Raw genomic sequence first — 72,089 nt, forward strand, 5'->3', positions numbered from 1 at the left:
TTCTTAAAAAAGCATCATTAAAAACTATTACTGAAAAATTAGCTACATTCAAGTCAAAACCGATATAACTAAAAGAAGTTAATAAAACATAAAGATTCATTCAATAAAGATAACAAATTTAACAAAAATCATTTAATAAGAGCATTAAATAGATAATAACTACAATCCTTTAAAAGCTAAAATAATTTGACATAAAACTTTCTTAAAAATACTAGCCAAGAAAATTTTATCATTTAAAAATCAATTATAGAACATTTTTTAAACCCAATTAATAACACATTAAAAACACATAAACACATCAGTTACCAAAATTAAAAGGAATAATTTAAAAATATGAAACTTTCACTAATAACAACTACATTAAATTAAGGAGATAACACAAATTATCCCTAGTAATCAATAAAACACAACTCAATCCTAAATTATAGTTATTCAAATAACATGAATCGATTTGGTTAAAAAATAAAGAAAAAAACATATTTATCAGGGACATAATTTCGATAATATAAACAATAATAAAAGCAAAGAAAACTATCACATAAAATTATACTGTTACCATACCATCAATAACTCTATTACACGATAACTCCAAAAAAAAATCATATTAATAAACCATTTTCGAAATTCTTTCCTTAAATTACTAACACAAACAATTCATGATGTTAGATATATTTGATAATGTCATGACTAATATATTTTATGTTTAGCTTTCAGATCTTATTTGAACAGGATAAATCAGTACTTAACTGTTGATCAGTACTTATACTGGAAGTCAGGACTTAAGGATATCAGTACTTATGTTATCAGGAGATAATCATCAGAAGATAGATATCAGAACTTAGGTGCTGAAGAACAATCAGATAAGGACAGTAGCTGATTAAAGGAAAGAAGATCAAGATAAACATAAGAAGAGATATGCATGAAGAAGGAATTCCGTAAAGAATGGAATACTTGGAAGAAAAGATATCTGATTGATATATTTTAGGAAGCAGAATTATATTCCATATCAATTAGCGATTATCTTGTAACTGTGTAGTATATAAACACAGACACAGGGTTTACACTATAAGTGTTATCATTATTAGACAAGATTATTCATTGTAACCCTAGCAGCTCTCGTGATATTTGTTCATCACTGAGAGGTAACAGTTCCATACTGTAACAGAGTTTATTGTTTCAATAAAGTTTGTTTTCTGTTACTTAAGTTCTTAAAGTTCGATTTGAGTGTACTATACACTGTATTCACCCCCTCTACAGTGTGTGTGACCTAACAATTGGTATCAGAGCCTATCTGTTAACATACATACAGTTAAAGATCCAAACACAATCATGTCGGACACAGAAACTCCAACTAAGCCTACCAAAACTGAGGAATCACCAAAGACACAAATTCAGAGTCGGTATGAGACCATCAGAGTTCCCATACTGAGACCATCTGAATATCCCATATGGAAGGTAAGGATGACCATGTTCCTAGAAGCAACATATCTAGAATACCTTGATAGAATCAAGGAAGGCCCTCACAAACCAACCAAGCTTGCTGTTGCAGTTGCAGGTGAAGCAGCAAAGACCGTACCAAAAGATAAGAGTGATTATACTGCTGAAGACATAACATCAATTGCTAAGGATGCTAAGGTACGACACTTACTGCATAGTGCCATTGATAATGTAATGTCAAACAGGGTAATTAACTGCAAGACTGCTAAGGAAATATGGGATGCTCTGGAAACAAGGTGTCAGGGAACTGACACAATTAAGAAGAACAGGAAGACAATACTCACTCAAGAGTATGAACATTTTGACTCAAAGACTAATGAGTCATTGAATGATTTATATGATAGATTTGTCAAACTTTTGAATGATTTGTCATTGGTTGATAAAGAGTATTATCTTGAAGATTCAAACCTTAAGTTCCTGTTAGCTCTTCCTGAATGCTGGGATTTGAAGGCAACGACAATAAGAGACAACTACAATCTTGATGAAACAACTCTTGACAAAATCTATGGAATGCTCAAGACTCATGAGCTGGAGATGGAACAAAGAAGCAAGAGGAAAGGAGGAAAGTCAAGGACAGTTGCTCTTAAGGCTGAAGAAGAATTCCCCAAAGCAGCTTCCTCAAAGAAAGACGAGAGTAAAGCTCTTTTCATAAAGTCTGATACTGAGTCATCAAGTTCTGAGAGTGATGATGACTCAGATTCTGAAAGCTTGCCTGAGACTGATGCTGATGAGGAGATGATGAAGCTGTGTGCTCTTATGGTGAAAGGAATCACAAAGATTGCATACAGGAAGTTCAGGAAGGGAAAGAAGTTTTCCAGGAAAGGCATAAGTTCTGATAAGAAGAATTTCAGAAGATCTGAAGGCAGAGGAGGAAAGTGTGACAGAGGAGATTACACCAATGTTAAATGCTATAACTGTGGTGAGAAAGGCCACATATCTCCTGACTGCAAGAAGGTAAAGGGTGACAAAGGCAAGGCTCTTGTCACAAAGCAGATAAGCTGGACAGACACCTCAGACTCTGAAAGTGAGGAAAACTATGCATTGATGACAAATGCTGATAAAGAAAGTGCTGAGAGCAGTTCTGAAGCTGCTGAAACAAAGGTACCTCAGACTACTTATGTTTTTCATACTGATGATATTAATGAGTTGAGAAGATATCTTAAAACCATGTTTGTTAGTTATAGAGATCAAACTTTAACATGTGAAAGATTAACTTCTGAAAATCTTGCATTTAAGAAAAGAAATGATTTCTTAGAAAAAGAGTTAGTCATGTTCCATCAAACTCAGAAGGATAGAGATGATGCTTTTTATGTTAGGAATGAAGTGCTAAAATTAAATGAATCTCTAAAAACTGAGTTAGAAAAGGAAAGAGAGATTATCAGGACTTTGACTAACTCTGGCAAAACAACACAAAATTTGCTAAGTAGTGGAAACTGGAAAGAGGGCTTAGGTTATGGAGAAGATAAGAAAGATAAAGGAACTGAAGAAATTAAGTCTGTTGATAAGTAAAAGCCAAAGTTAAAACCTGTTAAGTTTGTAACTGTAAAGTCTGAAAATGAAAAATCAGAAGTTACAAAGAAATTAACTTCTGACAAACTAAAACAGGAAAAGACAGCTGAAGTGAACATAGGCTTAATGACAAAGAAGCAGCTTAAGCATAAGCTGAAAGATGTTAAGAATGTAAACAAGGTAAAATCACCTAGGAAAAATAGGAATGGAAAGGAAGGTGTGAATAAAAGCAATGATTATAAACCTGTTCCAGATGCTCCTAGGAAAACATGTCATAACTGTGGAAGTTCTAACCATCTGGCTTCTTTTTGCAGGAAGAATAAGAATATTAACTCCTTACCTTCAAAATCAGGAGTTAAGAGTCAGTTTGTTAGATACAAACCACAAAATCCTTGTTTTCATTGTGGTAGTTTATGGCATTCCATTTATACTTGTAAGGAATATCATAGTTTGTACTATGATTATTATCAAATAAAACCTTCTTTGAAGAAAGTTTCCATTGTTCCTTCTAGTGTAAATTCTGATTCAAAGTCTGATAATGTAAGTTCTGATAAGAAAATTGTTAACATAAACTCTGATGCTAAATCCGCTACAAATGTTAATAAACTTAATAAGGCCAAAGGATCCAAGCAAGTCTGGGTCCTTAAAATTACTAATTAGTGGTCTTTGTGATTGCAGGGCAACAGGAAAAATATTCTAGTTCTGGACAGTGGATGTTCAGGACATATGACTGGAAATAAGGCCCTGCTATCAGACTTTGTGGAGAAAGCTGGCCCAAGTGTTTCTTATGGAGATGGCAACATTGGAAAAACATTGGGATATGGCAATATCAATCTTGGAAGTGTCATAATTAAACAAGTAGCTCTAGTCTCAGGACTTAAACACAACCTACTGAGTATAAGTCAAATCTGTGACAGAGGTTATCATGGTGATTTCTTTGAAGAACACTGTGAAATTGTGAGTAAATCTAAAGGCAAAGTTGTTCTGAAAGGATACAGGCGTGGTAACATTTATGAAGCTAAGCTTTCAACAAGTACTGATGGTTCTGCAATCTGTCTGATGAGTAGAGCATCAATTGAAGAAAGTTGGAATTGGCATAAGAAACTCTCTCATTTAAATTTCAACAATATAAATGAACTGGTCAAGAAAGATCTAGTGAGAGGATTGCCAAACACAGTATTTGCTCCTGATGGTCTTTGTGATTCATGTCAGAAAGCCAAACAAAGAAAATCTTCATTCAAGAGCAAGACTGAATCATCAATTCTTGAGCCTTATCATCTACTACATGTTGATCTATTTGGTCCAGTAAATGTCATGTCTATTGCAAAGAAGAAGTATGCTTTGGTCATAGTGGATGAGTTCACCAGATAAACATGGGTGTATTTCTTGCATACAAAAAGTGAAACTGCATCAACCTTGATTGATCATATCAAACATCTGGATAAAATGATCAAAGATTCTGTGAAAGTTTTAAGGAGTGATAATGACACTGAGTTCAAGAATTTGATAATGGAAGAGTTCTGCAAAAGCCATGGAATAAAGCAGGAATTTTCTGCTCCTGGAACTCCACAGCAAAATGGAGTTGTTGAAAGGAAGAATAGAACTCTCATTGAAGTTGCACGTACAATGCTTGAAGAAGCAAAGCTTCCAACCTATTTCTGGGCTGAAGCTGTGCAGACTGCTTGTTTTACTCAAAATACAACACTCATTAACAAGCATGGAAAAACACCATATGAGATGGTGAAGAAAAAGAAGCCAAATCTGAAATATTTTCATGTATTTGGATGCAAGTGTTTTGTTCTCAAGACTCATCCTGAACAGCTATCAAAGTTTGATCTAAAAGCTGATGAAGGAATCTTTGTTGGATATCCACTTTCCACAAAAGCCTTTAGAGTCTATAATTTGAGAACAAAAGTGGTCATGGAATCTATCAATGTCTCTTTTGATGACAAAAAGATTACTGGTCTTGAAGATTTCATTGACCATGATCAGCTGAGATTTGAAAATGAAGACTCAAATTCTGATACAGAAAATCCTGATAGTCTAAGTCCTGATACTGTAAACTCTGATGGATTAAACTCTGATGTTATTGAAACTGTGGAGACTACGTCAAAGAAAGATGCACCTATGCAGGGGGAGCATACTCAAGATCCTACCACATCTCAAGAAACATTAGAACATGCATCTGGCTCTTCAAGTTCTGATTCGTCAAGTTCTGATAAGCCAAGTTCCGATAGTGCTGAAAATCTAAATACTGAAGAATCCAACTCAAAGAGCATAGTTTCAGGGGGAGCATCAGAAAATGAAAATGAAAATAGCATGGATCATGGGGGAGCATCCAGTTCTAGAGAAAACCTTCCATCTGCAAGGAAGTGGACAAAATCACATACACCTGATTTGATAATTGGAAATCCTGATGCAGGTGTCAGAACTAGAACAGGTACTTCAAATGAATGTCTTTACAATTCTTTTCTCTCTCAGACTGAGACAAAGAAAGTGGAAGAAACTCTTCAAAATGCTGATTGGGTGCAAGCAATGCAGGAAGAGTTGAATGAATTTGAAAGAAACAAAGTCTGGACCCTAGTGCCAAGACCAAAGAATAGATCTGTTGTTGGTACAAAGTGGGTATTCAGAAACAAAACTGACAGTGATGGAATAATTACAAGGAATAAGGCAAGGCTGGTTGCAAAAGGATATTCTCAACAGGAGGGAATTGATTATGATGAAACATTTGCACCAGTTGCTAGGTTAGAAGCCATAAGGATATTCTTGGCTTATGCTGCTCACAAAAAGTTTACTGTCTTTCAAATGGATGTGAAAAGTGCTTTTCTCAATGGAGAATTGGAGGAGGAGGTATATGTTGAACAACCTCCAGGTTTTGTAGATACCAAACATCCAGATTATGTCTATAGGCTTGATAAAGCACTTTATGGACTTAAGCAAGCTCCTAGAGTATGGTATGAGACTTTAGCTCAGTTTCTTCTGGAAAGTGGATTCAACAGAGGGACAATAGACAAAACACTGTTCTACCTCAACCATGGAAAGGACTTACTTCTGGTCCAGATTTATGTTGATGATATCATTTTTGGATCTACAAATGACAAACTTTGCAAAAAGTTTGCCAAGCTAATGCAGTCAAGATATCAGATGAGTATGATGGGGGAACTTAGCTATTTTCTGGGCCTTCAAGTCAAGCAGAATGAGGAAAGCAGTTTTATTTGTCAAACCAAGTACACCAGAAACTTGCTGAAGAAATTTGGAATACAAGATTGTTCAAGTGCATCCACTCCAATGGTCACTGCGACAAAACTGGATAAGGATACCGGTAAATCAGTAGATATTACTAACTACAGAAGTATGATTGGCTCTCTACTCTATCTAACTGCTAGTAGACCTGATATCATGTATGCTACTTGTCTTTGTGCAAGATTTCAAGCAGATCCAAGAGAACCTCACTTAACAGCTGTAAAAAGAATCTTTAAGTATGTTAAAGGAACAGCTGCTCTGGGATTATGGTATCCTAGAGAATCAGATTTTAAACTAATAGGTTACTTAGATGCAGATTTTGCAGGTTGCAAAATTGACAGGAAAAGCACAAGTGGAAGCTGCCAATTTCTTGGAGGCAGATTGGTTTCTTGGTACAGCAAGAAACAAAAGTCAATTTCCACATCAACTGCAGAAGCAGAGTATATTGCTGCAGGAAGCTGTTGTGCACAGATTCTTTGGATGAAGAATCAGTTACTGGATTATGGGTTAACATATTTCAAAATCCCTATTTACTGTGATAATCAAAGTGCTATTGCTATGACAGGTAATCCAGTTCAACACTCAATGACAAAGCACATCAGCATCAGGTACCACTTCATCAGGGAACATGTGGATGAAGGTACAGTGGAATTGCATTTTGTTCCCACAGATCAACAACTAGCAGATATCTTCACAAAACCACTATGTGAAGCTACTTTTACAAGATTGGTAAATGAACTTGGAATGGTTTCAGGTTCTTTCTCTAAATCTGCTTAGTCTTGTTCAGTGTTATCAGACTTTATGCTCAGTATTTACAGAATTAATCTCATTGTGTATTCTGTGCTTAATTGATAAATGTATTTAAGTACTGACTGTTGTCTGATATATGTTTCTAAACTCTAATAAGTGATATGTCTGTTCAAGTACCTATTCAATCTTACGAGGATAACTGTGCTAGATACTGACCTAGTAGTCTTCAATAAACAAATGATTCCATGTAAGAAGTAATTATTTCAATGGATTCCCTATGACACAAGCAAATTCTGATAATTGAGCTTAGTTAAGTTTACTTTGTATATCTTATTACTAAGTCACAAATTAGAATAATGTTACTCATCTGTTAAGTTCTGATACTAGTAAAACTGCTGAATGTACTAAGTGCTGATAAACCTCACTTATCAAAAGAAAAAGCAAAAAGATCAAAGAATAAAATCAGGTACTCCTTTGAGATCTAGAGTAAAAATGTGGAAGGGACGACCCAAGTGCATTGCTGGTATTAAGTAGATATGCATTAGAAAAGCAAACTATTTTCTTGGTGACTTTTCACACTCTATGATTACTGGAGAAATACTCTGATAATAGCATAAATTCTGATAAACAGTCGTGACTCACTTACACTGAGAAGCCACTGTAAAATAGAATTTCAAAAGATGCATAAAATTAGCACAAAACAGTTGAGGTGGACTCAAGCATGAACTCATTCATCAGTAGGTTTCAGGACAATGACAGCTCTTTAGCAAAATTTTAGTTATGCCTTATTTCTAAGATGTACTGACGTGAATCAGACTTTACTCTTTGTCTGTTATTTAGCTTAATGCACACACTAATCACTCCATCTGAATGATGAAAATTTCTGTGGTGGTCTATGTTATTGTAGATAAACAGTCATTGAGTCATTGTTGCACAAGTTCTGAGGACAAGTTCTAGTTACACGTTCTGATGATTAAGTTCTGAAGTCTATAACTCAGAACTTGTATGAGGATTTACTAAGATGGGCATTCCTTTTTTGAGTTAAGAAATTATGTTCTGATGACTGTTAAGTTCTGGTATAGGTCTAAGTTCTGATTTCTCAGTCTAATCCTTTACTTGGCTTATCTGTGAATAAAATTTGGTACCAGTCTCAGTTCGAACTAGAATATGTTGAAGTGGAAGATTAATAGTCACTATGATTAGGATTAATGGTATTCGTACTTGAACAGTCCACTGTTTCTTGTTTCTTGTGCGGTTTAAACCATGATTCCTCTTTCCAATGAATGTTATTCTTTTTCAAAGTCTAGGGAGACGAGGTAGAATTAATTCTACCTGTCAGCATTCAATTTCTTTGCGTCTCCTGGCATTCTCTTGCCTATATAAGCAGCCACTTCACATCAGTCTTTCCATCAAATTCTTCTCACACACTTATCTTCATACTTCTTCTTTCAAAAACACAATGGTCAGATACAACATGTTTTTGAACTATCAAAACTTCAATATGGAGCTAAGCTGTGGCGAGTGGCAGCAGGAATGGCATGTCACAGCCATTCCTGAGGAGATATGGGACTCTGTCCCACAGGAGGTACTGACACACCTTCTGTTCCTCTATATGGACTACCATCGCCATCTGGAGCGATTGGAGGAGGAAAGGCTGGAAGCTCTCCGCCAGCAAGAGCGAATCATCCGACTCGCCATTCTGTTTGTCGAGAGTAGGAAGAAGAAGATGACTTAATCTCGTCTTCTTCCTATTTTTCTTCATCATCAGCTTTGTCAGGCTTCTTATCTAGGACTAAGGCTGTTGATGTTAGGTTTAGAAGCTTAGGGAAACTCTTGTATAATTATTGATGTACTTTTCATTTCATAAATGTATTGTCTTGATATATTAATGAAAGTATTTTTTCTTCAAGATTTTGTCTCTGAGTTATTTTATCTTGTATTGATAAATCTTGATTGATATTCTGATGACCATATAAATTTTGTTTTATATTAAGTTCTGATTCATTTTCAGCACTTACTTATCTAATTTTTCTTGGTCATTTTCATGTGATGTATTTTCAGAATATCAATGATGCAGTGAAAAATAATTCAATAAGTGATAACGGTTTAAATTTTGAATTAAAACTGTTTCTCTTGATAAATGGAACGGTTTTTCCTTGAAACTAGGCAAATGGGTAAGTAATGATTCCTGTTTTCTCGAGCCCAGTAACTGTCCGTTATTATTGCATGTCTGACAGGTGTCCAACGGTAACATTTTTGTTCAGAGTATAAGTACAACAGAGAGAAGATTTCTTTAATCTTTTATTTTCTTAATATTTTATCTCTCTCCTTACTTTTACTCTCTTTCTCTTTATTTCTCACGTTGGTTTTTCATACAGACTTTATCTCAAACACCTAACAGGCATACTTGACTCTCATATTTTTTTTCACATGGCACCAAAGGATTTAATCATTGATGGAGCTAAGTTTGTCCCCAACAACTATGCTGCAGTTCTTGATCACACTGAAGCTCCATCTGAATTGCACTTTGTGCAAGATCTTCTTGCACATAGTGAGGTTGGGTATACATTAACACAGCCTGAATTCTTTTCAAGCCAACAAGTTCTGAGGCTTTGGAGGACTGGACTTTTTGATGATGGTGGTAAACGTGGAACTCCCAGTATTATCTTCCAAGTGGGTGATTCATCCTTTGTAGTCACTCCTGGTACAGTACGCAGGGCTTTACATCTTCTAGAAGATTGTACTTTCTCAATTCCAGAGGACTCAGCCCTTCGGGAGTTAATGGCTGAATTGGGATATGAAAAGAGTCTGTCGAAACTTGGACAGTTGAAACGGGCTAATATCAGAAGAGAATGGAGTTTCTTCTTTGATTGCATCACCAAAGCTTTTGGGAACAAATGTTCAAATTTTGATGCTATCCCAATTCTGAGTCAGCACATCGGGTATGCAATTATCCATCAAACTCAATTTGATTTTGCAACTGCTTTAATTAGTTTTATTGGGGATAGGATGACAGAGGATCGAGATGTTGTTTATTTTGCTAGATTCTGTCAACTTATTTACACTTATTGTACTGATGAACCTCATTTAGTCAACACTCAAACCCACCTTTTAAGGTTGTAAAACGATACTTTAATGACCTGGTAAATGCTGATAGTAAGAAAAAAGTGGTTAGACCATTACAGATTCCTAAGTCTGTAAAACAGATCCTGGTAAATGCTGATCCTGATACTTATAGGTCTGTTTACTCTGATGTCCAACCAACTCCAAACACACAAAATCCATCAACCTCAGTACCTACCTCTCATTCTACTCAACCTACCCTCAGAACATATCTCAAATCCTATCTCTCCACTTCACAGACTGTTCAACCTTTATCTTCAACACCTACTGTGAAGCCTTCATCTTCCAAGCCAAAGAGGACAAAGAATGTTCCTCACACATCTCAAAAGAGAAGGAGGATTGCATTGAGAGATGAATCTGATTCTGAGGAACAGGTTTCTTCTAGAGAACCTGTTGTAACTGAAGCTGAGAAAGAGATTTCTCAGAAGGATTCTGAAATTGGGGGTTCTAGGCTTCTCAAGAGGCTTAGACGAATGACAGTTCCTGAAACTCCCAAGGAATCCAAATCAACAAGGAAGTACAAGAAATAGAGGGCACAAAGGCCAGTTTCAGATGATGAAGAGGAAGCAACTAAGGAAGGGGATCAGGAATCTCTGATCTCACAAGACAAGGAATTTGCTCCAGTCACTTCTTCTCCATCAACTCCATCTCAGGAAGCTGTATCTGACAAGGCTAACTCACCATCTGTGTCTCTTGTTGATCCAGGCACAAGTGCTGATATTGATGTTCAACACTTGGTTGTGTCTGAAGTATTTCTCTTAGAAGCTCCAACAACAAATAATCCTTCCACAACACCTGTTACTGATGCTGTTCAAACTCCAGAGTTATTAACAACACCTTCTCTGCATCAAGATGCTGATGATCAGACTCTAGGTGAGCATCAGGATATGGCTGTTGATCAGAACTTAGTATCAGATCAGCAATTAGAGGATGCTGAAGCCTCCATTGCTACTCACACTGTTGTCTTATCAGAAGATACTGATTCTTTAAGTTCTGATGCTGCAAATGCTGGAGATACTGGTGATGCTGCTCCAACTGTAGATGCTGATGAAGCAGGTCCTTCACGACATACTTCTCAACAGACTCTTCTTAAGTCTGAACTGGTAAAGAAGTTTGTTACCGGGGCTGCACCAGTACCTTGGAGTGAAACTCCTGCAGGTCACGAGTGGACTAAGGAATGGAACTCAGTTTCATGTGTTCCAACTGCAATACATCTTGCTGAGCACTTGACTAAAGCTGATGAAATGTTAAATTCTGATGATTTAAAAACCCAGCTTAGAGTCACTGCATTGAGTTTTAAACATCTACAAGGTCTTCATTCAACTACTCATGCAGAGCTACACAAGATTCAGGAGAACTTTCTCAAACAAGAACAAGTTTGGAAAATTGATAAGAAAAAGTTCTTTCAACCTACCATTGACAGGATTGCTTATATTGGGAAAACTCAAGAGAAACAACAAGCTCAGATTGATGACATTCTTACAAATCAAGCTTCTCAACAATCGCAACTTACTGAAATCCAATCTTCAATGGAATTACTTATCTCTCTTTTACTACCTGCTGATGCCAAAAAGGGGGAGAAGATAATTAAGTCCAAATGCAACACTAACAAGACACTGCAAGGAAAGGATGATGGAAATGATGATCAAGGATACTCTGGAATGGGTAGCGGTCATAGTCAAGGTAGAAGGTTTACATCAAGACAAGCTAGTCACAGGACAAGTACTGATACTGGGAAAAGAATAAGTTCTGCTGCTGGTAAAAGGATAAGTTCTGATGAACTTCTAGATCTTGATGAGGAAATGTCAAGACAGTTATTTCTTCAAGAAAATCCAGGAATGGACTTGGAAAGTTTAAAGGAAGAAGAAGCTAGACTTAAATTAGAGAAAGTCACATCTAAATCTGAAGCTTCTGGTAAAAATTCACTTCCAAAACTCAAAGGCATTGTGATCAAAGAAAGGACATATACTGAAGCAACATTGGCTAGATCACAACCACAGATAGATCCAAGATCCAAGGGTAAAGAAAAGGTTGGTGAACCTATCAAGGTTTATGTACCTCCCGAGGAAGAAGAAATTACTGATGAAAAGGATGATTTTGCTCTGACTTCAAGAAAAGTTCTTAAAACAACCTCTGACATGGCTCAAGTTGTTCAGAGTCAAGAAATTGTAAGTTCTGATATTCAGAAGAAGCAAGTAACCTCTGACAGAGCTCAAGTTAACTTGATATCAGAAAATAGATCAAAGACACTCCTACCAGGATTCACTAAAGCAAAACAGACTCAATCTTTGAAGACTACTGCAAGTGGTTTTGAACTAAGAGTAGTTATTGGAAAGGAAGCTAGAGATAAAACTGGATTGGGAAGTGCTGATGAAAGAAGAGTACACAATACTACCAATGATCCAACTTCCTTGAGTGAACCAGGTATTGGAGCAACTCCTGAGAGATTGAATCAACTGGAATCTGTACAGAAAGTTTACCATACATACTTGAAAGAATACATCCTGTTGTATTTCATGACAGATGGTAGGGTTTATCATATAAGACAAAATGCCATTCCATTGAAGTATTTTGAAGAATTGGAGCATGTACTTTTCTTACTTCAAGTGGATGACAGAATAACAGAGACTGCTGCAAACTACTTAAAAGAACAGATTCAGAGACAGAAAAGGCTTTATTCTGTTAAGTCTGACAGCATATATGTTCCAAAGTACAGAGATCACAATGGTGATATTGTTGATATGAAGCCTAATACTGCACAGATCAGAACATATCTTGGTATTAAGGGACTTGAATTCAATCTGGAGTCTAACAAAGCTTATGTCATAAGACTAGATCAGGAGTTGAGAAAAGAAAAGATCAATGATCTCAGAGCTGCAATCTTTCAAACTGGTGAAGATACTGCAGAGCTTAAAGATGTTAAAAGGAGAATGATTGATGAACTAAGATATGCTGAGAAATGTTTGTTGAAGAACTATCTCAGAACAACTCCTGACATCAGAGAGATCAGAAAATGATGAAGCCAAGTCGAAGATCTACAACTGCTTAAATACTGATATTTATACAGACTGAAGTTGTTATCAGAAGTTGAAATTGGTAAAAGCTTTAAGGACTGTAAGTTGTAGTTATCTAGTCTAATTCTCATGCATTTGTACTTAATGTTTTTGACATCATCAAATATCTGTTAAACTTGTATATTATGTTAATTTACAAGTTGGGGGAGATTTTTAGATATATTTGATAATGTCATGGCTAATATATTTTATGTTTAGCTTTTAGATCTTATTTGAACATGATAAATCAGTACTTAACTGTTGATCAGTACTTATACTGGAAGTCAGGACTTAAGGATATCAGTACTTATGTTATCAGGAGATAATCATCAGAAGATAGATATCAGAACTTAGGTGCTGAAGGACAATCAGATAAGGACAGTAGCTTATTAAATGAAAGAAGATCAAGATAAACATAAGAAGAGATATGCATGAAGAAGGAATTCCGTAAAGAATGGAATACTTGGAAGAAAAGATATCTGATTGATATATTTTAGGAAGCAGAATTATATTCCATATCAATTAGCGATTATCTTGTAACTGTGTAGTATATAAACACAGACATAGGGTTTACACTATAAGTGTTATCATTATTAGACAAGATTATTCATTGTAACCCTAGCAGCTCTCGTGATATTTGTTCATCACTGAGAGGTAATAGTTCCATACTGTAACAGAGTTTATTGTTTCAATAAAGTTTGTTTTCTGTTACTTAAGTTATTAAAGTTCGATTTGAGTGTACTATACACTGTATTCACCCCCTCTACAGTGTGTGTGTGACCTAACACATGATTTATAAACAACAAAATCAAAAAAGGAAATATTAATCAATACATCTAATCAGTATCAGTTACAATTATAAAATGATACAATTCAAACATCATGCATGATCTAAGCACTAACTCACAATAACTATCATTAATAACAATTCAATTCTGAAAAACTGAAACGTTAGTCAAGGTCAAAAATATTAAATATTTTGCCTCCGATCACCGCTAATGAACCACCGCCAGCCACTACCTTATTGAAAATTGAAATAAAATAATTAGTCAAACCTGAGCCGCGACCTTGATCACTCACGAACTTACCTTTACTCACACTTCAAAGTGTGAATAATCCAGGTTGATATTATGTATCGATCTGTAATGAATTGACTCGCCTGAAATATTATAAAATCGGGAACAACTCCGTTTGTCATATGTCATATGCTTTCATGGCTTCCCCCGATCAAAAAAATTCTATAGACGACATCTTCGATGATTTACTCAATCTGGACGACACCCACCTCAGTTCCGGCTACGACAACTGCTTCTCCGACAGTTTACTCCCCGAAAAACATGTATCTTCTAAATCTTATGATAATATAAGTATATAGAAGAAATCCACATATCCAACAAAAGGTTCAACTATTTTGGATATAAGAGAAAATTTTGCCAGAAAATATAAAGAGATGGAGGTTTTCTGTGTATAGAGGAGAGTTAGTGAAGAAGAAAATGAGATAATAAAGAAAAAGTCGAACAAAAATGGTACGCAAGTATCAACCATATTTTAGGACGGAACAAAAATCGAACATTCATGGGCCTTAGTTTTGAAAACAAGAAAAAGGATTATTTTCGTAAAAGATACACAAATAAGAGTCTGCAACTGCCTCTTATGATTAAAGAATGTCATTAGAGGCTGTGTTTGTAACTTCTCAATGTTGAATTCTTCTTCAGCAGAAACAGAGATCTCATTGGCTTTTTTTTGAGCTTCTTGACGAATGAATCGAACCATTTGTTCGATCTGCTTTGAGACATCCCCGTCGTTCATCTTGAAAAATTCAAAATTAAATGAATAAAAATAGCAGAACCTATACCAATGTACCATGAGCTTTATTGTATCATTTTGAAGACCAAATGTCTGGTTCACAGCTAACATCAACTACACTTAGTTTATGCATGAGACCTTAATAGAAAAGTATACCGGTGGTGCGGAAGAATCAAACATAAGTGATGTTGACTATAATAGTGAAGAGGAAAGAATGGCTGCAAATAACACTGATGAGGAAAACACTCCTTCTTACCCTATTTTTAATGAGAGGACATACATGACAAATACACAGTTTAATTTAGGGTTGTTGTTTGGTAGTGCTACAAGTTTTAGAGCAGCAGTAAGATAACATTCTATATTAAACAGGAAAGCTATAGTGCAGTCCTGGAATTTTGGCAGAAAGATTCAGTTTTGGTGTAAGGGTGAGAGATGCTCTTGGAAAATATATGCATCACTTAAGCCAAACACTCAGACATATCAAGTGAAGACCTTGATAAGAACTCACAAATGTCCACCAACTTTCACATATAAAACGATTACTGCGGCATGGATTGCTCAACATTATGAGAATGAGATCAGAATGAATCTAACTTGGCCAATTCCTTATTTTTATAAGAAGGTTGTATATGACCTAGGTTATGATGTTAGTGTGCCCACTATTGGTGGAGCCAAAAGAAAGGCTTTAGAGGTCATTAAAGGGAACCATGTTGCATAATATAGTTTATTGTGGGACTATGTTAATGCATTGAAAAAGTTATGCCTGATTCTAGTGTGGAGTTGGTTCTAGATGAGCAAGAGGCTGGTGTTGAAGGCAGGAGATTCAAGAGGATGTACATTTGTTTAGGGCCAGTGAAGAAAGGCTTTAGGACAGGATGTAGACCTATCATTGGCTTGGATGGTTGTCACTTAAAGGTCCTTTTGGTGGACAATTACTAATTATTGTTGGTTGTGATGCAAATGATGGTATGTAGCCTATTGCATGGGCAATAGTTGAAGCTGAAAACAGTTTCACCTAAAACTGGTTCTTGACTTTACTTGCTGCAGATGTGAACATAGTGAACAATGGGAGCTGGACATTCATTTCAGACAGACAAAAGGTATGTCCAACCTATCTTGGTTATTACACCACTAGACATTTAGAACTTATGAGTCCTACAAATTTGTTTGCATTTTGCAGGGATTGATAAATGCGCTTGTGAATGTTGTTCCAAATGCGAAACATATATTGTTCCAAATGCGAAACATAGATTCTGTGTAATGCATCTCTATAGAAATATGTACAAAGATCACAAGGGCATTGGCTTGAGAGCACTGTTGTGGCTAGCAGCTAGAGTTACAACTGATTACATATTTAACAAGCACATGTCTGAGCTAAAAAGGTATAATTAATTAGGTAGTCTAGACATTATATCACAGCCTGTTTTGTGGGTGAACTAACTTATTTATGTGCACTCTCTAGTTGTCCAAGAGATGTTATGACTGGTTGATGGAAAAAATAACAAACCAGTGGTCAAGATCTGCATTTATAACAACATGCATTTCAGATATATTTGTGATTAATCATTGTGAAGTCTTCAACAATAGTATCAGAGAGTACAAAGATCTACCTATAATTGGATTATTGCAGGGGTTACATAAGAGTGTGATGAAAAGAATCCAAACAAGAAGAGACAAGATGACAATGAGTTATGCTCTTAATCCCATTTGTACAACTACTATGAGAAAAATCCACAAGTAGGTCATCTTTGTTTAACTAAATAATCAGGAACTGATATCTATCAGTGTTTAATCTTGTCATGATTTAATCTATTAGTATTTATACCTTGTCAGGATCTGATATCTATTATGCAGGGCTATGACTTTTTTAATTTAAATAATTAGGAACTGATATCTATCAGTATTTAATCTTGTCAGGATTTGACTTACACCTTGTCAGGATTTAATCTTGTCAGAATTTAATCTATCAGTATTTCCACCTTGTTAGGATCTGATATCTATTATACAGGGCTATGACTTTCTTTAATTCAAATAATCAGAAACTGGTATCTATCAGTATATATACCTTATCAGGATCTGATATCATTTATGCAGGGCTATGACTTTTGCCAAATGCTGTGTGGTACAATAATCAAGGGGTGCCAAATATCTTGTTACAATGACTGATGGTGGACATGAAATTGTAATTATTGTAAGGAGGGAACTCACAAGCTGAGAAGGACTAATAAACAATGTATTGTAATTATTGCAAGGAGGGAACTCACAATATTAGAACATGCACAGGAAAGGTAACTACTTGTTATGCATTTATTTTAGTTAATCCTATTATATTTATTTGTAATTACAATATTTGTTATTGTGCCTTGTAGAAAGCTGACATTGCCAATAACAATGATCAACACAAGGCACAACCAAAGAAGTCTAGCAAGCCTAAAACTCAGGAAAATTAGAAAGCACCTGCAAAGAAGAAGGCTCTACCAAAAAAAGCTCGAGACCACCAATGTGCCTTCTGAACCTATGCATTCAATCAGCCTACCACATGTACATGAAGGTAGCCAGCCTGACATCTTCAATACTTCAAGCCAACCAGCTAGGGTGTCTAATACACCACTTGGGATTAAGCCAATTGAAGGGTTGAAAGCTGGTAATTTTGTAACTACTTTGAAGCATTTGGAAGCTGAGGCCAGTACAAGGAAAACATCACTAACGACAAAGCCACCATGGAGAATATGACCTAATTTGATGGTTATTAGTTTTTGATACTGAACTGGGTGCAATTAATTTATCTTAAGAGGTTACTATAGAATTATTTTTGGTTATTACTAGTAGTTATTTGATTGTAACATCTGCATTATATTAAATCAGTTACAAATTTATGATGAACTAAACTATTTTGCATTAGTATTTATGAATGTGATAACATTTTGCATGGTATATGCTTTTTCTTAATTTCAATATTTGAAATGTAATACATTGTGTTTGCAATTTCCCAACATAACAATTTCATTCATTGGTTCCAGTGCATTGATCAAAAACTGCACCTACATGCATTGGCCATTCCATTCAATGGTCAGTACTTTGAATCTTGTAACTCTAAAATGCATTACATTCACCCAACCACTTCTTATGCCTATTTAAACAGTGTAATATTCTAATCTTTTTTCATCTTGCAAATACAAAATAGTTTTATTAGTTGTTGATAGAAAATGGCTTACAAATTGTGTGTGAAAGGTGTGTTTGACAGACTGAGTTCAAGGCTAGTGTTAGAGGTGTTCTAAAAAAGAATGGAAGGTGGGTTCGAGTTTTTGGGGGGATGATTGGCTTGGTTGACCCCGAGACTGCTGAGCTTTGGGTCATATTATATGGCCTAAAGATGGCATGATAGCGTTAATATAAAAGTGTGGTGCTTTTAAGCGAGAGTAGGCGCGCAGTTGAACGGATCAACAACCTTGATCTTGATGATGCTATGGCTGGCTTGGTGGCTTTGATCACTTGGCTTCTTGCTGAGAACTGGACTAATGTCGAGCTCCAGCATACTCATGCAGATGTCAATGGTGGTGCAAATATCATGGCCACTCACTTCCTTGCTGCAGATGGAGGAGTCACCGAGATGGCCGAGTACCAGTAGCCATCCGCCATATCGTTTGATCAACTAAAACAAGGGATGCCTAGTCTTTTTAAATCTTAATTAATCAGTTTATATTGTTCTAAATAAAATTTATATGCCTATCTTTTCACCTCAATGACAAACTTGTTTGATTTATGTTTGTGTTATCTTTTCAGGAGTTGGGCCACACAATCTGCAGAAATGGGATAATTCAGGTACACACTATATACTTTACACTTATAAATATATTTTTTATATAAATGCTTAAAAAAAATTTATATATTTATTTGAATAAAACTCGAGTCAAATTAATTAAATTTAGAGTTTCTGTCGATATTTGGTGAATTGATTTGAACTCAAGTTATGTTGATTTGATATTTTTAAGGAATGCCAATTTAATTTTTCATTTTTGGTTTTTTTTTGTTTTTTTTATTATTACTAAACAATGATTTTGTAAAAATTGAGAATTGGACTATACAAGGTCCTACTCCTACCGCCCCATATCACGATAGTCCATTAGTCTATATTGACCATACCCAGCCCAGGGTCTTTAGTAACTACAATTGCCTTGAATGAGTTTTGGGAATATTATTAGGCCCAACAATTTGGTTAAAACTTGCACTTTTGAGTAAACTTTTTCTTTTTTGAAATGTGCACTTTTGACTTTTGAGTGATTGATACTAGTGTAACCGCGTAAAAATGTAAGTATTCTCCTTCCCTTTTTAGTTATCACATTTGCAAAAAACACACGTATTAAGAAAAATTAAATTAAGTACCTTGTTTTCATATTTATCTCTAATTATAGTATTAAATGTTGAGATAGATGTATGTGTATTAGTTATAAAGTCAAATATTATAAATTGGAATAGAGGGTAAATATGAAAAAACTTGATAAAAAGTGCACTGGAATAGAAAATGAGACAATAATTTAGGGACAATTTTTTTTTCCAAATATGATAACTAAAAAGAAATGGAGGAAGTATTAATTTTCGATAATTTATAATAATAATTATAGATCTCAGTAGTGCAATTTTTAGATTTATATAAGAGGATATATAATAATTACTTCACAGTTTATGATATAATTTTTTGACCACATGGTCATATTTATATTTCGACGATCCGGATTAAAATACAGAATTATTTTCATTTCCTCTATATTTTTCGTTGGAAGTAAAAAATATTATCTTTCCGCTAAAAATTATAGCCGAAATGAAAAAATATATTATGTAATGGAATCACTATAGCTTACATATTAATTTATGATATCTTTTCTGATGACATGGCTACAACTTACATCTTGATTTATGATACCTCCCTGACTTTGTATAAAGAGGTGTCCGAAGATTTACGAAGGGGTCGGGGAGACTCACTAAGATTAGGTAAGTTAGCCATGGCCAACTACATTTTGTATTCAAATATTCAAACTACCAAAATTTAAGGGAACCAATTTAACAAAGGTAAAACTGCAAGTAACATAGGTATATAAAAGGGTAAAAAGTTTATCCAATTCCTTAATAAAGATGCACACATGCTAGTACATAATAAACTAACAATACTTTTAATATATTGGAGCAAAGACGCATGGGCGAAAAGCTGAACAAGTTTATAAATTATCAACGGTGTCTTCTAAGAATCCAATTTCCACTCTCGATGAAGCTGTAGGATATTGCAACATCGACTTATATTGCAACATCAAATTGAATTTGGCTACTGCTACATACTTTTCGATGAATCCAGTGTAGTGGATGGGCAATTTTTTCAGCGATGAAGAGCGGGCAAACAGAAAATTGACTAGTTTTATCTCGGCTCTAAGACCTCTAAAGTTACTAAAGTTGACAATTTCAAGATGATCCATAGTAAAGTCTTCAGAATCATTTATCTGGTAATTCTTGAGATCACCGCGAACGGAACACTCAACCTAACACAGAGAAAATATTTTATGAATGACAAAGAGTAGCCGAGTTGGAGTGACATGGAATAAAATGAAGTGCTGGTGCATGACTTACAAGATATTTAGTTTGCACAAGTTGGGCGCACTCTGAATTATGCAAACCAAACAAGAAACCTCAGACAACTCATCAATACGTATGTCAGAGATATTTAGAGTCTTCAAGAAAGACAACGGTTTAAAAAGAGATTCAAGAGAATGTCTCGTAGCCAAATGCTTTAAAACATGTTGCAAACTAAAGTCAATGAAGAAGACAGTCTCAAATGATAGGAATGCATGTAATTGATAAAATGAGAGCTTAAACCTTATCTAGCTATTTGGAAGGTCTCAATGTTTACCCTAATTACAACAAAAGGAGCGTGAGGCCATATATGGGCTCAGCTAAATGACAAATGACAAGACAGTTGTTCATTCTAAGACAATCTCAGCATACACTCAATAACGACCTTAATGTTCTAATGAGACAAAAGTGGGAGATACTAGAAATGGAATAAAATAGTAAATATATACACTAGTATTTCCTCAATACTCCCCCTCGAGCGACAGGGAAATCTGTTGATGAGGCCGTGAGCTTGTTTAAATGAGCATTATGTAGGCCAACTGACAGCTGCTTGGTAAAGATGTACGCCACATGTTTTTGAGAGGGACATGAGCAGTCTTTATAGTCCCTGCTTTGACTTGATCACGAACGTAGTGACAATCCAATTCCACATGTTTAGTACGTTCATGGAGTAGCGGATTTGAAACTATAAAAAGGGTTGCTTTGTTATCACAATTTAACACAGTTGGGGGAATATTTTTGAGTCCCAGATCTTTTAGCAGGGTAGACAACCAAGTTACTTTGCATGTTGTGAGGGCCATTTCCCTGTATTCAGTTTCTGCGCAATACCTTGAAACTACAGATTGCTTTTTAGACTTCCATGAGATGGGTGAATTTTCTAGGAAGATATAGTACCCGTGGTTGATCGTCGAGAAACTGGGCAAGAAGCCCAGTTACTGTCGCAAAATGCAGTCAATTGAGCAGCATAATTTGAGGCTAGCAAAATGCCTTGTGACTTGGAACCAGAAAGATATCATAGTAGTCGATAAGCACCCTGGATATGGACTGTTGTTGGCTTGTTGGTGTATTGAGAGAGAAGTTATACACTGAAATATATATCCGGACGGGGGTGATCGTTAAGTAGCTCATCTGTCCTAACAAACATTGATATACGAGTGTTAAGTGGCATTTATGTCCACTTAGAATGCTTCATAAAGGCTTGAATTGGTGTTTTGTACTTGAGTTATTGGTGTTTTTGATAAGTTTTTGTAATGATTTGCATTTCAGGCATAGATAAAAGAAGGATGAGATTTAGCATTATTTTGGTGCTAAATTGGTGTTGGGAAGGTACCTTGGATGTTCGCTTGTTGATTGCCATCAAAAACCGGCAAATAAATCAGAAGTCAAAAGTTTTTCCAGAAGGTCAGCGCTCGCGCTGTGTTAGCCTGCAGCTGCGCAGGTTGTTAGAGTTACAGCGTGGCCACTAACAGTGCGTCCGCGCTGGGATAGCGCGCGGCCGCGCTGGGATAGCGCGCGGCCGCGCTGGGATAGCGCGCGGCCGCGCTGGGTCGAAATCCTGGAATCCTGAAATGATTAGAAGATGGATTTTTTGGACTTCTATTCTGAATGGGTTGCTATATAATGACTCTAAAAAGACATTTTTCATAACGGAGAGTAAGGAGAAGACGGCGAGAAGACCTATGAGCACAAATACAACCAAGGCGAAGAGGATCTAGTTTAATCTTGTGATTCTTTGTTTAAGTTGTAATCTTGGATGCTAGTTTTCTTGTTTGTTGAACCTGTTACTCTTGATTACGTATTTTGACTATTATTCAGTCTTATAAAGACTTAGTTTATTATACCATGATCTCATCGAACCCACAATGATGATGAGTTTGGTTATGAACTAATCGTTATCATGGGGTTCTAACGGATTTACTTATGGATTTCAATAGTTAATTTATTTCGATACCTTAGTGTGTGGTGATTGTATTATTTCCTAATATTGGTTGTGCTTATTCGTCTTATGAGCATCGCAAACTTATAAGATAGGGTGTTAGTCTCTATTGAAGCAAAAGTGAATATATGGTTTAGAACTTGCCATGCTAGCATAGGTTCATGTATTTGTTATGCATGATTCGTAGGTAATTTTAACCATATTACTTGCCCTATGTAATCACGATATATAACTTGTTCATTAAACCTTTATGTTGTTAAATTCTATAGACATATAAGGTCTCAACATAATTGGTGTCTATTCAGCTTCTGTCTCTTTTGTGGATGTCTGGTAGTAGGGTATTCGTTCAACGACAGTTGACGTTTACTAGTTTCGTGTTATCTGATTAGTTGTCATCACTGTTGCATGCTAAGGTTAAGAACAATGACTTTGAATGAAGTATTTAATGAAGTTAGAATCCCATGTTTTTCTCATATAAGTAATTCAACCTCAATTCTCTTAGTTAATTGCATGTTAGTTAATATCTTAGTTATAAACAATCTCAATTTGTTAATCATCTTAGCATTGAATAATAACCGCACTATCGTTGCATAAGTACATTAATTGAAATTAACCTAAACCAGTCTCTGTGGGAACGAACTAGAAAGAATTCTATATTACTTGCGAACGCATATACTTGCGTGAGTATTAGCGCGTATTTTCGTCCTAACAAGTTTTTGGCACCGCTGCCGGGGACTCGGTGTTAAATTTTTTATATGCTTGTCATCACTGATCGTTAAAGTTCACTGACTCGGATATTTTACTTGTTTACTTGTTGCTTTTTCAGGTACTCTAGAGAGCGTGCATGCTAACGCGTTCTCGATCTCGCAAGAGAACACTGGATAAAGCGGATGAAGTAGTTGAAGAAGTTTTTATTGAGAAAAAGTTTGAAGAAGAAGCTCTTGTCATAATGGGAGAACCAGCAGCGAATCTGAAGGCTTTGATGGATTATTCTCAGCCAAAGATAAATGATATTCAGTCTAGCATTATCAGGCCAACCATCGCGTCTAACACTTTTGAAATCAAGTCGAGCACGATTCAGATGATACATAATTCAGTTCAGTTTGGGGGTTCTCCTATAGAAGATCCTAACATGCACATCAAAGATTTCATCGAGATCTGTGACACTTTCAAGTTCAATGGAATTTCTGAAGATGCTATTAAGTTGAGGCTTTTCCCATTCTCTCCGAGGGATAAGGCTAACTGATAGTTTCATTCTCTACCACCAGGGTCTATCACCAAATGGGAGGATCTTGCTCAAAAGTTTCTAACTAAATTCTTCCTTATGGAGAAGACAGCTGCAATCAGAAATGCACTTACTCAATTTTTTTAGCAATCGGGAGAATCTTTGTGTGAGGCTTGAGATTGCTACAAGGAGATGCTTAGGAAGTGTCCTCACCATGGGATGCCTGATTGGATGATCATTAACTGCTTTTATAATGGGTTGGGTGCAACTTCTAGACCCATGCTTGATGCAGCATCAGGTGGAGCCTTATGGGCTAAAAGCTACAATGAAGCTTATGAGTTGATTGAGCTGATGGCTACTAATGAATACCAGAACCCAACTCAGAGAATGCATTAAGGCAAGGTAGAAGGAATTCTGGAAGTGGATACAACTACTGCTATAGCTGCTCAACTTCAGGCTTTGACGATGAAGGTGGATTTTTTTGGCTAATTATAGAGTTAATCAGATCATTAGTGTCTGTGAGCTTTGTGCCGGTGCGCATGCGACGGAGCAGTGTGCTATTTCTAGTGAATCAGCTCAGTTCGTGAGCAACTTTCAGAGGTCGCAGCAACCAGTTCCAGCCACCTATCATCCCAACAACCGTAATCATTCTAACTTCAGCTGGAGCAACACTCAGAATGCGGTGCAACGGCCTTATCAGCAGTATGCAACAAAGCAATTCAACCCTCCCGGTTTTCAACAACCGCAATATGCACCAAGGCAACAACTTCAACTTCACTAGCTACCACAATCTAATGAAAAATCTGAATTGGAGGAGTTGAGGCTCATATGTAAGAACTAAGCGGTTTCTATTAAGACCTTGAAGAATCAAATTGGGCAGATTGCCAATGCCTTGCTGAATCGACAACTTGGTACACTCCCTAGTGATACTGAAGTGTCAGGTAAGAGGGAAGCTAAGGAGCAAGTCAAGGCAATCATATTGAGGTCTGGGAAGGTTGCAAATCCTGAAAAATCTCAAGTTCCAGAATCTGAAGTTGTGGCTGAAGAAGATGTGCAGAAGGAAACAGAGGTGGAACCAAGGAAGAAAGCTATTGACAACACTCCTCCTAGGGGTAATAAAGGGGAAAAACAGGTCTATCCTCCACCTCCTTTTCCTAAGTGGCTGCAAAAGCAAAAGCTGGATAAGAAATTTGCTAAGTTCTTGGAAGTTTTCAAGAAACTTCATATTAACATACATTTCGCCGAAGCTCTTGAACAAATGCCTAGCTATGCAAAGTTCATGAAAGGTATTCTCTCTCAGAAAGAGAAGCTCGATGACTTAGAGCTCGTTGCTCTTATGGAGGAATGCAAAGCTGTGCTGCAACAGAACTTGCCTCTGAAGCTTAAGGATCCTAGGAATTTCACTATTCCTTGCACCATCGGAAACTTGTCGTTCGAAAAGTGTTTATGTGATTTGGGAGCTAGCATCAATCTGATGCCTTTTTCTGTCTTCAAGAAGTTGGACTTACCTGATCCTAAGCCTACTTATATGTCCTTGCAGTTGGCCGATCATTCTATTACATATCCACGAGGCATTGTGGAGGATGTCTTGGTCAAGGTGGATAAACTCATATTTCCTGCTGACTTTATAATTCTTGATTTCGAGGAGGATAAGAAGATTCCCATAATCTTGGAAAGACCATTTTTGGCTACTAGCTGAACCTTGATTGATGTGTAGAATGGTGAGCTCACTATGCGAGTACTGGATCATGATGTGACTCTTAAAGTTTTCAATGCCATGAAATTACCTACTGATAATGAGGAAGGTTTAAAACTGGAGTTGGTCGATTCTATGGTTACTTCAGAACTTGAACAAATGCTAAGGTCTGATGCCTTAGAGAAGGCCTTGTTAGGGAATTCAGATAGTGAAGATGATGAAAGTGATGAGCAGTTGTAGTATTTGAATGCTTCTCTTTGGAAGCAAAGGCTAGATATGCCTTTTGAATCTCTTGGACTGGAGGAGCTGAAAAAGTCTCCAAAGCGCCTAAAGCCATCTATTGAGGAAGCTCCTACTCTCGAGCTTAAACCGTTGCCTGAACACTTGAGGTATGTATTTTTAGGTGATGTATCTACTTTGCCTGTTATTATTGCATCTGACCTTTCAGGTTGTGATGAGGAAAAGCTCTTGAAAATTCTGAGAGAGTTCAACAGAGAAGGCTGAATCCAATCATGAAAGAGGTTGTGAAGAAGGAAATTCTCAAGTGGCTAGATGCAGGGATCATCTATCCCATTTCTGACAGTTCTTGGGTGAGCCCAGTTCAGTGTGTGCCGAAAAAAGGAGGCATCACCGTGGTAGCTAATAAAAAGAATGAGCTCATTCCGACTCGAATAGTCACGCGGTGGAGAGTTTACATGGATTACAGAAAGTTGAACAAGGCCACAAGGAAGGATCACTTCCCTCTTCCATTTATTGATCAAATGCTTGACAAGTTGGTTGGGCATGAATACTATTGTCTTCTGGATGGATATTCGGTCTATAATCAGATTTGCATTGCTCCAGAAGATCAGGAAAAAACTACCTTCACTTGTCTGTTTGGTACTTTTGCTTTCAGAAGAATTTCTTTTGGGTTGTGTGGTGCACCTGTCACATTTCAGAGATTCATGATGGCCATTTTCTCTGACATGATTGGTCAGAATGTGGAGGTGTTCATGGACGATTTCTATGTGTTCGGTGATTCTTTTGACGAGTGCTTGTAAAATATTGGCGCATTTCTAAAAAGGTATGTTGAGACCAATCTGGTTCTCAATTGGGAGAAATGTCACTTTATGGTGCAACAGGGCATCATTCTTGGGCAAAAGGTCTCTAGTAAAGGTCTTGAGGTGGACAAAGCCAAGGTGGGGGTCATTGAAAATCTTCCTCCACCAATTTCAGTAAAATCTTGGCGCAGTTCTAAAAAGGTATGTTGAGACCAATCTGGTTCTCAATTGGGAGAAATGTCACTTTATGGTGCAACATGGCATCATTCTTGGGCAAAAGGTCTCTAGTAAAGGTCTTGAGGTGGACAAAGCCAAGGTGGGGGTCATTGAAAATCTTCCTCCACCAATTTCAGTTAAGGGAGTCCGTAGCTTTCTTGGTCATGCGGGTTTCTATCGGCGGTTCATCAAGGACTTCTATAAAATCTCTAAACCCTTGTGCAATCTTCTAGAGAAAGATGTCCCCTTCACGTTTGATGACGAGTTCCTAGCTTCTTTTAAGAGCTTAAAGAAGAGTTTGATTATGGCACCTTTCATAACTGCACCTAATTGGGATGAGCCGTTTGCAATGATGTGTGATGCAAGTGACTATGCAGTTTGAGCAGTTCTTAGGCAAAGGAAGAACATTATATTTCATGTGGTCTACTATGCTAGTAAGACCCACAATTATGCTCAACTGAACTATACTACTACTGAAAAGGAGCTATTGGCTATTATGTACGGTTTTGAGAAGTTTCGATCTTATTTGCTTGGGACGAAAGTGACAGTTTTCACTGATCACGCTGCTATTCGCTATCTCGTCTCAAAAAAGGACTCGAAGCCTAGACTGATTTGATGGGTTCTTTTACTTCATGAGTTTGAGTTGGAGATCAAGTATAGAAAAGGTACTGAGAATCAAGTCGCCGATCATCTCTCTCGTTTAGAAGATCCAAATGTGACTTCACTGGATAAGACATTGATAAATGAGTCTTTTCCCGATGAGCAGCTATTTGGGGTGCAAGAGGAAGCACCGTGGTTCGCAGACATTCTGAACTATCTTTTGAGCAACATTATGCCTCCTGACTCATCTTCTGCTTAAAGAAAGAAGTTTCTTTATGAAGTGAAGTGGTACATGTGGGATGAGCCATTTTTGTTTCGGCAAGGAGCTGACCAAATCATCAGGAGATGAATTCCGTACAGTGAGACGGAGGGTATCTTGCGAGACTGTCATTCGAATGTTTATGGAGGCCACTATATGGTGGAGAAAAGACAGCAACTCATATCCTTCAAGCGGGATTCTTCTGGCCGACATTGTTTAAGGATGCACATCGGTTTATTTTGAAGTGTGATCGCTGCCAGTGTGTTGGTAATATGTCCAAGAGGAATGAGATGCCACTTAATGTGATTCTCAAGGTTGAGGTCTTCGATGTTTGGGGAATTGACTTCATGGGGCCATTTGTCTCATCTTGCAATAATCTGTATATCTTGCTGACGGTTGATTATGTCTCGAAATGGGTGGAAGTTAAGGTTTTGTCGATGAATGATGGGAAGGTAGTGCTCAATTTTCTTCACAAACAAATATTCACAAGATTTAGGACTCCAAGAGTCATATTCAGTGATGAGGGATCGCATTTCTGCAATCGCAAGTTCACTGCTATGATGCAGAGATATAACATGAATCATCCCATTGTTACAGCCTACCATCCTCAGACTAATGGTCAAGTTGAGGTATCTAATTGAGAGATAAAGCGTATTCTAGAGAAAGTTGTATGTCCATCGAGGAAGGATTGGTCTTTGAAGCTGGATGAAGCTGTTTGGGCATATCGAACAGCATACAAGACTCCACTAGGCATGCCACTGTTTCAATTGGTTTATGGTAAGGGATTTCATTTGCCTGTGGAGCTAGAGCATAAAGCATATTGGGATTTGAAGAAATTGAACTTTGATTTGGATGCAGCTGGTAAGAAAAGGATGCTTCAATTGAATGAACTCGATGAGTTTCGACTTCAAGCGTATGAGAATAACAAAATGTATAAGGAGAAAGTCAAGAGGTGGCACGATAGGGGTCTAGTGCTCAAATCATTTGTGTCGTGGCAAGTTAAAGTCAAGGTGGTCATGACCGTTTATTATCAAAACTGTGTTTCCATATGGAGCGGTGGAGATTTTTGAGAATGATCCAGGCGGAGTACTTAAGGTGAATGGACAGTGGTTGAAGCATTACTATGGAATACGGCAAACCGTGAGGTGGTTAGTGCCGTTTTATTGTCCATTTGATCTCGAAATTCTACGTCAAGCTAACGACGTAAACCAAGCGCTTCTTGGGAGGCAACCCAAGCTTGTTGTACATTAGTAGATAGAAGGAAGAAGAAAATAAGAAGAAAACTAAAAAAAAAATTAGAATTTCAGAAACACGGCGCGCCCGTGCTGTCAGGCGGGGCGGCCGCGTTGCACCCCTGTAGTAGAAAAAAACAGAAAAAATGAAAATTCAAAACAAAATCACATCACTAGCCGATTTTCCCTCCTTTCACTACCATAATTCCTTCTCCAAATCAATTCCAATTACCCCATTACTCCCACTAATTCCATAATCTTTTCCCACTTCTTTTCTAAACCTAATTCTAATCCCTATATATACACACACTTATACACAATCATCTCCATCACTTTTTAATTCTTAAAACTCTAAATCTCTCTTATACACTTCTCTTTTCTCAAACTTATTGAAATTCAATGGCACCCAAGAGACAAAGAACTTAAGTTAGCAGTAGTACCACCGATTCTTCAAGTGTTGGGGGTGTGAGGCCTAGGTTTGCTACTCCGGAGGCTGAAGCGGAGTATACGAGGTTGCTATCGAAGCCCATAGTAAAGGAGAGGGGTTTTCTGCCATCGGGAAGGGATGGTAAGCTTTTGGAGATGATTCTAGAGATGGGTTGGGTCAATTTTTGCAAGGCACCCGCTGTTGTGCCCATGAGTGTTTTTTATGAGTTTTACGTGAATGCGAAGGCGGAGAAGAACGGGTACTCGGTGGTTCAGGGTTTGACTGTGGACTATACTGTTGAGGCTATTTGGAGGGTGATTAACCAGCCCGAGAGACAGCCGGGTCAATATGATTGGGTGACGAAGACCGAAGAGTATTTTAACTTGGACTTGATTGTTACTACATTGTTTGTCCCGGAGACTCATTGGAAGTTCAAGAGGGGCACGAACGAGAGTATGCCACTTTTCCTGCCTCTTACATGAACAGGTTCACTCGTGCATGGAACTCTTTTATCTGTGTGAATATCATGCCTTCTTCACATGTGCACGATGTTACTGTGGATCGTGCCAAGTTGTTGTGGGGGATTCTACAGGGGGATTATATGGATATCGGATCTGTGATTTATCAGGGTATTTTGAGGTTTCTGCATGGGAGCACTACGAGTTCTATTATGTATGTGTCGATTGTGATGAAGCTGTGTATGGCAGTTGGAGTTTATTGGCCCGCACACGAGCAGTTTCAGCTACCTAGTGCCCATATTGACAGTTCGACGATAGCATTGATGCAGGAGTGGGGAGGAGGTAAGCCTGATGAGAAGGGGCTTTGTTACTCTTATGATCACTTGGCGGGTGGTCGTCCAGCTGATCAGACATATGGTGGTGGTTTAGTTCAGGCTAATAAAGCTGCATGGAGACATTAGAGGGGTGAGCCTAGTTCTTCACAGCAACAGCAGCAGTAAGCAGATGACAGTGCTGGTTTGGGTTCAGCGCAGTATAGGCGCTTGACGAGGCAGATGGACGCGTTGTATGACGTCCAGAGCAGGTTTGCATAGGATCTCACCCTTGCATTGGGAACAACTTTCAGAGCCACAGGAGTTAACATCCAGTGGCCAGTTTTTGGTGAGGATTCTGTGTACCCGCCTCATGACACTCCATCCTCGGAAGGTGATGATCCCAATTCCAAGTAGGTATGCCTGATTTCTTACTATTACCTTCACTGAGGACAATGAAAATTTTAAGTTTGGGGGTGGTAGTTAAGGAATATGTTTGTGTGAGTCCATTTAGTTTGCATATACATGATAGTTTAGTCCATATAGTTGCATATTTATCATGTAGTTTTTTTTTATTATTTTACATGTTAGTATGTTGCATTTAGTTGCATGTGCATGTTATCATGATCCCTTAAGTTGCTTTTCTGATTAATTTGTGATATTGATGCGAGTGTAGTGATGTCGTATAGAGGGAATTTAAGTCTTAACGAGTTGATTTGCATGCTAGAAACAAGAAAAATTTCACTAAGTCTTAGAGGTTGCTTGCGTGCTAGATCATGATCATGTCTTGTTTGTTTGTCGAGGTTTAATCACTTGTTTATATCTAGAATTTATGATATTCTCTTAATGGTGTAATAACATGGTTTTGTAAAAAAAAATTGGAGAAAAATATTGGATTTCATTGCTAGTTATTGTGGCTAATTGTCAAATGGCTAGTAGCCGACTCATATTTATATGAGTAGTCTAGGGTTGAGCGAGATGGAGCGAAATGCACTCATTCAGAAATTATGTGAAAAAAAAAGAAAAAAAAAATGAAAAGAAAAAAAAATATGTGTTATGCATAATTGATCATGAGTGGGCCCTTTAATACGCGGGTTATTAAGTTTTAGGGGACTTTGTGCCGAGTGACCTAAGGCTTTTATAGTCTCGGATCCACTAACCTAACATTTGCTACATGGGTATTATTGCATAAGTCTTTTATGGACCTCACTCATTGCACGATCAAAATAAGCATATTTGTGTTGTTATGTGTTATAAATAAAAGCATGAATCCTTGTATAACTCCAATAAAATTGAAGTGTTATCATTCATTTTGATTTTAGCGTATATTTTATTTATAACCTTGTCATTGCCTTGACGGGTAGTGAGTTATGGTTATTGATCTCGTTGCGAAAGTATATCTGTTAAGCAATTGCACACAAGCACATTTTTGGCTTGTGAGTTGATTTGTGAAATTTGATTGATCTTTGTGCGTCTAATTATATTTTTAGAGATATTGCTTGTTGGTTGGTTTACTTATTCTAAGGGGATCGTTGCATTCATGTTAATTATATTCATGCATTTTTATTTTCCCTTCTTTGAGTCTGTTTATGCTTGAGGACAAGCATCGGTTCAAGTTTGGGGGTATGTTAAGTGGCATTTATGTCCACTTAGAATGCTTCATAAAGGCTTGAATTGGTGTTTTGTACTCGAGTTGTTGGTGTTTTTGATACATTTTTGTAGTGTTTTTCATTTTAGGCATAGATAAAGGAAGGATGAGATTAAGCATTGTTTTGGTGATAAATTGGTGTTGGGAAGGTGCCTCAGATGTTCGCTTGTTGATCGCCATCAAAAACCAGCAAATAAATCAGAAGTCAAAAGATTTTCCAAAAAGTCAGCGCGCCCACGCTGTGTTGGCGCGCGGCGGCGCCGGTTGTCAGAAATACAGCGCGCCCGTGCTAGGATAGCGTGCGGCCACGCCGGGTCGAAATCCCGGAATCCTGAATTGATAAGAAAATGGATTTTCTGGACTTCTATTCTGAAAGGGTTGCTATATAACAACTCTAAAAAGACGTTTTTCATAACGGAGACTAAGGAGAAGACGACGAGAAGACTTAGGAGCACAAATACAACCAAGGCGAAGAGGATCCAGTTTATTTTTATGATTCTTTGTTTAAGTTGTAATCCTGGATGCTAGTTTTCTTGTTTGTTGAACCTGTTACTCTTAATTATGTACTTTGACTATTATTCAGTTTTATAAAGACTTAGTTTATTATACCATGATCTCATCGAACCCACAATGATGATGAGTTTGGTTATGAACTAATCGTTATCATGGGATTCTAACGGATTTACTTATGGATTTCAATAGTTAATTTATTTCGATACCTTAGTGTGTGGTGATTGTATTATTTCCTAATATTGGTTGTGCTTATTCGTCTTATGAGCATCGCAAACTTATAAGATAGCGTGTTAGTCTCTATTAAAGCGAAAGTGAATATATGGTTTAGAACTTGCCATGCTAGCATAGGTTCATGTATTTGTTATGCATGATTTGTAGGTAATTTTAACCATTTTACTTGTCCTATGTAATCACAATAGATAACTTGTTCATTAACCCTTTATGTTGTCAAATTCTATAGACATATAGGGTCTCAACATAATTGGTGTCTATTCAGCTTCTATCTCTTTTGTGGATGTCTAGTAGTAGGGTATTCGTACAACGACAGTTGGCGTTTACTAATTTTGTGTTATGTGATTAGTTGTCATCACCGTTGCATGCTAAGGTTAAGAATAATGACTTTGAATAAAGTATTTAATGAAGTTAGAATCCCATGTTTTTCTCATATAAGTAATTCAACCTTAATTCTCTTAGTTAATTGCATGTTAGTTAATATCTTAGTTATAAATAATCTCATTTTGTTTATCATCTTAGTATTGAATAATAACCATACCATCATTACATAAGTACATTAATTGAAATTAACCTAAACCAGTCTCTGTGGGAACGAACTAGAAAGAATTATATATTACTTGCGAACGCGTATACTTGCGAACGCGTATACTTGCGTGAATATTAGCGCGTATTTTCGTCCTAACAACGGGTGGATTAGGGAGAGGATCACCCAATTCTAGAGTCAGTTTCAAGTGAGAATCCAAAGGCAACATCAGAGGTTTTGCATTCAACAAATTGTGCTATTTTAATATATCAATAGTATACTCCTGTTGACTTAAAAAAATACCATCAGCAGAGTAATCACCTTCAAGACCCAGAAAATAACGAAGGTGACCAAGATCTTTCATGTGGAAATGTTGAGCTAGAAGTGATTTGAGTTCCCTAATTGTTACAAGACAACTGAAGCACAAGGATGCCAACTAGGATACCCAACGACTTGCCAACATTTTTTAGCAGTGTGCCCTTAATACCACAATCATTAGTTAGTTTATCTTGAGAGGCTTTACCAAACATTATTATCATGTCACTATCTGATGCACCCAAATTTATCATAGCACGTTGTGATTCTTCTTGTTCCAGTACAGAGCAAGCAACCTCGACTGTGGGTAAAGGAATCTGAAGCAACAGCTGACAACACTGAGAGTTATACTGTTCATCTAACCCATTCAAAAACTGAAATAATCTAGATTCCTCTTTTTGCAGAGCTATACCATCTAACATTTTGACAACATTCGGGGTTGAAGCTGTTATTGTAGGAAGCATATTTAAAGAATTCAGTTCCTCCCAGGTGGCCTTCATAGACGTATAATACTCAGTAATAGAGGTATTATTCTGTTTCATTTAATCAAGATCTTTACATAATTTATATTTATGACTTCCATTTGTTAAAGAAAATCATTTTTCAAGATTGACCCTAATGTCCTTAGCATCAGTCATATACATGATAAATCTTTTAATAGTGGGTGAGACATTGTTTGTAATCCAAGCAATAACCATATTGTTACAAGTCTCCCACATCTCAGTTTAATAGGATCATCAGCGGGCAAGGGGACCGTACCTATGACAGAACCCAGTTTACGCTTGGATGAAAGGTTGATTTCAATCGATCTGCGCCATAGCCTATAATCTGAATATCCTTGAAGCTTATCTACCTGGATCGAATTTGTGTTATCCGATGAGTGAAGAAACAAGGGTGTAATCATTTCTTGATACGTCAATCGAGCACCGGCCATGAAGAAAGGGGCATAAAATACTTGAATATGCGCATAATAAATCAAAGATGGAATGTCAATCAATTCTCCCTTGCACTCCGCTCTGATACCATAAAGATAATGAAGAAGAAATGATGGGAATGCAGAGAATTGATAAAATGAGATTTAAACTTTATCCAACTGTTTGGAAGGTTTCAATGTTTACCCTAAATACAACCAAAGGAGCGTGAGGCCATATATGGGCTCAGCTATATGATAAATCACAAGACAAATGTTCATTCAAAGACTATCTCAACCATACACTCAATAACTACCTTAATGTTCTAATGAGACAAAAGTGGGAGATAATAGAAATGGAATAAAACAATAAATACATAGTATTTCCTCAATACAAACAAAGAGCATAAATAGTTAGAGTTGATGCATTGTACAAAGTTAAAAAGGATAACGTAAAGATCTCGAAATATCACCCGTATAAATCTAACTTGTTAGGTCACACAACACTGTAGAAGGGTGTTGAATACAGTGTTTAATACAATCAAATCGATTTAGAACACAAGTAACAGAAAACAGATGTATTCGATATAATAAACTCTGTTACAATGGAAATGTTCTCCCTCAGTGATGAACAAATATCACGAGAGCTGCTAGGTTAAAATGTATGATCTTCTCGATAATGATAACACATATAGTGTAAACCTATGTCTGTGTTTATATAGTACACATTTACAAGATAACTTCTAATTGATATGGAATATAATTCTGTCTCCTAAAATATATCAATCAGATATCTTATATAATTCTTCTAGTCCTCTAACTCTTTTCATGCATATCTTCTTCTATATTAGTCTCGATCTTCTACTGTTAATCAGCTTCCTTCCTTAACTATAAGTCCTCCCGTACTTAAGTTCTGATATGACCTTAAGTCCTGATATGACATTAAGTCCTGACTTCCAGTAAGTACTGATTCCAGTAAGAACTAATATTTCCTTTTTTTTAAGATCTGAAAACTAATCATGAAACATATTAGACATGACATCTCAAATATATCCAACAATCTCTCCCCCAACTTGTAAATTATGCAAGAACATACAAGTTAATAGATTTGATGATGTCAAAAACATTTAAGTTCAAATGCAATAAGAGTTTAATAAGACTATCAATTACAACTTACAGAACATCCAGCTTTACCAACATCACTGGATCAATCTGAATCCATAATGATTCTTAACAAAATCTTTCACCAGCTTATCTTCAGCTTACCTCAGAACTTCAACTAACTGTGCTTTGACATGCATCAGTTCTTCTTCTTTACTATCACCAATCTGATAAATGGCTGTTCTGAGAGCTTGAATGGATGTTCTTTCAAGTCCATCACCAAGTATGATAATAAGCATTTTCCTTTCAGAATAACTTCCACCTTAGAAGAATTCTTCAGCATAGGAATTTCTCTTCCATCATCTTCAGTAATTATTGGACTGTAATGAGAAGTCTTTGTACCAGAGATTCTGAGTAGATCTCTTGTAACCTTCAAAATGTATTCTGACCATCTTCTTGTAACATCATATTTTACTTCCAGAAGATAGTGAATATGTTGAAGCTCTCTGACAGACTTCTTTAGTACATCAGTATCGGCTAGTCTATAAGTCCTTCCATCATTGAGAAATAAGATCAATTTCTCTTTTAGATTCTCCTTATCATGAGCATCTATCATAACTTGAGCAGACAACACTTTGTCAAGTTGCTTTTGTTTAATTTGTTCATATGGTTTGTCTGTCAACATGAAAGGATCTCTTAGAGTAACTTCTACTCCTGTTTAAATCTTCTCTTCGTCAGAACCTAATCCAGCTCTATCTCTAGGTTGCTTGGCTCTCAACCCAAATTTAGCGAGTTGATTAATCATGAGATTGGATTTTGGTTCAACTGGAGTAGCTTTCTTCCATAACAGCTTCTTCTTATCAGCAATAGTTATTTTTGCAAATCAACTTGATCAGGAGTTGCTGTTTCTTCTATAGCTTGTTGTCCTTCATTCTGAACAACTTGAGCAATGTCAGAGGTTGTTTTAGATTCTTCAATTATCTTTCTTCTTTTCAGAATTTGAACAGTTTCATCTTCAACAAGATTAACATCAGTTACTTGAACCATTTTACACACTGGTTTCATCAGAACTTGAGAAATTTTCATCTCCAGTGACTTGGTTGGTTCATCAACTTTTCCTTTCCCTTTGTCTTTGGGATCACCCTCAGTCTGTGATCTAGTCTTGAACTTTAAAATTTTAGAATTTGATTTTTCCTTGATCACAATGCCTTTTTCCTTAGGCCTTGGAGGTTTCTTTGCATCAGAAGCTTTAGACTTAAGATTTGTCTTCTCATTTGCAAATCTAGCTTCTTCCTCCTTGAGAGCTTCTAAATCCATTCCTGGATTGTGTTTCAGAAATAATCTTCTTGCTATCTCCTCATCAAGTGTCTGGATTTTAGGATCTTTGTAATAAACAGTAGTCTGCTTCCCTTTTAGCTTCAGAGTTTGCATAAACTTCTGAGAGTCTTTTGATCCTGACTGAATCAGAATATCAGAACTTGACATCATACTTTGTTTATCAGCACTTCACTTCAGACTGAGCATTCACAACATCAGAACTTGACTTGTTCTGTATAGAAGACTTTTCTTGAACTTTTCTTTGACCTCTGCTCTTTTCAGAGTTTCCCTGGTCATCACCTTTATCATCCTTCTTCTTCAGTACTTGAGTAGGTGAACAGTTGGAATTAACTACCTTCTCCCCCTTTTTGGCATCATCAGGAAGTAAGAGAGAGAGGGAGAAGAAGTTCAACTGAAGATTGGATCATCCAATTGAGCTTTCTGAGAAGCTTGATTAACCAGAACCTCATCAATTTGGGCCTGTTGCTCCTCTTGAACCTTCTCAATGGCTTCAATTTTCTGAAGAGTAGGTCTGACATACCTATTCTTGTCAAGCTTGAGCTGTAGATCTATCTTATTTGCTTGTTCCTTGAGTGTATCAACCTTAGCATGAGTAATAGAATGTAGACCATGAAGACTTCTTGTACTCATAGCTGTAACCTTGAGTTGAGTCTTGAAATCTGAATTTGACAATAACTCATCAGCTTTTGATACATGGTCTGTCAGAATTTTGGTGCATGGAATAAAATCTGATTCATTCCACTTCCTGGTCCACTCAACTTCCCTGTGAGTTTCTTCCCAAGGTACAGGAGCATCCTTTCTAACAAATTTCTTCACCAAAGCTTCCTTGCCCAGAATAGGAACTGGAGTTTCAACAAAAATACTGTCTCCAGAACTTGAGGAAGTTTCATTATTTTATGACAGTACAAGAGTGTGTGATGCAACTAGAGATTCAAGAATAACATCATCTAAATTCTGATCATCAGAATTTATCTCAAGAGCTGGTCTCTTTGATGTAGATGGTATCTCAGCATCTAAGATTGGAGATTTGACTATAGATGGCTGGGCTTCAGTAGTTGGAGCTTCTAGATAAAGAACTTGAGGTATATTCAAATTGTGAATATCTATCTCAGAATTATCAGTTTGTTCTTTAGCATCATCTGTAGCTTTTATTGGAGAGTCAAGAGGATTAACCACTGTATCAGTAGCAGTGTTTGTGGCTTGAGCTGGAGAAATCAGAGCTTCAATAATGATTGGCTCTTGTGAGATCAGAGATTCATGATCCCCTTCCTCTGCTTCTTCATTATCTTCTGATGAAGATTTAGCCAAATACCTCCTAGCCTTCATTTTCTTCAATCTCCTTTCCAAAGAGGGAGTTGCTATTGCAGCATCAGAATTTATAGATTTCCTTTTCAAAGTATCAGAACTTTGAGCTGCTGTTTCTTTCTGAGAAGTAACATTCTCAGCTTCATTTATCACAGGTTCTGATGCAGGAACCTGTGCTTCAATTATTTCATCCTCACTATCAGATTCATCTCTGAGAATCATCTTCCTTCTCTTTTGTGGAGGTTGAGGAACAGACTTTGTCCTCTTAGAAGGTTTGGAAGATGATGGTCTGATGGTAGATTTTGGTTGTGATGCTGAAGTTTGAGGTGGTTGTGTGGAGGTGGTGGGTGCTGATGGTTGAGGTTCTGATGGTTGAACATCAGGATAAAGTGCAGTGTATGTTCTTCGATCATAGTTTATTAAGGCTTGTTTGACAGATAAGGGAATTCAGAGGGGCCTCAACACAACCTTCTTATTATCAGTAGATAATAAGTCATTAAACGCTCTCTTAGCAAGTCTAAATGGTGAAATTAACTCATTAACTAATTGGGGCTTATTATCACAACAAAAGCTATAAATAAGCTAACAGAATGTAACAAAATAGACAGTATTTCTATCTTCTGTCATCCTATCCCCAATGAAACCTAAAACATCACTTGCATAATCAAAATCAGTTTGATTAATGAGAGCATACCCGATTTGTTGACTGAATATAGGGATTGCATCGAAATTGGAACATTTGTTTGCAAAAGACTTTGTAATGCAGTCGAAGAAGAAACTCCATTCCCTCCTAATGTTGGATCTCTTCAACTATCCCAGCTTCGCCATGTCTTTTCATACCCCAGACGGGCCATTAGATTTTGAAGAACTGGCTCCTCAACAGTTGTATAGGCTCTGTTCTCAGGCAACTGCAGTGCTTGGGTATTGTAGCCAAAGTTACGACATGCTCATCCTCCCCTGCTGTAAAGATTATACTTGGGAACCCTTGAGCACCACCATCAATATATACTCCACTTCTCCAGAACTCCGGCACTTGGGTTCCAGAGATTGCTTATGGTTGGGTCAAAGCATACCCAATATCAGAATTAGCGAGAAAATCCTGAATAAAGTGAAGTTCCGATGGAGCTTCAGCCTTGCTAAGAATAGACGCATAGTTGTTGGGGACAAACTTAGCTCCATTGAAAATCAAGTCTTTTGGTGCCATCTCTGTAAGAAATTAAGTGAGAAAGATAGTGTTTGCAAAATGTTTGATAAAAGTTCTGTAAGAAAACCACTTCAGAGAATATTAGTGGGTGAGAGAAAATAAGAGAGATGAGAAAATAAGATAAGTAGATAAAAGATTAAAAAATCTTTTAACTCTCCTATTTATACAGCCCATGTGAGAACAATTACTTTTTGAAGCATGACAAACACTTTACACCTGGCAACGTGTGAACAGTCAGTAAACGGTTAGAACAGGAGTTAATGGGCACGTAAAATAAGCAATAATTACCGTGCACATGCATTTAAACACGTTTACCACTAACCCATAATGATTATGACTGCTTCTATTTTACCCAAATATATTCTGATTTAAATATGATTGTTTCAGTTTTTACCACAAATAAGTCAAGTAAAGAATAATGCCACGTAAGCATCAAGGATTCTATCAGGATTTAATATCAGAACTTAAACTTATATCAGATTTTAACAGTAATCAGAATCTGGCTTCTGTACTACTCAATAAGTGAATGTTTGTTTCCGTAATTCTCCGTACAAAGACTGACTTATTTTCTTCAGATTTTAATCATCAGAACTTCCATCAGAACTTATCCTCAGAATTTATGCAAATGACACTTAACTGTTTGTCAAAAACAACTTAATCACCACAGTAATTTTCATCATTCATATGGAGTGAAAGTGTGTGCATTCAGAAGAATATCAGATAAAGATTAAAGTTTGATAAACTTCAGTAGATCTTAGAAATAAGGCATAACTCAAAAAAGTGCTTAAAATCTGTCATCAAACATGAAGTCTACTATAGAACAAATTTATGCATGAGTCCGCCTCAACTGTTTGTGCTCATTTTATGCATCTTTTGAAATTCCTTTTTTACAGTGGCTTCTCAGTGTAAGTGAGTCACTACTGTTTATTAGAATTTATGCTGTTGTCAGAGTATTTCTCCAGTAATCAGAGAATGTGAAAAGTCACCAAGAAATTTTTTTGCTTTTCTAATGCATATTACTTAATACCAGCAATGCACTTGGGTCTTCCCTTCCACATATTTACTCTAGATCTCAAAGGAGTACCTGACTTTTATTCTTTTCTTTTCTTTTGATAAGTGAGGCTTATCAGCATGTAGTTCATCCTTAAGATTTACTGATATCAGAATTTGACAGATAAGAAGCAAGAATCTAGTTTGTGACTTAGTAATAAGATACACAAAGTAAACTTGACTAAGCTCAATATCAGAATTTGCTTGTGTTAATGAGTTTCCACATGAACAACTAATTCAAATATGGGATTTCTAGTATGTTAAAGACTACTAGGTCAGCATCTAGCACGTTTATCCTCATTGGATTGAATAGTCATAGAACATTCAAAACACTTATCAGAGTATATAGATCCACATCAGATAACAATCAGCATTTAATGAATTTTCAAATATAGCACATATTATATGAAAATAAAATAATCTGTAAACATTGATCATAAAGTCTGATGCAAGAGAACAAAAACTAAGCAGATTTAGAGAAAGAACCTGAAACCATTCCAAGTTCATTTACCAATCTTATAAAAGTAGCTTCACATAGTGGTTTTGTGAAGATAGCTACTAGCTGTTGATCTGTTAGAACAAAATGCAATTCCACTGTACCTTCATCCACATGTTCCCTTATGAAATGGTACATAATGCTGATATGCTTTGTCATTGAGTGTTGAACTGGATTACCTGTCATAGCAATAGCACTTTGATTATCACAGTAAATAGGGATTTTAGAAAATTTTAACTCATAATCCAGTAACTGATTCTTCATCCAAAGAATCTGTGTACAACAGTTTCCTGCAGCAATATATTCTGCTTCTGCAGTTGATGTGGAAATTGACTTCTGTTTCTTGCTAAACCAAGAAACCAATCTGCCTCCAAGAAATTGGCAGCTTCCACTAGTGCTTATCCTATCTATTTTGCATCCTGCAAAATCTGCATCTGAGTAACCTATTAGCTTAAAATATGATTCCCTAGGATACCACAATCCTAAATCAGTTGTACCCTTGAGGTACTTGAAAATTCTTTTCACAGCTATTAAGTGAGGTTCTCTTGGATCAGCTTGAAATCTTGCACAAAGACAGGTAGCATACATGATATCAGGTCTACTTGCAGTTAAATAGATTAAAGAGCCAATCATACCTCTGTAGTTAGTAATATCTACTGAATTACCAGTATCCTTATCTAACTTGGTTGCAGTGGCCATGGGAGTGGATGCAGTTGAACAATCTTGCATTCCAAATTTCTTTAGTAAATTTTTGGTGTACTTGGATTGACAGATAAAAGTGCCTTCTTCATTTTACTTGACTTGAAGGCCCAGAAAATAGCTGAGTTCTCCCATCATACTCATTTGATATCTTGACTGTATTAGCTTTGCAAACCTCTCACAGAGTTTGGCATTTGTAGAACCAAATATGATATCATACACATATATATGTACCAAAAGTAAGTCCTTTCCATGGTTGAGGTAGAATAAAGTCTTGTTAATTGTGCCTCTGTGAAATCCACTTTCCAGAAGGAATTGAGCTAAAGTTCCATACCATGCTCTTGGAGCTTGCTTAAGGCCATAAAGTGCTTTGTCAAGCCTGTAGACATGATTGGGAAATTTAGTATCTACAAATCCTGGAGGTTGTTCAACATATACCTCCTCTTCTAATTCTCCATTGAGAAAAGCACTTTTCACATCCATTTGAAAGACTTTGAACTTTTTGTGAGCAACATAAGCTAAAAAGATCCTTATGACTTCTAATCTAGCAACTGGTGTAAATGTTTTATCATAATCAATACCCTCCTGTTGAGAGTAGCCTTTAGCAACCAGCCTTGCTTTATTCCTTGTAATTATGCCATCACTATCAGTTTTATTTCTGAACACCCATTTTGTGCCCACAACAGATCTGTTCTTTGGTCTTGGCACTAGGGTCCAGACTTTATTTCTTTCAAATTCATTTAACTCTTCTTGCATTGCTTGCACCCAATCAGGTGTGTGTGCTTTAGTCCACTTCCTTGCAGATGGAAGTTGATCTCTAGAACTGGATCCTGCCCCATGATCCATGCTGTCTCCATCAGCATTTTCTGATGCTCCCCCTGTAGTTATGCTCTCCGAGACTTCAGAATTTGAGTTTGATTTTTTAGGAGTTGAAGAATCAGAGCTTCCAAAATTATCAGAACTTGGCTCATCAGAACTAGATGAATCAGAACTTGAAGAGCCAGTGACAGGTTCTGATGCTTCTCGAGAGTCTTTAGATGTGGTAGGATCTTCAGCTTGCTCCCCCTGGACAGGTGCATTTTCTTTTGGAGTTGTTACCACAGTTTCAATGACATCAGAACTTACTCCATTAGAACTTACATGATCAGGATTTAAGTCATCAGAATTTACAGAATCAGAATTTAAATCTTCATTCTCAAATCTCAGCTGATCATGATCTTTGAAATCTTCAAGTCCAGTAATCATCTTATCATCAAAAGAGACATTGATAGATTCCATGATAATCCTTGTTCTTAAATTGTAGACTCTGAAGGCTTTTGTGGAAAGTGGATATCCAACAAAAATTTCTTCATCAGCTTTTAGATCAAACTTTGACAGCTGCTCAGGATGAGTCTTAAGAACAAAACACTTGCAACCAAATACATGAAAGTATTTCAGATTTGGCTTCTTTTTCTTTACCATCTCATATGGTATTTTTCCACGCTTGTTTATGAGTGTAGCATTCTGTGTAAAACAAGCAGTCTGCACAGCTTCAGCCCAAAAATAGGTTGGCAGCTTTGCTTCATCAAACATTGTTCGTGTAGCTTCAATGAGAGTCATGTTCTTTCTTTCTACAACTCCATTTTGCTGTGGAGTTCCAGGTGTAGAAAATTCCTGTTTAATTCCATGCTCTTTGCAGAACTCTTCCATGATTGAATTCTTGAACTTAGTTCCGTTATCACTCCTGATTATTTTAACAGAATCTTTGATCAATTTATCCAGCTGTCTGACATGATCAGTTAGAGTAAATGTAGTTTCATTCTTCTTGTGCAAGAAGTACACCCAAGTGTACCTTGTGAACTCATCCACTATAACCATAGCATATTTCTTCTTTGCAATAGACATGGCATTGACTGGACCAAATAGATCAACATGCAGTAGGTGATAAGGCTTAAGAATTGATGACTAGGTTTTGCTCTTGAAATAAGATTTTCTTTGTTTTGCCTTTTAACATGAATCATAAAGGCCATCAGGAGCAAAAACTGACTTTGGAAGTCCTCTCACAAGATCTTTCTTTACTATCTCATTTATATTATTGAAATTTAAATGAGTGAGTTTCTTGTGCCAATTCCAGCTTTCTTCAATTGATGCTCTACTCAATAAACAGATTGCAAAACCATCAGTACTTGTTGAAAGTATGGCTCCATAAATGTTACCATGCCTGTTACCTTTCAAAACCACTTTGCCTGTAGAATTGCTTATAACTTCACAGTGTTCTTCAAAGAAATCCACATGATAACCTCTGTCACATATTTGACTTATACTCAACAAATTGTGTTTAAGTCCTGAGACAAGAGCTACTGATTCAATGATGACATTCCCAAGATTAATCTTTCCATATCCCAGAGTTTTTCCCATGTTCCCATTTCCATAAGAAACTCTTGGGCCAGCTTTCTCCACAAAGTCTGATAGCAGGGCTTTATTTCCAGTCATATGTCCTGAACATCCACTGTACAGAATTAGGATGCTCTTCATGTTGTCCTGCAATCACAAAGACCACTAATGGTTAGTTTTAAGGACCCAGACTTGCTTGGATCCTTTGGCCTTATTAAGTTTGTTAGCATTTGCAGCGGATTTAACATCAGAGTTTATGCTAACATTTTTCTTATCAGATTTTACAGTATCAGACTTTGCATCATACTTTACACTAGAAGGAATTAAAGTAACTTTCTTCAAAGAAGGTTTTATCTGATAATAATCATAGTACAAACTATGATATTCCTTACAAGTATAAATGGAATGCCATATACTACCACAATGAAAACAAGGATTTTGTGGCTTAAACCTAACAAACTGACTCTTAACTCCTGACTTAGGAGGTAAAGAGTTTATATTCTTATTCTTCATGCAAAAAGAAGCAAGATGGATAGAGTTTCTTTCTAGGAGCATTAGGAAATGCATATAATTATTACTTTTATTCACACCTTCCTTCCCATTCCTATTTTTCCTAGCTGCTTTTACCTTGTTCACACTGCTAATCTCTTTCAGCTTATATTTAAGTTGTTTCTTTGTCATTAAGCCTATGTTAACTTCAGCTGGTTTATCCTGTTTTAATTTGTCAGAAATTGACTCTGTCTCAACTTCTGTCTCAATATCTTTCATCTTTTCAGAATCAGACTTAACAGTTTTAGCTACGAACTTAAAAGGATTTACCTTTGGCTTAGTAGTCTGTTTAACAATAATTGGCTTAATTTGTTCAGTTCCTTTTTCACTTTTATCATCTCCATAACCTAAGCCCTCTTTTCAGTTTCCACTACTTTGTATATCCTGAGTTGTTCTGCCAGAGTTAGTCCAAGTCCTGATAATTTCTCTTTCCTTTTCTAACTCAGTTTTTAGAGATTTATTCATTTTTAGCACTTCATCTTTAACATAAAAGACATCATCTCTTTCTTTCCGAGTTTGATGGAACATGACTAACTCTTTTTCTAAATAATCATTCCTCTTTTTAAAATCATTCCTCTTTTTAAAAGCAAGATTTTCAGAAGTTAATCTTTCACATGTTAAAGTTTGATCTCTATAGCTAATAAACATGGTTTTAAGATATAATCTCAACTCAGTAATATCATCAGTATGAAAGCTATAAGTTGTTTGAGGTACCTTTAATTCAGCAGCATCAGAACTGCTATCAGCATTTGCCATCAAGGCATAGTTCTCCTCATTTTCAGAATCTGAAGTGTATGTCCAGCTTTTCTTCTTTGTGACAAGAGCCTTGCCTTTGTCACTCTTTCCTTTCTTGCAGTCAGGAGATATGTGGTCTTTCTCACTACAGTTGTAGCATTTGACATTCGAGTAATCTCCTCTGTCAGACTTTCCTCCGTTGCCTTCATATTTTCTGAATCCCTTCTTATCAGAACTTCCATTTTTCCTGGAAAACTTCTTTCGCCTTCTAAATTTCCTGTAGGCTATCTTTGTGATACCCTTCACCATAAGAGCACACAATTTCATCATCTCTTCATCAGCATCTACTTCAGGTAGACTTTCAGTTTCCTGAATCATCATCAGTACTTGATGATTCTGAATCAGACATTATGATGAGAGCCTTTCCTTTGCCTTTCTTTGAGACAACCACTTTGGGGGATTCCTCCTCAGCCTTAAGAGCAATTGTCCTTGACTTTCTCCCATGTCTCTTGCTCCTTTGATCCATCTCAAGTTCATGAGTCTTGAGCATACCATAGATTTCATCAAGAGTAGTTTCTTCAATAGCATAGTTGTCTTTTATAGTAGTCGACTTCAAATCCCAACTTTCAAGAAAGGCTAAAAGGAATTTTAGATTTGAATCTTCAAGATCATATTCCTTGTCCACCAGTGACAGATCTTTCAAGAGTTTGACAAATCTGTCATATAAATCAGTTAATTACTCATCAGGTTTTGAGTCAAAGTGCTCATACTCTTGAGTGAGTATAGTCCTCATGTTCTTCTTGATTGTATCAGTTCCCTGGCATCTTATCTCCAAGGCATCCCATATCTCCTTTGCAGTCTTGCAGTGAATTACCCTGTTTGACATGACATTATCAATGGCACTATGCAGTAAATGCCTTACCTTTTCATCCTTGGCAATAGATGAGATATCTTCAGCTGTATACTCACTTTTCTCCTTTGGTACGGTCTTTGCTGGCTGATCTGCAACTGTAACAGAGAGCTTGGTTGGCTTATGTGGTCCTTCATTAATTCTGTCAAGGTATTCTGGATCTATAGCTTCCAGAAACATAGCCATCTTCACTTTCCATATGGGATACTCAGAAGGTCTCAGCATGAGAACTCTAATAGTCTCATATCGACTGTGGGTTTGAGTCTTTGGAGTTTCTTCAATTTTAGCGGGCTTGGCTGGATTTTCTGCTTCTTCAGACATGATTGTTTTGGATCTTTACTGTATGTGTGTTAACATATAGGCTCTGATACCACTTGTAGGTCACACAACACTATAGAAGGGGGTTGAATATAGTGTTTAATACAATCAAATCAATTTAGAACACAAGTAACAGAAAACAGATGTATTCGATATAATAAACTTTGTTACAATGGAACTGTTCTCTCTCAGTGATGAACAAATATCACGAGAGCTGCTAGGTTATAATGTATGATCTTCTCGATAATGATAACACATGTAGTGTAAACCGATGTCTGTGTTTATATAGTACACAATTACAAGATAACTTCTAATTGATATGAAATATAATTCGGTCTCCTAAAATATATCAATCAGATATCTAATATAATTCTTCTAGTCCTCTAACTCTTTCCATACATATCTTCTCCTGTATTAGTCTCGATCTTCTACTGTTAATCAGCTTCCTTCCTTAACTGTAAGTCCTCCCGTACTTAAGTTCTGATATGACCTTAAGTCCTGTTATGACATTAAATCCTGACTTCCAGTAAGTACTGATTCCAGTAAGAACTGATATTTCCTGTTTGTTAAGATCTGAAAATTAAACATAAAATATATTAGACATGACATCTCAAATATATCCAACATAACTACAATATAGAAATTCTCAATTTTTGGTAAGCTACCGAGAACACTAGATGTTTTTGTTGTCCACACTTCTTTCAAACCGAAAGAAATTATGTAAGGTTTTCGAACCCAACTAAAGAATATTCTGAAGTTATATCATTACATAATTATCGTAGGCATTTGAGTTTAGGAGCCCAGAAGTTGGGTTGGTGTATTCCTCTGCAAATTATCAAGTCCAACTTCTCAAGTACAGGGCAATTAAAGATCCTTTCTTGGGAATCGACAAGATCGATTGGCTCGACACGGGTTAGCTCATGATTCTTCAGATAACGAAAACTCCAAATGTAGGTGCAGAGGAAAACCATAGATGTATAAGCTTCAGATGAGTCAGGCCTAAAGAAGAGAAATTATGTGTTGAAGATTCACCACGCTGAAGGTCCTTTAGAGCAAGTTGCTTGATACCTTTTCTGAAGAATAGCGAAATCCATTTATCAATATAATTGTGAATAACTTTAGAATCACAATCTTGGTTATTAAAACTGAAGGAAAATTTGAGAATTGGACCATTGTGAAGTAGGAGAATTTATTTATTACACTAGCAAGTTTATGCGCATTAATTTCTCAATCATCAAACTGAACTAATTTATCTATAATTCTATCAAAGAATTCATAGTCAAAGATTAAATGTGGAACCATAATCTAGCAGCGCCTACATTTTCTTGATAAGACACTGGTTCTCACAATATCTTGTATTGGCAAAAAACCTACAACAGTTTCCCGTATGTTCTGAGGCATCTCGCTGATTAAATCTTCCCCGGAAAAATAAGTAATTATATCTTTCTCTATGTTCCAAGGCATCTCGCTGATTAAATCTTCCCCGAGAAAATTAGTAATTATATATTTCTTTTTAACCCGACCTACCTTTCTTTTATTAGATTTTGCCATTCTCTTTCGCAGAAAGATAATGCTAACTGATTTAGGGCACTCCATGGTTCTATCCCCTGACAACTATTAAGTTCGCAAACCAGAGTAGATACTGAATATATGTGTGATGTGTTATTCACATACTAGGTTAGATGCATTACTTATCACAAAGATTGCAAGCAAGGATTCTCTACAATTACAACAAACTCTACTATACAAAAGAAAATTAACCAGATTCCAAAATGCAATATGAAATTGCTCTGCTAAAGCACATTTGACAATTCTCGTTTAACGGATTTTCTACCATGACAACGAGGTATTAGGTTATATTTTAATTGGTGCATCATTGATAATGATGAACTCTTCTATAAGCAAAAAAATAACCACCAATAAAAATATCTCAACTCATGAAAAGTGCATATATTTTAGTGTTTAGAGTGTGCACGTGTGCACACAATCAAAATAGTGTTCATTTAAATACTCATTATATAGACTTACCACTAGTACACGATTATTCGTACTTGGACTTGTATCAAAATTTAAACTAAAAATTTGAAATTGGGTATAATGGACTATACAAAGTCACTTTGATAGTATAGAAAGAAACTTTCCAACAACATTCGACACATGGGTATCATAATTCTTGATCTAAATTTGTCTTTTTATGCGTTTATAATTAAAATTTAAGAGTTTGGAAGCTAACTTGCATAAATTTATGAATTAATTAGACTGTAAATGACACTATGGCTAAAAAAATAATGATGAAATTGGAATCAATTAATAGCAGACAATGAATATTATTTAAACTGGTAATGGAAATATAAAATGGGATGATAGGTTTTAACGTGTATTGTTGTGAGAGGAATTTGGTAACAACATCCCGAATTAATCGTGCCTAAATAATTGAATCAACCTTGATTTTCGGGTGAAAATGTGGCTGTTGCAGCTGTTGAACAGAGGTGCGACTACACAAATAAAGCTGGAATTGTGTATGAAAAAAGAGCTGAATCGGCAAAGAACCAAGTAAAAATGGCTGAGAATATCCTTCTCAATCCATCCAAATGTACTCGTAAAATAGTCACAATGGTTACACGTGCCAATTCGCGTAGAAAGTGATTATTCGAACCCCCTTTGCCAATTGCCTACATACCCTATATATAGGAATCGGGCTCAATGTAGTTCTTTAGGGTTGGACTCCATTATTTGGCCAATAATCTACGTTTTTTGATAAGCCAAAACCAGTTAACACAGTTAATCCAAATATTTTCAAGTGAGGTTTAGTGTCCAGGTGCGGTTGGACACTTAGAAACCTATTTTAATCCATTACCGAGACATGATTTCCATGAACTTATGTATTTATCCTGTAATTATTGATGTTTATCACGTTTTATGGTGATAAAATCTCGTTTGAAGTCCATTCCATGTAGATATGAGTTGTTCTCCTTTGTTTTAAGAGGTACAGTCTTGTCAAACACTATCTCTGCCAGTTGAGGTGAGCTGTTCCTGTCAGCTGAGAGCATTTGCACCTCAACATACATTCCATCCATCCAAGTGCTTCCAGCACTTCACCAGTCCATTAAGGCTTTAATCCTGATGCATTTCAGCACCTCTCACGACCATATTGATCTGCTAACAGCCAGTTGAACCTCCTGATTAGCTACTGTTTTACCAAGAAACCTGCACCTCAGTGCAGGGACCTCCAAAAACATAAAACTTTGAGCCAAATTCATACCAAAATACATCCTAGTATATGGCAATCAAGTCCAACCCCTTTATGAGCCTTAAATCTAGCTCATACAAGATTTTGGATACAACATATATAAGACAATATTAAAATTTGGCAGGGTTTTGATATACTCGCCTCTTCTTTATTTTGATATGAGTAATGAGAGTAAGGGCATAAACACGAAATTACGAAAATCGTTTGAGTCCTAAAAATTTGGGTATTCGATTAATTTTCTGAGTACTTTCAGCATCCAATTATAGATGAATTCGAATTTGCAATTCGATAAATTCATGGTTGGAGCCACATATTAGTGTTACTCCATTCAACGACCCAACGATATTATAAAACAATCTATATAAAGTAAAATCCCGGATGTCTGACGTGGCGCTTCCCCGTATGTTTAAACTATTTTTCCATAATTCTAACGCCCGCGTCCATTTCTGTATTTTGCCCCTCATCATCCCTTCGTAACTGAACACCCAATTGATGCAAAAGAAAATCAATAGACAATCTTTAATCCATGACAATTATTACTATCAAGAAAATCAATAGTCTATCCTTTTAATTCAATTTTGGACTCTCTGTCATTTGGTCCGATCAAGATCACTTGTGCATAAGGAGGGTCGAGCACCTCCTTTCCCCATCATTAGGTTTTTGGGAAGTTGCTGGCCTCCAGAATGCGTTGATTTAAATAGCAAAAATGTATGGGCTTTAATACGCACATCAGAGACATGGTTAGTGTTCATCAGTGTGCTACCATTGCATTGTGTGTCGCTTGAAAAAACTAAATTTACAATATCTCTACTGTCTATTTCCAGTTTTACTGAATATCCAAGTTATATGCAGGGCTTCCTAGATTTTTAAAAACATTAATTGGATCTCTCATTAGTTTGTATGTATGTACTGATTGATGCAGGCTCCGTGAATATCATTAATTATCTCTGTTAATTACATTCCTCAAACAAGACCGATATTACGATTGGAGCGTCGTTTGAAAAATATGAATTTCATATTATAAGGGTTTTTATTGGAACTTGATAAGTTTCAAAAAAATGAATCTGATTTTTGAAGGGTTTTTGTTAGAACTTGATAATAATGTATAATTAAATGTTTGTTGCTTTATAACGATTATGACTATATATAGTTTTGGTTATGTCTTATATCTACTTTTATGTTGTTAGGACTTATCATTACTTTGAATTATCCCCGATGACATATCTTCATTCACAATAGAGAAAGCGCACCTCCAATCGTCAATTCTGCTAGGGGATCTGAGGTTAATGGTAGCATAAAATATGCAATTGAGAATGTCTGTCATTGTGTTGTCTCTTGCGTTGGCTTTTAGCTTTGCCTGCACGAGGCACGGTTAAAATTATAAGGCTCCAGCTCCACCATGTTTTATTTTGTTGCATTTACATTTGATTGATATCACTCTATATTAGTTCTTAGATCATATTCTAGGAGTGTTAAAGTATATCGATTTGGGGCTCTCACCGTTTCCTAATTTGTGTTGGTGCCCTAATTCGACAAAATGCAAGTGGCGCCAATTTGATTTTTTATACATCCATTAGTTATGTTGTTGTGTTAGTCAAATATACCTGGCTACATTATCATTTCTCATATGCAAGGTTTATGAATTGAAACCAAATTAGCTTTATCTTCTTTTTAAAAAAAATTTTGAATTAGATTTTATTCAATTTTTTGATACATGTATGAAGATTCAAAGCTATTTTTCTATTTATAGGCAACCCTACAAACATAATTTTTAGAATATAATTTTTTATGCTTTATAAATTGAAGAACCTGAATTATTGTTCATTGGTCATGGCATAGGTCGGAGAGTAATCACCACCCCGAAAGAGGGAGATTTTTTTGAAATTTATCTCACTTCACTTGGATTTATATGAACTATGGAGGGAAATTGAATTATCTACTAATACATTTAGTATAAAATAATTAAATGGGCCTGCAATTAGTGTTTTTGAGCAGCAATAAGTCTGTCAGTTACAGTCATCGGTCCTAACCTATGCCGGACAATTGGGCTAATAGCTTGTAAACTTTTGTATTATTATTTTTTTCTTCAAGTGTTTAACAAGTGTAAAAGTACTGATTACATTAGACTGGACCGCAGACTACTAATCGCTTGCAATCTTACATGCTTTATTCTAAAGATGATCTTATACTTGTACATAAATCCGTGTTAACAATTATAATATATTATAATTTATACTTAATCAGCTTTAACTGAATTTAAATAGTATTAAATCGAACTATTTTTTTCTTTTTTTCAAATTTTAAACTTCATAAAATGATTGCGGTGAATGAAATATTGTGCTCAACTTTCACCATAAAAAGTCTTAGGAAAGAATTCAGGTTGCTGGTGATTTTTCTGTTTTAAGTTATTGTTAAGGTTGCAGATAACATTTACAGGTTGTATGCTCATGGATGTTTTCATTATCGAACAAAGGCCAACCAAGCGTTCCTATGAATTTCTTCTCACATACCAAAAACGCTCATTTCAAATTTTTATTTTGTTTCAGAGAAGCATTTTTGGTGCCTCCTTGGCCATCAGTTCATTGCGGCATTGTCCGGTCCAGTTCAAGATCTCAATGTTTTTTGAGACAAAAGGTATACATGACCAAAATTTCAAACTCTATAAATTTTAGTTAGACCAAACCACTCATCAGGCACTTTAATTGCTTAGGGTTGAAAATTTGAAAGTGCAGCAGAGAGGAATATAACACTACTCCAATGTTGTTAGAGGGACTTTCTACTCCAACTTGATAAATGAGAATTATATGATATTAACATAGAAAGAAGTTGCTTAAATTTGATATGATAAAGTGCCTAAAGCTTGATTGCGAAGTTATGTTTTAGTTAGCTCATATTACTATTTCTACCATATAAATTAGAAAAATTACGAGACACTGATCTAATCACCTAAAAGAGTGAGAATCATGGATCGTAAATAACAAATTATAAACTGATTCAGTTTTAAATATTATTTCACAAATGGGCTAATATTTTACATATGAACTTTTCTCAAAATGCTTTGTTTATCTTTTCATCAGTTTGTTCAATTATCAAATTCTCTCTTCGTATTTGGACTTTAAATATATAATCACTTGCTTGGGAGATATTTATAATTATATGTTTGATCTATCTAGCATGCTTGAAATATGCACAAATTATTTCCCTGCATACATTAGTTAATACTAAGTTTTTAATTAGTCTTTATGCCTCTTAAAACTAAACATGTGTATTCCCTACAATTCATGCTCAGCTTTTAATTATATCTTTGTATTCGGTGTTTATATATACAATCACTTGCTTGGGAGCTGTGTGTAATTTTATGTTCCTTATAAGATGCATAAGATATTTCGATTATCTTTAATTATTATTTTTGTCGGAGGCTATAAAGTTTTCTTCATCAATGGTGAAGACCTTAGCACAAATGGATCTCATGTGTCAAATGTTGCACAAGTCTTACGTGAATGATCGGTTGTTCTTGAACTTGGTGCATGGTATATTTTATGTTTCTTCAAATGACCATCATATCTGAAACTAATCTTGCACGAGTGATTTGAAGGCTGTGTAGTTAGATGTCGCTTTGGTTTAAGATTGTTGTGAAATGACCTCAGTTTTCACCTCTAATAACTTTATTACATATTCTCACCAAGTTGTGAAGAATAATGATAAGTTGATTATCTTTGCTCTATAGGAGTATATAAATTTTAAGTATACATCATCTAAGCACTGGAAAGTTGGTTTCATTTATCAGTAGTTACTGAAAATATATTTTTCTGCTTTACTTAGTTATTTAATACCTCGAGGTCTAAACACTGTAAAAAATTTATTTGGCGTTTCATATCTTTTGGTTATTATGGAAGGCTATACATGTATTTGTTTGATCGATCCGTGTGTTCGTGTGTCTTTGCATTCTGGAACAAGGTTTGGCTAAGTCTTCCTATTAATTTCTTCTCACGTAAAAAACACACATTTCAAGGCTTAATTTTGTTGCAGTAAAACATTTTAAATGCTACTTGGTTATTAGATCGTTGCAGGCATTGTCCGTTTAAGTGCTAGAATTCAAGGTATCTGAGACAGCGGCTTCAATTTTCCCAACCATCCTTTATGTAAAATGGTTTGAGAGTATTCATGACTTGTCTCAATAGAATCACCGAAAGTCAAATGTAAGGACTCAGATGACAGGAAAGAAAAGAATATTGCCCATGTGAAACATAATATATATTTATCAACACACACATATATATACACATACAGGAACCTTTGATAAATTTAATATTGTATATTCGTTAAATTATTAAAGCTACATTTATATTGTCTAAGTTTAGGTATGCTCCTTCGGTTGTACAATACTAGGTTTGTGCTATTTTTATCTTTAACTATTATTTAAGTTACTGTGTTTTCGTATTTATGTCATTGCTTAGTGAGAGAACATCATTGTATGTTAAAAAAATTTAAAGGCATGGAATACCTAACTTAAAGGTCAAAAAATCCATGTTACGTGAAGGATACGTGGAAGTGGATTTGTGAGATGTTCGTGATAATCACAATTAACAGGGGTAACATCGTGAAAAAAAAATCAACCTTAACTTGTATTGCATCTTTAAGACTCTCAAATTGAAAAGTGGTAAGTGGTAACCATAATATTAGTCGTATACTTTGAATATTAATACTTTAAAGTTCAAGTAAGTTACAATGAATTCAAAAGAAATTACAAAACTTATTCCCACCCAAAATAGTAATTGAAATATGATTTTAGTTGGCATTTGCTATTGTATTTATAATTTCACATTTTAGCATTTCAAAAAGTTTATTTGACTTCCTTTTTACAATAATCTTTCAGGTAATATCTTTTATAAATTTATACCTATTTTCATATCTTTTAAAAATTATTATCTAACCGCGCGAAGCGCGGTTCTACAACCTAGTTTATAATATTGTAAAAATCGTGGATCGGACTCGTGCATAATTTATTATTCTGCATCCAAATTTGATTTAATTTTCCATTTTCTGCACAATTTATATGTTCGCTCTGCTCCAGTTTACGGGCTTGGCCCAGTAGATGGGTATGAAGCACTTATTTAAAAAAAAACAATTTAATAAAAGGGATCATACACATAGAAAAAGAAAAACACATAAACAAGCAAAGTGAGAGCGTAAAGACAGTCTCATTTTATTGGTTGTTTTGTGTAACCATCTTGATAGATGAGAAGTTTAAGATTGTATATTCAAAATTGTACTCTTGAAAATAATATAAGCCACTTGATAGTAGAGTGATAATTATAATCCCATAAATTACCGTTATTTTTGGATTTGAATTTTTCACGCAAAAACCATGTGCCTGATCTCATGGTTGCTATTTGAGTTTATATTGCTAATATGTTTGGCCGTGCTTAGTTCAATTTGTTGCTGCACTATTATTGTGTGCTGCGTTACTCTGTTTTTGACACGCATAGATGGTAAATTTTGAATCTTTTTATTCTGTGTAGATTTCCCTAACAAATTCCATTTCCAAATAACGGTATTATAAAAACTAAGAATCGGACTTTTGACCAAGTTTTTAATAAACCGCTCTATAATCCAATTTTCGATTATTTGAGAGGAAGTTTATTTAAAAATCAATTATTTTTTTATTATCTCAGGTCATGTGTTCACCGCTTGCTTGTCCAGCAAATTTCTTAAAAGCAGTTACTCATTTATATGATTATAAGTTATATTTGTCAAAAATAACCAATTTTAGAATAGTGATTTTTGTAAGTAAACATGTCCCACAGTTTTTTTGCCGGTGGCCGTGAATACCAAATATATTGGAATATACCTTTCCATAAGAATTATTCCAATTTTTAATTATTAATATGAGGGTCCTAATAATTTATTTCATAGAATTAGCAGTCCCCATTTCCATTATTGAAATCCCCATGCGATGGTGTCCGGTGATAGAAACTTAAATAATTTCAGAAATGGTTTCAAAATTGATCAATATTACTAGGTACATAACCAAATGAAGGATACATGTTAAACAAGGGAGCCCAGCGAGGACAGAGATTTGGGATCAAAAACATTGTACAAACAAGTATAGTATATATATCCGTATAGGAAGATTGATTAAAACTTAAAATAGAAAGGTATTATAAGAAATATTTAATAAAGATAATGTTGTAATGTCTGCTTAAAGAAACCAAGAAGTTGGTGCATCTGAGCAACTCTAACTTCAAGATTAAAAACCAAGCAAATAAAAGCACCATTAAGTGCTCAAATAGTTTAATTGATCTGCGCAAAAGATGGCCGCTTTGCTCACCTTCATCTAGTAGCAATCGGAATGGAAGTATTTTGCACTTTTACTAGCTAGCTAGTACTACATTTAGATTATTACGCATACTATCACACTTAAGAGCACGATATGAGATCGCCCAAGACTACTTAATTATCTTTCGTGAGTACGATTCTCGCTCACCTTATCTATTTAGCCATGTATTCATCGGAACATAGACTATACTAATTTGTAAGGTATATGAACTCAATTACCAAAAAAACACACACACAAAAGAAAAATACACAGGGAGCTAAAAATGAATGAAAAATCATACGTGAATGATCCGTACATATACAAGTAGAGTGCGGTTTATATAAGAACCTTACTTAAGATACCATAAATAGAAAGAAATTAAATATGTAAATATCCCATGGAAAAGATAGATTTGTAGCAGTGCTATGAAAGAACTTGAAAGACAAAAATGGAGGCGGATCTAGTAATGTTTTTAGGGTTCCTTCCCTTTTTTTGCCTTTTATAGACATTTTCGTGGTTGCTAAGTTACCCTACTTGCATTATAATAACATTTCTTAACCAACTCCATTTACATTGTTTTCTCCCCAACGCTGCTATCTATAATAATGAATGCTTCTCCAACTTGGCAATGTGTATTTATATATGGAAAATGCAAAGGGTATCAAATTTGTTCACAAAAAAATTATAAAAATGTCCAAGTGTCAAATTTTTATGGGCTAAATGAAAATGAACTCCCCCTGCATTTATATCAAAAATATCAATTAAATCATTCAAAAGTGCCACATCAACCATGACACATCATTTTGTAACAATTTTTTGTGCCTCTAATACTAGCTCTTTATATATTTAGGATGACAGAGGTGGTTTTTTATTTATATACTTGTTATCTTTTACTCCATCAATTTAGTTCATTTTTATGTTCTTTTCTTTTTAGACTATTTTATTTAATTTTATATATTTCAAAATTTATCAAATATAATATAAATTTTATAATATAAAAAATTAACTATACCTATTATTTGAACACAACCAGATTCCTTATCTGGCTCACCTCAAGAATTATTTAAAACAAATATTAATTTATAATGTTATAAGTCATATTTGTAAGAAAAAAATTACACCCATCACTTTATTCCACTACACTCATTTTATATACTTAATATTGATTTTTCACATCAATTTACCTATTTTTCTCATTTTTTTCATAATATTATATTTTTTCTTAATTTTTATGTCCAATTCACTTGGATACATCTCACTGGGGAAAAAGGGAGTATAAATTTTACTAATATTTTGTAGTTATATCTCGTTATTATATGCAATCTTGTATAATGTTTCAATCTAGTACTAAGATTCAATTTTTTTATTTAACAATCATATTAAATTCTTATATTCATGAATAATCCAATCAATTAAATTCTATAATAAAACTAATACCATAACAAGCAAATCAGGCTGATTTGTTATTTGATTTACTTCTCATTTTTTGTTATACCTTTTAATCAACGGTTAAATATTCCCAATCAATGATACAAATATTTAGATTAAAGTAATATATATTAATGGAGCACGGGTTATAAATTAAAATAAATCGTAAATATTATAATTCTTTACTCCCAATCGTAACATGAAATTAGAGAAAAAAATGACAAAAATAGCCTACTTTTAAATTTTTTTAACCAAAATAGCTATTCTGAAAAAAGTGGCCAATTTTAGCCGATTGAATACTCCACTGTCAGTTGGGTATCCCAATTTATATAAAAAATACTCCACTGGCAGTTGGATATCTCATATATGGAATACTCCACTAACAATTGGGTATCTCATATAAAATGAATACTCCACCTGTGTATCTCATCGGTTAAAGTTGGCCAACTTTTCAGAAATTGGTCCTTTTAATTTTGTGTAAAAATAGGCTAAATTTGTCCTTCACCCAAAATTAAGTTAAAATATTTTATGTTCTCATGATATATATTATTTTACTATCATTTACAAAACATCTTGGTTCTATGGTCTAGCGGTTAGGACATTGGACTCTGAATCCAGTAACCCGAGTTCAATTCTCGGTAGAACCTCTCTTTTTTCTCTTTTTTATTTCTTCACTTTTCTGCATCACCTACATCATTGCTGTTTACAATCCTAAGCTCGTTACTCTCTTACACTTCTTTTCCTAGAGATTCTTCATTAAGGTAATTTTTATTATTCTATCTTATAATTTTTACACTATGCACTGAAACTGTTTGATAAAATGTTCAAGTGAGTATTCACTTTTTTTGTTTGAGTTGAATCATAGTGTTCTCATTGCTTAGCTTATATGGTTAGTAGTTGTGTCGTACGGAATCACTTGCCTTTGCCATGGGCAGTTGTTAGTGTTGGACCAGTATGGTCGTGTGACTCCTTGTGTACTAGTACTTGTCGAATTCCATTGTTGACTGGCATTTTAAATTGATTTTAACGTAAATAAGCCCACACTTCCTACACGTTTATCGAAACACATAGGAGTTTTATGTAGGTGTCATGTGAGCAGTATAGGAACTTTGCATTCCGGGGCAGCACAATTGGGACAACAGTGATCAACTTGTCATATGTCATTTTGTGACAATTATGAAATATAATCTAGTGATTTTGTGTGTGTCTGTCCTGCCACGTGCAGTTACAGTGTTCTTTTGTCCATCCATAGGTTTCCTAAGATAGATGACAATTTTATTGCCAAAGATATAACTGGCTATGTGTATAACGTAACATCCGCGGTAGAACTGTTGGGCTTGGAAATATAATGTGGCCTTGTATTCCTCCTTACGACCATTTAGGAATATTAGGAATATTGAGCGGTCTGATTGGACCCGAGAGTTCACTACTTGATACTTTTATCATTTGTGATGTAGCAGCGCTGCTAAATTCATCTTTTTTAGCAACTAAGCATTCACAGGAGTTTCTTACTTTTGTTTCTAACGTTTATGTATAAGTAGTTAAGTAGTGTGTTAAACATATTAAATAAATGTGTAGGTATGCTAACCATCACATTCTATGGATCAGTGCCCAATATATATATGTTAGGGGGACTTTATAGTTACCGCATATAAAAGTGGAAGGTTCTTCGGAGGCTCGTGTTTGCATGTGACATGCTCCAACAAGAGTTGAATGTTTTGGTAATATATTACTCCCATGTCAAGCATTTCTTATCTATGTAGCCAATGCCTTTTGTATATAAATTGACATCTTTTGAATTAATTAATCCGTCTTGTAAACAGAGTTGAATATCATTAGACCAAACTGCTGTGACCAGTAACTGGAGAGAAACAAAACATAACTGGCACATGTGTAGTACCGAGATATCCTTGCTGCGTGTGTTATTTACTTAGCCTATGTACAATATTACAAACTTGCTCCACGACTCTTCCATAGAAACCTTGCGTTCTTCTTACTTTTTGTGTAGCTAAACTTTCAGAGCGTTTTTTTTGGCTTAAATACCTTTGGAGATTTTGTTTACAAGTAATTTAGCAATTTATAATCTGCTTATCTGTAGTCTCTCTAATTTTTCAGACTCATATCGACGGTTTAGGTTTCTTGTTTCCAGTATATGCAATGAGGATGCTACCATTGCGAAACATGTGTCTTAAATTGGAATAGTTTAAGAGTCTTGTTGTTCATTTATGTTCATGTAAATAAATATATATTATCTTAGATTCTATAATATTAGTTGATGTTTTTTTTTAATGTTTTTTTTCACGGAAAGGTTTTTTGCAGTGGCAATTGTATGACTGCTTTTGGAGTTACATTTTATCGTTATCATCATATAGCTTTTTCTCCTATTTTAGTTTTTCTTCACAAAAAATTGAGCAGTTTATAGTTAAAATGAGTACAACATCCGGTATCTCAACATTTTTGAAGAGTCTCACCTTAGTTATTAGAGTATTCTTCTAGCTTATATTGGAAAATAAGATGGAAGGAACCCTTGTTGGTTTCACGGTAGGTTAAAGCCAAATTGTACGTAAAAGCTCTTCAGTTTTAGGGTCACAGGTTTTAATAATCATATGAGTATGTATACCAGTCCTGGTCATCACTTGATTCAGAATACTGATATAAATACTTTAGTATTCACTGTTGAGATGATCACATGTTTTGAGACAGTTTGACTCTATCAAGCATTCATAGCAACCTGCTTAGGTCCGCATTAGTGTTGGTCCACTATCTCTAAATTATGATTTTTTTCGAATCAACTATAAATTATTTTACCATATAGCTTGGGAGAATTTCATTTATATGATGTCCATGTAATCAAACACCCGGTCCGCAAGATGGCAATAATATTTTGTATGTGATCTCACCCCTAAAATATTGATATATTTTAATTCAACTACGTTACTGTAACTTTGTGAAGTTCTAATTGAGTCCTTTTTTGTGATTGTTCATCTTTTGGGGTACGGGAGAGGTGCGTATAAATAATATGTATTATTTTTTGTATTTTATTTTTGTAAGAATTCCTTAAATCCGTGTCTTGTAAATGACTGATATTTATATATGTAAAATTGTACACTGTATTTATGCTGAGAACTGCAGGTTTGAGGGTTTTATTAAATAACGTATTGCCACTAATCTACTGCTAGAGTTTAATTTTTGACCTCATCACACATGCGGACTTGCGTTTTTTCCACTGCTCAACTAGACTCTACTTTATGTCTGTTGTGCTGTCAGTTGTGTGAATGAGAAGATTTTCAGGAAGAGTTTGTTATTACCCAATAAATTTGGTGGCAGTGATTTGATTTTTAGATTTGCGTTTACTTGTAGCTTATGTATGGATTAGAACTAAAGCTATTAATGTTATATTAGACGATACTAATTAACTGCTGCTCCCATCCTTAATTGGTAAATGATCATCCCCCAGGAGATGGAGAGAGTCATAACCCAATGCTGGATTTTAAAAATACACAAATGCACTTTAATGTTGATTCAACTTGCAACTTTGGTAAAATCATTCCCATTCCCAAATCCCATTTCCCTTTGTTCTCATTCCTATCAGCAATCCAAACACCCTCTTAGATACACTCATACACTGTAAATCAGTCAATATACAGGAAGTGTCAACATTGTAATTTCAATAAATCAGTCATTTTGTTTTGCTTCTTTTATATCTACAAAGTAAATTATCTTTTTGCAATCATCAGCTTTCCTAACTTCTTATTTGTTTTTTTAAGTCTTCTTCAGCTCTATAAGATATTAACCTTGTTTGTATCTTCTTCTAAAAAATGCCCAGCTGAATCAAACAGAACTAGTTTCTCTCATAAGCCTAATTATTTTTTGTTCTTTCTAGGAATGGACGTGGCAGATTGCTTTCTAGACGGCAACGCGGATGTGGTGGAGTTCTGTCCGCACGAATCATTTCAACACTTGCTAGCTGCCGCAACTTACACACTTGAAGAGGGTGATCACCCCAGTCGTTTAGGTAGCATTTCTTTATTTGATGTTAATGCTGATGCGGGTGGTGGTGGTTTTGACTTGATTCATAGAGTCGAAACTGCGGGTATCTTTGATATGAAATGGAATCCTGTTGGAGAAAATGTATTTCCTTTGCTTGCACACGCTGATGCGAATGGTCACTTAAGACTTCATCGTATTGAAAATGAGGGAGATGGAACAGTAGCTAATGGTGAGTCCAGTTGTCATTTTCTTTGTTTCTGGTTATTGATTTTAATGCTTTAATATATGGATAATAGATTTAGTTTTTGGTAGAGAAGTTTACAATACTCTATACTAAAGCATATAAATATTTATCATGGTTTTGACTAAGTACTATACCAGTTTAATACATCAAGGCACACCATAAAGTGAACTACTTCTGAAAAGCTTGAATAAAATGACTTGAACTAGTTGTGGTCATTACTATGTGAAATGTAATACATTGGTGAAAATTGACTTGACATATACATAAAATGATATTTTCCTGAAAAGTATATCGGAACATTTGTTGGATGCAGGTAATATAATGACAGAGGTGAACGCTGAAGAAATTAGTTCATCCATGTGCTTATGCTTGGACTGGAATCCCTTCGCAACATCCATCTCAGTGGGACTCTCCAATGGTTCAATTTCGGTTGTCTCATTTCTCGAATCTCAACTAGAGATAGTACAAGAATGGAAAGCACATGAATTTGAAGTCTGGGCTACTTGTTTTGATCATCACCAGCCAAATCTTGTGTACACTGGTTCAGATGACTGCAATTTCAGTGGTTGGGATTTACGGAGTTTGTCGGACTTGGCATTTCAGAATTCTAGAGCTCATAAGATGGGGGTATGTTGTATATCAAAGAGTCTCAATAACCCTCATATGTTACTTACTGGTAGCTACGATGAGTATCTAAGGATATGGGATGTTAGATCAATCTCAAAACCTGTAAATGAAACTTCAATCTGTTTAGGAGGAGTTTGGAGAATCAAACAACATCCTTTCGTACCAGGCATAGTCTTGGCAGCTTGTATGCACAATGGCTTTGCAGTCGTCAAAATTAATGGAGATGGAGCTGACGTAATTGAAACATACACTAAGCATGAATCCCTTGCATATGGAGCAGATTGGCAGAAAATAAGCACATCTCATGATGGCAAAAAGAAGAGTACTGCAGTAGCTACTTGCTCGTTTTATGATCGGTGCCTTAGGATATGGGTGCCAGAGAGCACTTTTGCTATATGATAATTCTTGTCTCTGGCGAAGGATCACACGAATCTTGCTGAGTGGAGCGTATTACTTGTATTTGGTGTTTTGTGGTCAAGTTAGTTGATGATTTTAATTTACATGAATGGAATTGCAGTTTTGACAACTCTTTATTGTTTATGCCAACTATAAAATGTTGTTTACTTTTGATATAACTTGTGTGTTGAAGATTGTACATATACTTTTACAATGGGAACTATAGTTTATGAGTTGTTTCTATTTATATTTGCAAAATATACATTTATTTTATCAACTTCTAATCAGAGGAGGAATCTTATTTCAGAAAAAAGAAACCAAGGAAGAGAAGTCCAACATAACGAGGGACCACATCTATTTTTCGGCATTCATTCTATTTTCCTGTAGCAAATTAAAGTTGTTAGGTAGAAGAACGTTTTATCTATTTTGTCCGGTAGCCAAACTTAGAGCATTTTCAACCATGTAGAACCCTGAGCTACTATAAATGAAAAATATAGAGATTTTGTAAAAAAAATCATCTCCAATGGTACATTCCCCTTATCTATAAATATAGCCAACCTCTTGATGTTGATTATATTTGTTTAACCACTACAAACTTGTAAAAAATCCGTAAAAGAAAATCTAATAATTTATTACCATATTGAAGTAATATATTTTATTTATAACATAAAATTTTAATAACATACCATTTTTAAAATATAGTTAACCAATATAGCTAATACCATCGAAGTACAATGTGTTGCAGATTCAACAAATTTTAACTGTTGTCTTACATGTCCGGTTTAGCCAACCAATTACAGCCAACACCATTGGAGATACTCTTATATTCTTTGTCCTATATTTGACAAACTGAGGTGATTGTAAAAGATAGAGGCTAAAATTGATAATGCAGCTTCATCTTTTCTGGTCAGTATTTTCTCTTTTTATTTGCGATGCATATATTTTTATGAACTTAATTCAATCATCATGGTATCAAAGCCTTCTTTCCTGCCTCTATACAAGATTCTCCTAGTTCTCTGATACTGTCAATCTTTTCTTTCTTAACAAACACCTTTCCTTATCATTAATCTTTCTACACTCTCATATCTACTTTTCTCTCTCTAGTCTCTATCTTAAAAACTCAAACTTTATTCTTCTTTACATCTGATCTGTGACTACAATGGGAACCCCTGCTAGACTATCCTATCAAGACATGCTAAACCCACTCTTTCTTCACCTCTCAGACAATGCTACATCTATTCAAGTAGAAAAGCTGCAAGGCTCAGCAGACTATAGATCTTGGAGTCTATCCATGGAAATAAACCTAGCCTCCAAACGCAAACTGGGTTTCGTGAATGGAACCATAACCAAGCCACAAGATGATGACACAAAGGCGGAAATGTGGGAAGCTTGTAACAACATGGTTATTGCCTGGATAACAGGTAATGTTTCTTCAACTGTTCGTCAATCTATAATGTTTATGAATAATGCATCTAAATTGTGGAAAAATTTGGAAAAGAGATTTACTTTGACAAATGGGTCGCGCAAATATAAGCTAAGCAAAGATCTTTATGAAGTTCGTCAACATACTGCCTCCATTAATGAATATTACACCACAATGAAAACATTGTGTGAAGAGGTTGACTCGATGAACCTTCTTCCTGCCATTCTTAACCCACTGATGAAATAAAAATCTTCTTGAGTAAAATAGAGGTGCAACAAGAGGAAGCTAGACTTTTTCAATTTTTGAATGGACTAAATGAAGTCTATGGTCCTCAACGTAGTCAGCTACTAATGTCTGCTACCTTGCCAAGTATTGAGCAAGCTGTCTCTGTCCTTCAGCAAAAAGAAGCACAAAGAAATCTGTTACATTCAGTCACTCCTGATCTCGAATTATCAGCTATGTACAGTAGGAGCACCCAACCTCACTCTTCTGATAATCAGAGGCCTGTACAATGCTCTGCTTGTAATGTCAAAGGCCACACCCGTAAGAGGTGTTGGACCGTAATTGGATACCCTCCATGGCATCCAAAACACAGATGCATCATCAATGCACCAAGAGGGCGTATTTGAATAATACTCCTTTGTCTAAATGGCCTTCAAAATCAGTACTCTCCAAGATGGCGGCTAATGCAACAACAACTTCAAACTCAACTAGTCCAGGCCTATCACCTCAGTAGCTCGAGCAGTTAACACAACCGGTGCCTCAATTACAGTTAAGCTCCACAAAGGCCCTAGAACCGGAGGATGATCTAGAGTTCCATTTTCTGGAATGATATCTTGTCATAACTCAACCACCCTGAATCATGAATGGATTCTGGACTCCGGTGCTTCGGACCACATGACGCCCCATATGACCTTTCTTCAAAATGTAGCTCCAACAAGTAACTCACCTCGTATTAATCTGCCAAATGGGGATACCACTGTAATATCACATACATGTACTGTCTCTTTACCTAATAGTTTAAACCTTATCGGTGTCTTGCGTGTTCCCAATTTTAAGCACAATTTATTGTCTGTTCAAAGGCTAATAAAGGATAATAATTGTCAAGTTCAATTTTTCTCAAACCATTGTTGCATTGTTGATGTTAGCTCTCATAAAGTGGTAGGAGTAGGTCTTGCTAGAGATGGTTTATATTATTATAGTCCACATAAACCATTAGTGCTTCCTGTACACTCTTTTACCCATCATACACAAGCATCAAATAAAAAATCTCAACATGTGTCACTTATTTCCAAAACCAGTGCTAATCTAAACCTCTGGCACCATAGACCGGGGCATGCGCCTATTGATAAAGTCAAACAGATCAGTAATCTTCCTAATTTTCTCAAACACTACTCAACTGTGTGTCTCACCTGTCCACTTGCTAGGTTCACTAAACTCTCATTTCCCAGTAGTAAATCACATGCTAAAGTAGCCTTTGACTTAGTGCATCTAGATATCTGGGGACCCTATAAAGAAAATACAAAAGGAACTTGTAGGTATTTCCTTACCTTGGTAGATGATCATACACGTTACACTTGGGTTTATCTATTGTCCAATAAGTCAGACTCCTTGAAGACGTTGAAAGCTTTCTACAACTACGTCAAGACTCATTTTGCTGCTTCTATTAAATCTATACAGTCTGACAATGGAATGGAGTTTGCGAATGCGTTGTGTAAGCAATTTTGTGCTAATAAAGACATTATCCATCAAACAAGCTGCTCCTATAGGCCACAACAAAACGCAAGAGTTGAAAGAAAGCATCGGTTTATTTTGGAAACAGCTCGTGCTTTGCGATTTCAAGCAAATTTGCCCCTGCACCTATAAGGCGATTGTGTTTTGACTGTTGTGCACCTGATTAACAGGTTACCCATTCCTTTGTTGAGTAACAAATCACCTTATGAGGCTTTGTATGCAGAACCTCCTGATTATGATAATCTCCGGGTATTTGGGTGTCTTGCCATTAGTTACATCCCAACTGTTTCTACTGACAAATTTGCAGCTCGGGGTATTCCTTGCGTGTTCTTAGGATATCCACCTACCAAGAAAGGCTATCGACTTCTAGACTTGAGCACAATGGTTGAATTTGTCTCAAGAGATGTCAAATTTCATGAAGAAATATTCCCCTTCTCACCGAATGCGGGTTTACATTATATGCAGCCTCTCCCTGTTCAAACTCAAAGTCTGCACATGTTTGATGAGAAATATATTTCTGATGAGTTCTCAAGACATCCATCCCCTGCAACCAGCAATGATTTACAAACCTCACAGCCATTTGTTTGTTAGTGTTTGTGCCCTAGAGATAACACTATGATATTTTAGTTTAAGACATTAGGATTATTAATGTTTATATTCTATCGATTATTCCCTTTATAATTTATTAATTCTTAATTTACTGCGATATAAATGTTAGATTAATAAATGTCCTTGGAATATGATATGCAATTCTATATCTCTAAGTACGTGACTTAGAAATGAGATTTTGAGAATAGTATCAATATTCCTAAAGGTCCCTAGTCGAGTATTATTATTAAGGGACAATAATAATGCATTAAGACTGGTGTGTTTGTTGAATGATGATCACATCTCATTGATCATAGGTATGATGATACTAAAGTCAAAAACACAGGTAGATGTATATGTACATGGTGCTGGACAGACCCAATGTGAGATTCTACATGTCTGTTGTGTCATAAGTAATTCTCACAGTGATAATGATGTAATGGTCCTTAGACCCGAAGTCATTATAATTCTATATGAGAATTAATATACATTGATTCCATTAAAAGTTATCCTTGACCGAGTAATGATAAAAGTGGACATTGGGTCTATTATGAATCGTATGAGAATTATGAATGATCTAGATGGGATTTAACCCTCCTATTTTAGGAGTGATATTATTGGCCTCTTGTGTGAGCTAGACTATGAAATGCGTGGCCACGCTCAAATATTGATTTGATATGATAGTCTACTCATTGATCAAGGAAACTTGGATTAAACTATGATGAGGATGACACATTACATGCCTCTAGTTTAATCTATAATATTTGGTTAAAGCGATTATATTATATTGTACATTATTCACGAAAGGTTTAATCGATCACCGATTCAATTATTATTACTTGGGTAGCAATGATGTATTACCAGATGCCGCTCATTGTTTACGATTTTAAATTAGATTTAAAATTCGTTGTCAACGTAATAATAACCTATAGGGTCACACACTAAGAATGCTTGAAGGATTATTTAATTTAAATTGGATTTAAATTATATTAAAGTAATTCGAATTATGTATAATATTAATTAAGTATGACTTAATTAATTAGATAAATATTGATATTCGAATTTACTAATATTAATTATGAAATTCATTTGTTAAATAATTAAGTGTGACTTAATTATTATACAAATAGGAATTTCGAATTAATAATAACTCCTAATTAGTTAAGAGTTATAATTCTTATTATACTCTCTATATAATATCTCTTGTGTGGCTGATTTTGAGTGCAAGACTTTTACTAAAACCCTAGCCACCAAGAGAGAAGATGGAGAGAGCAAGAAGAAACGAGTTTGTGCTAGTACACATCCAATCCATGAGTTCAAGCATTCGTGTGGATACCGATAGAGCGTAGATCGCGAGAGCGGGATGCGTGGTGATTGAACAAACTTTGGATCTCCATTAGTCAACCATTAGGTAAAGCTTCTTAAGGTAAACAATCTGATCTACGAATTAAATATATATTTTTCGCATGGATCCTGCGGCGGGTTTCGAAAATTATGATTTTTACGTTTTTTAATTACTGTTTCCGTTGCGTTTATGTGCTCGAAATCCTTCACTGTTCACAATGACATACAAGATGACATTGTTGTTGTTCGACGATATACAAGAGCTCATCGACCTCCACAGTGGCAACAAGATTATGTTACTAACTATTCTGCACAACCAGCGGCCAGCATTGCAGATTTGTCAATCAATACATCTTTTAACTGCTTCCTTGCTATTGTCACCACAACAAAGGATCCCGTTCATTTTAAGGAAGCGGTCCAACAACATCAATGAGTGTCATCTATGAATGATGAATTAGAAGCTCTTGAACGAAATGACACCTGGACTGTAACTGAACTCCCACAAGGCAAAACAACAATTGGATGCAAATGGTTATTTAAAACAAATTTTAACCCGGATGGTAGCATTGAACGACATAAATATCATCTTGTCATCTTGGGTTGCAGACAAAAATATGGAGAGGATTACACATAATTATTTGCACCTGTTGCCAAAATGACAACAGTACGAACCATATTGGTTGTTGCTGCCATAGAAGACTGGTACGCTTTCCATATGGACGTATCCAACACCTTTCTACATGGCGAGCTCCTCGAAGATGTATACATGAAAATGCCACCTGGATATACCCATCTTGGGTGTAGAATCTCTCTGAATGATGCAGACAAAGGTATCTCTAAATCTAACTTAGTTTGCAAGTTACTTTAAGCTCTATACGGCCTTAAACATGCCCCTCGTTTATGGTTTTCAAAACTATCTTTAACCCTTCTCAGCCTTGATTTTAAACAGTCAAAATCTTACTACAGCCTTTTCTTAAAGCAAACACCTACCACTACTCTTGTTGTACTTGTTTACGTCGATGATCTGTTGATTTGTGGCTCTCACATGGCTGATATTTCTCACCTTAAACAAATGCTTTCTGCCCAATTTCATATGAAAGACCTCGGGCCTATCAGCTATTTTTTAGGTCTTGAGGTATACAGATCAATCTCTGACTTTTTTATATCACAGAAAAATACACCCTCGATCTTCTCACAGAACATGGCTTAATTATAAACCTCTTTCACTCCCTATGGACTCTCACCTCAAACTTACACCAACTACTGGAGACCCACTTCCCAACCCTATCCCTTATCAACACTTACTTGGCCAGCTCATATATTTGACAATAACCCGCCCTGATATAGCATTCACAATCCACACGCTCAGTCAATATATGAATGCCCCTACAACAACACACCTTCAAGCTGCAAAATGCCTCCTTCGATACCTTGCTGGATCATCTTCACAGGGCATCTTACTAGCCTCCTCTAGTGATGCTCACCTTACTTCCTACTACGACAGCGACTGAGCTAGCTGTCTTGCCACCAGGAAATCTACTACAGGTTATTGCATATTTCTGGGCACATCACCTATATTATGGAAGTCGAAGAAACAGAGTGTGGTGGATCGCTCATCCGCTGAGGAGGAATACCGTGCAATGGCCATGACCACTTGCAAAGTCACATGGTTATCCATCCTTCTCAAAGACCTGGGCTTCAAAAATCTGCCATCTACACAACTTAAGTGTGATAATAAAGCAGCATTGGCCATAACTTCTAATCCTGTACAACATGAGCGTGGAAATAGACTGCCATTTTGTCCGCGATCAGATCAAAGATGGTGTCATCCAACCCTCTCATGTTTCCTCTTCTGACCAAATAGCTGATATACTTACCAAGATCCTCCCAGTTCAACAACACCGTCATCTTCTTCGCAAGATTGGAGCTTCAGCTTTGCCATCATCTCCAACTTGAGGGGGAGTAATAAGGGAACACATCTATTTTCCAAGCTGTCATTCTATTTTCCTATAGCAAATTAAGGTTGTTAGGTAGAGGAACGTTTTATTTATTTTGTCCAGTAGCCAAACTTATGTTCTCTGTCTTATATAAACAAACTGAGGTGATTGTAAAAGACAGAGGCTAAAAATGATAATGCAGATTCATCTCTTCTGGCTCACTATTTTCTCTCTTGATTTGCGATGCATATAATTATGAACTTGATTCAATCATTACAACAGACTCCTACAGACTCTTAGTATAATAGTTAAATATATTATAAAATATTAGCTCCTAGCAATTTAAGATAGTGATAAGTATATTTATTTTTAACAATACTTCTTATTCTTATTACCTATTTAATAATTTGTAATTAAAAATGCATTTCATCAACAAAAATGCAATAAATAAAAGAAAGAAAGAGATAATGGTCGAATTAATTTATTGAAAATAATAGTTAAGGAATCCATAAAATGAGGGTACCGTTCCTTAAAAATAAGTAAGGAAATGTTGATTTTAGTGATTTAAGGAAGATTTAGTAGATTGTTGGAGCACCGAATTTTTTTCATTCCTTCAGTTTTAGTTTTAGTTTAGGAACTTAGATAGCTAGAATGTTGGACTGCTTTTAATAATATTAGCACTTTGATGTGATATTCCTGTATTTTTATTAGTATTTGTTTAGTAATTAGTGTAATATCTATGTATTTTTATTATTATGCTTAGATATATTATTTGATACTAGCCTATTACTCGACACATGTCATTTTATAATTTATTTAACTTAATATTAACATTAATAATTATGTTTTCTTTTTTTCAAAATTTGTTTATATTAGAACTATATAAAAGAAATTTAAACATTTTTTTTCAGAATTCAGGCCCTTTTTTTGCATTCTGCTATTTTATTATGTTGAACTGGTTAGTGATTATTATGTTGCTGACTTTATGATCTTTTATCATGTTTGCTTTTATTTTTTAATTGTACTTGGTGTAAACATTATCTTGCTTGTTATGGGATTTGTGGTGTTTTTTTATTATGTATGAAATATTTGGTGTTTCCTACATGGCATAAAAGTTTTGTTTACTATTTTGAGTTAGCTAACTCCACTAAAATTTACATATTCTTTAAAATCTATATTAATTAATGAATAATTCAATTATGATAAGATAGAAATACTTTTATTATCTTATTGACACCAGTTATTTATGGCTTAAATTAGAGTTCAATATTTTTACTAATGTAACATAAATTGAAATGAACTTTCGAAGTTCGACGTAGTAAATTTAGATTCATTGCACAATTAAGCGAAGTCCATTTACGACACTGCCACCACTTAAAGAGAGGCCTTATAAAATTGTAATTCAGTTTTCAGAATAGCCAATAGCCCTTGATCTATTTGATTTACCTCTCCTTTCGTTCTTTCCATTGCAATAAAATCTACGAGGTTTACCATGTTTCTCTTTTAATAATCTGATTTTGGATTTACTTCTCCTTAAATTACTCCCTTGACTGACTCGTTTATTGGGAATTTCTTTCAAAACCTCGTTTGGTCCTATTAAAAAGTATAAGATCCTGTAAAATTATTAAAAAGGGCATATGCATGGATCTAGGATTTGCTTTCTATTAAGGAAATGTAAGAATTTCAACATAAATATAACAAGAAGTGTTACAAATGTGGGTGATGAAGACGAGACAGTATATGAGGTAACAGTTGATGCTCCTGAACATATCAAGGTGCAAGTGATACCACACACACTACATTTTACAAAGGAGTGTGAGTGTGAGAAGCTAAGTTATGATGTGAATTTCTCGACAAAATATTCTTTTGAGAGTGAGGTTTTTGGTTGGGATCACTTGGAGCAATGACAAGTACAGAATGCGGAGTTCTTTTGTTTTGAGCCTATGATAGGTCCAGTAACCGATCTGGATCATATGATGTACGGCTTCTATGTTTAATTTTATAAATAAGATGTTGAAGATTTAGTTTATGCCTCAGCTGCAACTCACAAGTATCGTCCATAAGGATCACTAATGAGTAGCGATGGATCCTCCTATCTTAAAATTACCAGTCTTAGAAGAAGCTACACCGTATGATTTTGGAGCAGGGGAAGTGAAGTAGTGAACATAGAACAAGTAATGAATCCTGGGCTAATTTATGAGACTACTACCAGTGATTATTATGGCTTTCTTTGCAATTTGGGATATAATCTGTCAACAATCAAGCTTCTTGCAAAGAATGTTCCAGAAGGATTTTATTGTCAAAGAATGCAAATACTGAGTTGATCTATAGTATGAATTATCCATCAATCGCCATCACTTGGAGCAATGACAAGTCCAGAGTGACGCATATAAGTTTTTTTAAGAGACGTATATGACAATTTTTGTACTCGTTAACACTATATTTTAATAATATTACAAAAAATTGACATAATGCTAATAATCAAATCCGAACCTAATGTTAGTGACTAATAAAAATATGAACCCAACATTAGTGAGTAAAAGAAAAAAAATTATAGTTGAATGATAAGTTTCTAAAGACACGAT

The 72,089-nt window shown here is 35.5% G+C and overlaps 2 protein-coding genes and 2 non-coding genes across 6 annotated transcripts; 3 read left to right on the forward strand and 1 right to left on the reverse strand.

Moving 5' to 3' along the window:
- Positions 1-23,878: 23,878 nt before the first annotated feature.
- LOC141721961 (small nucleolar RNA R71) lies at positions 23,879-23,985 on the reverse strand. Its single transcript, XR_012575001.1, has one exon. It is a non-coding gene; the product is annotated as a small nucleolar RNA R71 (small nucleolar RNA).
- Positions 23,986-57,796: 33,811 nt separating this feature from the next.
- Positions 57,797-57,868, forward strand: TRNAQ-CUG (transfer RNA glutamine (anticodon CUG)). The gene has a single exon. It is a non-coding gene; the product is annotated as a tRNA-Gln (tRNA).
- Positions 57,817-62,731, forward strand: LOC141717657 (uncharacterized). Of its 3 annotated transcripts, none has more exons than XM_074519826.1 (4): positions 57,817-57,982; positions 58,800-58,942; positions 61,105-61,440; positions 61,769-62,731. In XM_074519826.1, the coding sequence occupies exons 3-4, from the start codon at positions 61,107-61,109 to the stop codon at positions 62,479-62,481; spliced, it is 1,047 nt and encodes a 348-aa protein (XP_074375927.1). In that variant the 5' UTR covers positions 57,817-57,982; positions 58,800-58,942; positions 61,105-61,106; the 3' UTR covers positions 62,482-62,731. The 3 variants fall into 3 exon arrangements, with proteins under 3 accessions (XP_074375927.1, XP_074375926.1, XP_074375928.1); XM_074519825.1 differs by having other exon boundaries at positions 58,830-58,942; XM_074519827.1 differs by lacking the exon at positions 58,800-58,942.
- A 906-nt stretch (positions 62,732-63,637) lies between these two features.
- Positions 63,638-64,147, forward strand: LOC141718265 (uncharacterized). Its single transcript, XM_074520649.1, has one exon. The coding sequence runs from the start codon at positions 63,638-63,640 to the stop codon at positions 64,145-64,147; it is 510 nt and encodes a 169-aa protein (XP_074376750.1).
- Positions 64,148-72,089: the final 7,942 nt, after the last annotated feature.

The sequence above is a fragment of the Apium graveolens genome, chromosome 4 (assembly GCF_009905375.1).
Source record: "Apium graveolens cultivar Ventura chromosome 4, ASM990537v1, whole genome shotgun sequence".
In the NCBI taxonomy this organism is placed as follows: Eukaryota; Viridiplantae; Streptophyta; class Magnoliopsida; order Apiales; family Apiaceae; genus Apium; species Apium graveolens.

Bases quoted from the DNA above. Each gene is read 5' to 3' on its own strand.
- LOC141717657 (XM_074519826.1), top strand. From the start codon at position 61,107: ATGGACGTGGCAGATTGCTTTCTAGACGGCAACGCGGATGTGGTGGAG. The intron at 61,441-61,768 runs GTGAGTCCAGTT...TGTTGGATGCAG, and splicing joins AGATGGAACAGTAGCTAATG to GTAATATAATGACAGAGGTG.
- LOC141718265 (XM_074520649.1), top strand. From the start codon at position 63,638: ATGGGAACCCCTGCTAGACTATCCTATCAAGACATGCTAAACCCACTC.